Source organism: Oryza sativa, chromosome 1 (genome assembly GCF_034140825.1).
Source record: "Oryza sativa Japonica Group chromosome 1, ASM3414082v1".
NCBI classification, from domain to species: domain Eukaryota; kingdom Viridiplantae; phylum Streptophyta; class Magnoliopsida; order Poales; family Poaceae; genus Oryza; species Oryza sativa.
In genome coordinates this window covers 15,701,207-15,773,295 of record NC_089035.1, presented here as the reverse complement: position 1 = coordinate 15,773,295, position 72,089 = coordinate 15,701,207, and the positions used below count along the sequence as shown (strand labels likewise).

Below are 72,089 nucleotides of genomic sequence, written 5' to 3'. Positions count from 1 at the left end.
GTACACCGTGCTGACAGGCACGTTATCCCTCACATCCCAACTGCTGTGGCGTACAAAATTCTTGGCTGCTTCTGCCGGGGCACTAGGTCGGCCGTCTTCGTCCACCTCAGTTATGATGTGCCGACCCTCTATCTTCTTCGCGGAACCTCGTTGTCCGCGTGCCGTCTTCTGTCCAGCGGAGGGATGAGTTTCACTAGCCTCCTCCTCCTCGTTCCCCTCCGCATCCCTCTCCACGTTCCCCTTCTCGTTCAAGTACTGGTTTGGATCCTCGTTCCCCTCTTCTTCGTTCTAGTACTGGCTGCTTCCCTCTACGATTGTATCGTACATTATCTGTTCCTCATCGCGATCAGCCATTTGTTCATACAAGAAATATTTGCTAAGTCTATAGGTCATATTTGCTAAGCGTAATATTAAAACTCTACTAATCTTATATTAAATCTCTAATAATCTTATATTAAAATTGTAATAATCATATATGCTAAGTCTAACAATCTTATATTAAATCTCTACTAATCTTATATTAAAATTGTAATAATCATATATGCTAAGTCTAACAATCTTATATTAAATCTCTACTAATCTTATATTAAAATTGTAATAATCATATATGCCGTCAGCGCGGGGTTGCCCTAGGCAGTGGCGGCGAAGGAGAAGCCGAGATCGATCGGAGGAAAAACTTCTAAGTGTTGGTGGAGAAGACGAGGGCGCACCGGGAATATATATACCCCTAGATCTTTAGTCCCGGTTGGTTAGAACATCCGGGAGTTAAGATATCTTTACTCCCGGATGTTCTCACCAACCAGGACTAAAGATATTTTCCCGCTATTTTCAAATTCTTTTTAAACCCAGTTAGGGTTAAGAACCGGGACTAAAGATAATAGCATTGAATTTTGAATTTCATTACATATGCGTTTCTAAAATAGTAAATAATGCATTACAATTATTTAATAAGCACTTGAATCATTTAAAATGGTTAAAAATTCTAATAATCATATATAATTAGCATATGCATGATATTAAATTGTTAAAAATTCTAATTAACATATGTAAATACCACATGCATGATTTAAAATTAATAAAAATTCTAATAATCATATATAATTAGCATATGCATGATATTAAATTGTTAAAAATTCTAATTAACATATGTAAATACCACGTGCATGATTTAAAACTTTTAAAAATTCTAATAATCATATATAACTAGCATATGGATGATTTTTATTTGATAAAAATTCTAATAATCAAACATAATTAACATATGCCATACAACAATTGATTTGTATGGATATTCAATACATACAAAATAGTTTACATCGTGTACACAACAATTACGGCAATACATCGGTGGTGACTATTGACCGCACGTACTTTCTCCTCACTATTGTTCCTTCCTTGTGATCGCTACGTGAGTAAGGTGTGTCTTCATTTGATAGGAGGATGCTAGGGTCAATCGTCACCGTGAAAGGGGGTTGCCCATCAAACTGATCGTCATCCTCATCAGTCTTGTTCTCTACTCCGACGATTTTTCTTTTTCCTGGGAGAACCACGTGGCGCTTCGGCTCGTCAGGCCCTTTGCCCTTTTTTCTTTTGCTAGACATGTCCTTGACGTAAAAAACTTGCGTTACATCATTGGCAAGGACAAAAGATTCGTCCGAGTATCCAACCTTGTTAAGGTCAACCGTTGTCATCCCACTGTCATCAATCGTTACACCTCCACCAGTCAACCTAACCCATTAGCACCGGAATAGAGGGACCTTGAGAGGTCCATAGTCAAGTTCCCATATGTCCTTGATGGCACCGTAATACGTGCCAGTTGTACTATCGTGTCCCATGGCATCGATACAAACAGCACTGTTATGGTTTGTGCTCTTCATGTCTTGGACTCTCGTGTAGAATGTGTACCTATTGATTTCATATCCCTGGAATGTCGCGATCGAGCCAGATGGTCCCCTCGCCAGGAAGGCCAGTTGTTGGTTAATCGTCTCGTTACCCATGAGATGTTGTCGCAGCCACACGGAGAAAGTATCAATGTGATGCCGTGTAATCCATGCATCAGACTTACCGATGTTTCTGGCACGAACTAGAGCCAAGTGCTCCTCGATGTAAGGAGCAACCAATGAAGATTGTTGTAGAACCGTAAAATGGGCTTTACGGAATAAATTGTGGTCTACCGTCATTATTGCTTTCCTTCCGAGAGTCCCCTTTCCCCGTATTCTCCCTTCATGGTGTGATTCAGGTACCCTGATTGGGTGAAGGTCTTCAATAAATTCTACGCAGAATTCAATGACCTCCTCTGTTCCATACCCCTTGGCGATGCTTTCCTCTGGACGAGCACGGTTACGAACATATTTCTTCAGAACGCCCATGTACCTTTCGAAAGGAAACATGTTGTGTAGGTACACAGGGCCGAGAATACCGATCTCTTTGACAAGGTGACAAAGCAGATGCGTCATTATATTGAAAAATGAAGGTGGAAATATCAACTCAAAGCTGACAAGACATTGCACCATATCATTCTGAAGGGCTTCTAATCTATACGGATCGATGACCTTCTGCGAAATTGCGTTCATGAAAGCACATAGCTTTGTTATTGTTGCCCGGACATTGTCTGGGAGGATACCCCTTATTATAACTGGTAGCAGCTGTGTCATCAACACGTGACAGTCAAGAGACTTTAGGTTTGTGAACTTCTTCTTCTTCGTGCTTATTATTCGCTTTATATTCGTAGAGTATCCTGACGGTACCTTGATGCTCTCCAAGCATTCAAACATACTTTCCTTCTCTGCCTTGCTAAGAGTGTAGCTGGCTGGACTCAAGTAATGGCTTCCTTTCTCCTTTGGTTCCGGGTGAAGGTCGACGCGTTATTCCATATGCTTCAGATCATTACATGCTTCCAGTGTATCTTTCGACTTTCCATATACACTTAGGAAGCCAAGAAGGTTTACGCAAAGGTTCTTAGTGAGGTGCATCACGTCGACTGCGTGGCGGACGTCCAAGAATTCCCAATAGGGTAACTCCCAAAATATGGTGTTTTTTTTCCACATCGCCGCGTGACCATCTTCGCTCTCTATAGGCTGGCTGCCAGGCCCCTTTCCAAACACTACTTTAAGATCTTTCACCAAAGCAAACACTGTTTTACCGCTGCAATGTTTTGGCTTCGTACGGTGGTCCGCTGTATGTTCAAAGTGCTTGCCTTTCTTCCGTACTGGGTGGTTTGCTGCAAGGAATCGACGATGACCCATGTACACAGCCTTCATACTGTGCTTAAGATACGTACTTTCTGTTTCATCCATACAATGAGTGCAAGCCTTGTACCCCTTGTTGGACTGCCCGGATAGGTTGCTAAGTGCAGGCCAATTGTTGATGGTTACGAACAGCAACGCTCGTAGGTTAAACTCCTCCTGTTTGTCCTCGTCCCACATGGGGACACCTTCCTTCTTCCACAACAGTTTAAGATATTCGACCAGTGGTCTTAGGTACATATCGATGTCGTTACCAGGTTGCTTGGGGCCTTGAATAATAATCGGCATCATTATGTAATTCCTCTTCATGCATAGCCAAAGGGGGAGGTTGTAGATACACATCGTAACGGGACAAGTGCTATGGCCGCTGCTCATCTCTCCAAAAGGATTCATGCCATCCGTACTTAAACCAAACCATTCTGTCGAAGTTTCGCCACTGCGAACCATCGGCGGGGTGTCTCAGCATCCCATCCTGTTGACGCTCTTCAGCATGCCAACGCATCATTCTAGCATTCCCCTTGTTCCTGAACAAACGCCTGAGCCGTGGTATTATAGGGAAATACCACATCACCTTAGCAGGAATTCTTTTCTTCGTTAGCTGCCCATCAACTTCTCCTAGATCCTCTCGTCTAATCTTATATCGTAGTGCTTTACAAACAGGGCATGCTTCTAGGTTCTCGTACTCCTCACCGCGATATAGGATACAATCATTCGAACATGCGTGAATCTTCTGAACTTCCAGTCCAAGAGGCCAGACTATCTTCTTAGCCTCATACGTTGTCTCGGGCAATTTGTTTCCCTCCAGAAGAATGTTCTTGACGAGTTTCAATAAATCGCCAAATGCCTTTTCACTAACACCATTTTTTGCCTTCCATTGCAAGAACTCCAAAGTGGTATCCAACTTTTTGTGCCCCTGCTCACAACCTGGGTACAACGACGTTCTGTGGTCCTCTAACATGTTGTCCAATTTATGGGCCCCCTTTTCACTTTCACAGTCCTCCTTGGCGTCCTGCAACATCTAACCAAGATCATCCACAACGCCGTTACCATCAGCATTGTCACGTCCCAAAACGACTCTAAAATATATCCTCTAAATTATGCCTAGAATAATTAAAATCAGTGTGAAAGCCTCCAACAGTTAAAATGTGCAAAGTTAAAAGTCAAATAAGGCTTGGAGGATTTTTGTATATTTCCTAAAAGCCTAAAATGCGTAAATAAATTTTAGTGGAATTTTCAGAGCACAAATAATAATTATTAAGAAATAAACAAAGTTAAAATGATTTTATAAAAAGAAAAACTCTAAAAAGTCTCCTTTCCCTCCCTCTCCCTCTTGGGCCGGCTCGGCCCATCTCCCTCCCCCTCCCTCTCCTCTCCCCGCGCGCGCGCCGCTGACGGGCGCCCCCCCCCGCCACCCTCGCTGACGGGTGGGGCCCACCCGTCATCCCCTTCCTCCCGCCGCTCCCGCCGCCTCGCCCGCGCCCTAGCGCCGCCGCCGCCGCGAATCCCGCCGCCTCCCGCCGTCTCCGCGTGCAATAAAGAGGGGGAAATCACTCCCCATGATCCCCTCTCCCTTTCCCCCCATTTTTCCCTCTCTCTCTCGCGATCAAACGGGGGGATTTGCCCCTGCAAATCTCGCCGGCGCCATTGATGGCGGCCGGACCTCCCGCGCCGGTTTCCTCCCTTCCCCGGCCACCCTCTCTCGCCCTGGCTCTATTTAAACCCTCCCCACACCTCCTCCGTTGTCACGACCGGAAATAACCCAACGGGCGTTCCTTACGTGCGTGCATTATTCCTTGTCCCAGGAGGCAAGGTACACCAAAAGTTGATACAGTTCAGAGTTCAACAAGCGGAAGCGTAAATAGCTAATTTATTACATGGGCAGCGAAGGCCCAGCACACACAAAGACAAACGAGAAACAGCGGAAGACTAGGGCGACGACCACAGGCGCTTGACGGCAGGCACGAGCTAGACACCAAAACCTTCATCTTCCAGAGACTCCTCTTCTGGGTTTGGGAAAAAATTGAGCAAGACTGAGTACAACCACCGCACTCAACAAGACACACCCACAAGTGCATAATAAATGCAAGGGAGTACAAGGGAGTTATAATATAAAGGGTTAGGGTTGCAGTAAACAGCATTTAAAGATACTTAGTTGCTCAAAGCTATTTTGTAAACACGATTCTAGAACTATACAATATTATTTATCAAGGCCGTGAACCCACACGAACCTGCCTTAACCCAAGGCCTACGATGATTCAGACCGAACCGGCAACCCGACCCTGGGTCCCAGCTCGTCCCAAGCCAACGCAGGCCAACCATTCCACATTTTAGTTGTTAAGCAGATTTTAAGAATTAAAACACTAACTTGGGTACATTGCTCGGCTTGCCCATAACCGAGGGCGCGGCTATTCGAATAGATTATACTCTGATCAGAGGTGTACATCTTTACCCACAAGACACATCTTCCTCACATGCAACCACGTGCCACATACCACCACGGTATACAGACGGAAGACGTGACATAGTTTCCAACCCATCCTAGCCATAGACAAGAGTATCGACCCAATCCCACCTATGGCCGGAACCCCCGGGACAGGTAGGCAGGACTGAGCCCCTAGCAGCAGGACACCGGCCCTGTGCCATGACATCTCGACTACCGGGCCGCAGCTCGTGTAGCCTTCATTTGCCCTGGAGATGTCCATCGACCCCCGACTTCGTCCATCTCCATCCGTGTACTTTTGTTTATAACCAGACTGAGCCACAAACTAAGCCTTACCCACTAGACATGTGGAAGTACGGTAGTGCTTTGCAACAGAGGCCCGAAGACCGGTCCTTATATGGCCGAGGTGCTACTATCAAAACCATGCACCCCGAGCCCAGCCTAAAACCATTTTTGGGGATTTTTAATAGAGGGGGCGGTGTGAATCCAATTCCACAATACTCCAACAATTCCAAAGTGTCCAGGTGATATGAATATCCCAAAGTCTAGAGTTGTAAAACCGCCTAATGTTACCTAATTAAATAGCGAAGCATCTACCTAAAATCATACTAGTAGTACCCTGAGTAGAGTGTCCACTAGTTGGGGTTTTGTTTATCCTAGGGTGAACAAGGTAATAATAACAATAGCAATAATAAGGTCATAACAAAGGTAAATAGGCATGGCTAGATAAAACAGTGATAACGCGGGAATTTAAATAAAGCGATAATGCAATAATTTTAAAGCAACATAATTTTATAAACTGGGATTCAATATGTTCAAGGATGATGTGACTTGCCTTGCTCGCTTTCCCAAACGCCGGCTTCAACTTCCACGAAGAGCGGATCTTCCGAAGCTGCAGCGTCTACACGGCCAACAGAAAAGAAAAGGCTTTTACTCTAATAAACTCCATATAACAAGCAGAAACAAAGCACAAAAATGGGTTCTTGACTTCTTAAGGGAAAATTAGAGACTTGAACGGTCCAATTCCGAGTTCAAATGGCCAAGTTATGGCCATTTGAAGTTTATATGCTCTTTAAATGAATATTTGCGAATTTCTTCATTTAAATTTTAATTTTAAATGGATTTATTGCGTCAGCCGAGGGGAGGGGCGCGCGGACCGGGTCCACGGGGGTGGGGCCCACGCGGCAACCCCACGGCCCTCGGTGGACCAGGTGCACCCGGGCTCGCACCGGCCGGCGCCGTGGGTCCCACGCGTCAGCCGCACCCGAGGGCGCGGGCGGCTGACAGCCGGGCCCCACGCGGCAGCCGCACGGTGCGCCCGAAGGCGGCCACGCCCGCGCCCCTATGGTCGCCGGCTACGGCCATAGGCACGGCGGAGCGGCGGCCGAGAGAGGGGAAGGGAAGGGGGAAAAGAAGCGGCGGTCCACGGCTCACCCCGGGTCGACGGCGACGACGGAAACGGCGACCGGAGCGGAGGAAGGCGGCGGCGCGGCTCGGGTGGACGGGGTCGACGGTGCTCCGGCGGTCGGCGAGCGAAACGGAGGGGTGAACGAGGTCGCCGGGGATGCGGTGAAGCCGAAGGTGGCGACGCCGAGGCGGGAGGTGGTCCGGGGCGACGACGGCGGTGGACCGGAGCTCGGCGGTGACAGCGGAGAGAGAGAGCGACGGCGCGAGCTCGATTCCGACGGGGAGAGAGGGCGGCGAGTGGCGGAAACGGTGGAGGGAGGCACGGGGAAGGTTTATATAGGATTGGGAGGGGGAGAGAGCGGCCGGACGAGGGGGAAACGGGCGCGGAAGATCCGGTCGCCATTGATGGCGCCGGCGAGGTTAGGGGAGGGGTTTCCAAACGAATCCGAGGGAGAGAGGGAGGGAAAAATGGGGGGAAAGAGGGAGGGAATCACGGGGAATATTTCCCCCCTCTTGATTGCACGTGGGGCAGACGGGGGTGCGGGATTCGCGGCAGCGGCGGCGGCGCTAGGGCGCGGGCGGGGCGGCGGGAGCGGCGGGAGGAAGGGGATGACGGGTGGGCCCCACCCGTCAGCGAGGGTGGCGGGCGGGCCCGCCCGTCAGCGGCACGCGCGCGGGGAGGAGGCCGAATGGGCCGCGGGGGAGAGGAGAGAGAGGGATAGAGATGGGCCGAGCCGGCCCAAGAGGGGGAGGGGGGAAAAGGACTTTTTAGGGTTTTTCTTTTTATAAAACCTTTTTAACTTTGTTTATTTCTTCTTAATTATTATTTGTGCTCTGAAAATTCCACTAAAATTTATTTACACATTTTAGGCTTTTAGGAAATATACAAAAATCCTCCAAGCCTTATTTGACTTTTAACTTTGCACATTTTAATTGTTGGAGGCTTTCACACGGATTTTAATTATTCTAGGCATAAATTCGAGGATGTATTTTAGAGTCGTTTTGGGACGCGACATCCGTCCGTTTCCGCCTCTCGCCGCCCTTCCTCCTCGCCGGAATTGAGCTCGCGCCGTCGCTCTCTCTCTCCGCCGTCGCCGTCGAGCTCCGGTCCGCCGCCGTCGTCGCCCCGGACCACCTCCCACCTCGGCGCCGCCTCCTTCGGCTTCGCCGCATCCTCGCTGACCTCGTCCACCCCTCCGTTTCGCTCGCCGACCGCCGGAACGCCGTCGACCCCGTCGACCCGAGCCGCGCCGCCGCCTTCCTCCGCTCCGGCCGCCTTTTTCGTCGTCGCCGTCGACCTAGGGTGAGCCGTGGACCGCCGCTTCTTTTCCCCCTTCCCTTCCCCTCTCTCGGCCGCCGCTCCGCCGTGCCTATGGCCGCCGCCGGCGACCATAGGGGCGCGGGCGCCGCCTCCCGCCGGCTGCGCCGGCTGGGCCGCCCTCGGGCGCGCCGAGTGGCTGCCGCGTGGGGCCCGGCCGTCAGCCGCCCGCGCCCTTAGGTGCAGCTGACGCGTGGGACCCACGGCGCCGGCCGGTGTGAGCCCGGGTGCACCCGGTCCACCGTGGACCGTGAGGCTGCCGCATGGGCCCCACTCCCGTGGACCCGGTCCGCGCGCCCCCTCCCCTCGGCTGACGCAATAAACCCTTTTAAAATTAAAATTTAAATGAAGAAATTCGCAAATATTCATTTAAAGAGCATATAAACTTCAAATGACCATAACTTGGCCATTTGAACTCGGAATTGGACCGTTCAAGTCTCTAATTTTTCCTTAAGAAGTCAAGAACCCATTTTTGTGCTTTGTTCCTGCTTGTTATATGGAGTTTATTAGAGTAAAAGCCTTTTCTTTTCCGTTGGTCGTGTAGACGCTACAGCTTCGGAAGATCCGCTCTTCGTGGAAGTTGAAGCCGACGTTTGGGAAAGCGAGCAAGGCAAGTCACATCATCCTTGAACATATTGAATCCTAGTTTATAAAATTATTTTGATTTAAATTATTGTATTATCACTTTATTTAAATTCCCGCGTTATCACTATTTTATCTAGCCATGCCTATGTACCTTTGTTATGACCTTATTATTGTTATTGTTATTATTTCCTTGTTCACCCTAGAATAAACAAAACCCCAACTAGTGGACACTCTACTCATGGTACCACTAGTATGATTTTAGTTAGATGCTTCGCTGGTTAATTAGGTAAATTAGGTGGTTTTACAACTCTAGACTTTGGGAATACTCTTATCACCTGGACACTATGGAATTGCTGGATTATTGTGGAATTGGATTCACACCTCCCCCTCTATTCAAAATCCTCAAAATGGTTTTAGGCTGGGCTCGGGGTGCATGGTTTTGATAGTAGCACCTCGGCCATATAAGGACTGGTCTTCGTGCCTCTGTTGCAAAGCACTACCGTACTTCCACATGTCTAGTGGGTAAGGCTTAGTTTGTGGCTCAGTCTGGTTATAAACAAAAGTACACGGATGGAGATGGACGAAGTCGGGGGTCGATGGACATCTCTAGGGCAAATGAAGGCTACACGAGCTGCGGCTCGGTAGTCGAGATGTCATGGCACAGGGCCGGTGTCCTGCTGCTAAGGGCTCAGTCCTGCCTACCTGTCCCGGAGGTTCCGGCCGTAGGTGGGGTTGGGTCGGTACTCTTGTTTATGGCTAGGATGGGTTGGAAACTATGTCACGTCTTCCGTCCGTATACCGTGGTGGTATGTGGCACGTGGTTACACGTGAGGAAGATGTGTCTTGTGGATAAAGATGTACACCTCTGATCAGAGTATAACCTATTCGAATAGCCGCGCCCTCGGTTATGGGCAAGCCGAGCAATGTACCCAAGTTAGTGTTTTAATTCTTAAAACCTACTTAACAACTAAAATGTGGAATGGTTGGCCTGGGTTGGCTTGGGACGAGCTGGGACCCAGGGTCGGGTTGCCAGTTCGGTCTGAATCATCGTAGGCCTTGGGTTAAGGCAGGTTCGTGTGGGTTCACGGCCTTGATTAATAATATTGTATAGCTCTAGAATCGTGTTTACAAAATAGCTTTGAGCAACTAAGTGTCTTTTAATGCTGTTTACTGCAAACCCTAACCCTTTATATTATAACCCCCCTTGTACTCCCTTGCATTTATCCTGCACTTGTGGGTGTGTCTTGTTGAGTACGGTAGTTGTACTCAGTCTTGCTCAATTTTTCCCAAACCCAGAAGAGGAGCCCCTGGAAGATGAAGGCTTTGGTGTCTAGCTCGCGCCTGCCGTCAAGCGCCTGTGGTTGTCGCCCTAGTCTTCCGCTGTTTCCCGTTTGTCTTTGTGTGTGTTGGGCCTTCGCCGCCCATGTAATAAATTAACTGTTTACGCTTCCGCTTGTTAAACTCTGAACTGTATCAACTTTTGGTGTACCTTGCTTCCTGGGACAAGGAATAATGCACGCACGTAAGGAACGCCCGTTGGGTTATTTCCGGTCGTGACAAGCATCCCTTTCCTCCTAGCCCGTTTGATTTCCTTCAAATCCAGCGTACTGAGCAAAGTCCAGAATATTGTCGTCTTCCACTTCATCTTCTTCCATTTCAACCCCTTGCTCTTCGTGGGATGTCCAACAATTATAGCATGGCATGAACCCCGACTCAAACAAGCGGAAATGAATAGTCTTGGATGCAGAATACTCCTTCTGATTCTTACACTTATTGCATGGACAACAAATAAAACCGTTATGCCTGTTAGCTTCGGCCACTCTCAAAAAATAATGCACGCCGTCAATAAACTCTTTGGACCACCGGTCAGCGTACATCCATTACCGATCCATCTACATGAAATGAAAAAAAATCGTACACAAATAATTATTCGTACAATAATGACAGTCATACAGTAATGATAAAATAATTACAAACTCTTTCAACAGTCATACAATATTGACATATCATTATTCATACAAAAATTATAAAATATTACACCAAATAATTCTTATTTACTATTTCTAAAGTTTTAAACTAAAATTAATGTGTTGTACTTCTTTTAATTTTCATTTTAGTGTGTTTTCTATTATTTCAGATTAACTTTCACTATATTTTCCTTCTCAACTATTTTATAAAACCTTCTTTAGCAAATAAACTAAATTTCTATATATTCTTTCTTCCCCACACAAATTTTCTCTCTCATCAACTTACAATAAAATTTTGGAGACAAAAAAGTGTGCAAAACATAGCTCCAAATGTAATATGACAAAAAAATACATTGGAGGATGAAGTTGCTAACCTTTTAGGCACCTCCGATTTGTATATAATCACCAAAATAAATTCGCTAGAAACTTTGGCATGACCTCCCCTCTTTTTTGAAGAAAATTTGAAGCTTGCTCGGGCTGGAGGAGGAAGAAGACATATATATATAGGGGTGGGACTTTAGTCCCGGTTGGTGGTATGAACCGGGGCTAAAGATCGCCGGAGTCATGTCACGTCCTGATAAATTCATCCCGAAATAAAAATCATTCCCTAAAAGGAATAATAGAATTAAATTAAAATTCAAAAAGAAATTGGCAAACACTAAAATACGTACCAGAAAAATTCGAATGTGGCCCGGAGAATTTTTGTTAAATTCTCCTTCGTCTAAAAGGAGCCCTCAAATTTTACTTGAATTTTCAGAGCACAAATAATAATTAAGAAGAAATAAACAAAGTTAAAAAGGTTTTATAAAAAGAAAAACCCTAAAAAAGTTCCCTTTCCCTCCCCCTCTCCCTCTTGGGCCGGTCCGGCCCAGCTCCCTCCCCCTCCCTCTCCTCTCCCCGCGGCCCATTCGGCCTCCTCCCCGCGCGCGTGCCGCTGACGGGCGGGCCCGCCCGCCTCCCACGCTGACGGGTGGGGCCCACCCGTCATCCCCTTCCTCCCGCCGCTCCCGCCGCCTCGCCCGTGCCCTAGCGCCGCCGCCGCCGCAAATCCCGCCGCTCCCGTCCGCCCCGCGTGCAATCAAGAGGGGGGAAATATTCCCCGTGATTCCCTCCCTCTTTCCCCCCCATTTTTCCCTCCCTCTCTCCCTCGGATTCGTTCGGAATCTTTCCCCCTAAACCTCGCCGGCGCATCAATGGCGGCCGGATCTTCCGCGCCCGTTTCCCCCTCATCCGGCCGCCCTCGCTCACTCCCAACCCTATATAAACACTCCCCGTGCCTCCCTCCACCGTTTCCGCCACTCGCCGCTCTCTCTCTCTCCGCCGGAATCGAGCTCGCGCCGTCGCTCTCTCTCTCCGCCGTCACAGCCGAGCTCCGGTCTGCCGCCGTCGTCGCCCCGGACCTTCTCCCGCTTCGGCGTCGCCACCTTCGGCTTCACCGCATCCCCGGCGACCTCGTCCACCCCTCCGTTTCGCACGCCGACCGCCGGAGCACCGTCGACCCCGTCCACCCGAGCCGCGCCGCCGCCTTCCTCCGCTCCGGTCGCCGTTCCCGTCGTCGCCGTCGACCCGGGGTGAGCCGTGGACCGCCGATTCGTTTCCCCCTTCCCTCCCCTATCTCGGCCGCCGCTCCGCCGTACCTATGGCCGCCGCCGGCGACCATAGGGACGCGGGCGCGCCGCCTCCCGGTGGCTGTGCCGGCGTGGCCGCCTTCGGGCGCGCCCCGCGGCTGCCGTGTGGGGCCCGGCTGTCAGCCGCCCGCGCCCTTAGGTGCGGCTGACGCGTGGACCCACGGCGCCGGCCGGTGCGAGCCCGGGTGCACCCGGTCCACCGTGGACCGTGAGGCTGCCGCGTGGGCCCCACTCCCGTGGACCCGGTCCGCGCGCCCCTCTTCTCGGCTGACGCAATAAATCCAAATTTTAAATTAAAATTTAAATGAAGAAATTCGCAAATATTCATTTAAAGAGCATATAAACTTCAAATGGCCATAACTTGGCCATTTGAACTCGGAATTGGACCGTTCAAGTCTCTAATTTTTCCTTAAGAAGTCAAGAACCCATTTTCGTGTAGATGCTGCAGCTTCGGAGGATCCGCTCTTCGTGGAAGTTGAAGCCGGCGTTTGGGAAAGCGAGCAAGGCAAGGCACATCATCCTTGAACATATTGAATCCCAGTTTATAAAATTATTCTGATTTGAATTATTGCATTATCGCTTTATTTAAATTCCCGCGTTATCACTGTTTTATTTAGCCATGCCTATTTATCATTGTTAAGACATTATTATTGCTATTGTTATTATTACCTTGTTCACCCTAGGAAAATAAAACCCCAACTAGTGGGTACTCTATTTATGGTTCCACTAGTATGAACTTAGGTAGATGCTTCGCTGGTTAATTAGGCAACATTAGGTGGTTTTATAACTTTAGACTTTGGGAAATCTCATATCATTTGGACATTATGGAATTGTTGGATTATGGTGGAATTGGACATACCCCTCTCTTCCTCTTTCAAAGCCCCTAAAACCTGTTTTTCGGTGGGGTTTTGGTGCATGCCAGTTGTGGGAAGTAGCACCCCGACCAATATAAGGATTAAGCTCGGGCCTCTGTTGCAAAGCACTACCGTACTTCCACATGTCTAGTGGGTAAGGCTTAGTTTGTGGCTCAGTCTGGTTATAAACAAAAGTACACGGATGGAGATGGACGAAGTCGGGGGTCGATGGACATCTCTAGGACAAATGAAGGCTACACGAGCTGCGGCCCGGTAGTCGAGATGTCATGGTACAGGGCTGGTGTCCTGCTGCTAGGGGCTCAATCCTGCCTACCTGTCCCGGAGGTTCCGGCCGTAGGTGGGGTTGGGTCGGTACTCTTGTTTATGGCTAGGATGGGTTGGGAACTATGTCACGTCTTCCGTCCGTATACCGTGGTGGTATGTGGCACGTGGTTACACGTGAGGAAGATGTGTCTTGTGGGTAAAGATGTACACCTCTGATCAGAGTATAATCTATTCGAATAGCCGCGCCCTCGGTTATGGGCAAGCCGAGCAATGTACCCAAGTTAGTGTTTTAATTCTTAAAACCTGCTTAACAACTAAAATGTGGAATGGTTGGCCTGGGTTGGCTTGGGACGAGCTGGGACCCAGGGTCGAGTTGCCAGTTCGGTCTGAATCATCGTAGGCCTTGGGTTAAGGCAGGTTCGTGTGGGTCCACGGCCTTGATTAATAATATTGTATAGCTCTAGGATCGTGTTTACAAAATAGCTTTGGGCAACTAAGTGACTTTTAAATGCTGTTTACTGCAAAACTTAACCCCTATATTATTATCCCCTTGTACCCCCTTGCATTAATTATGCATCTCCGGTGTGGCTTGCTGAGTACTGTGGTTGTACTCATTCTTGCTCAATCTTTTCCCCCCCCCCTTCAGTAAGAGAAGCTTTGGAGAAGAAGTCTTAGGTGGAGTCCTAGCTTATACCCCAGTTGAGCGCCTGTGAAGATGGAGCCGTAGGCCCGCTAGTCCGCTGCTGTTTATTTTTTATGGTCAGGCCTTAAGTGCCTTTGTAATAATGTAAATATTATCGATATAATAAAGATGTGCCTTTTGTATCATGTTTGTTCGGTGTACCCCGGCTTTTCCTGGGACGGGGATTAATACACTAGCGTTCGGGAAAAGGCAATTTTCCCGGTCGCGACAAGTCTTTAGTCCTGGTTTGTAACACCAACCGGGACTAAAGTTATGATCTTTAGTGATCCCGGGGGGCCTGACAAGCCCTGACTGCATTTGAACCGGGACTAAAGATGTTCTTTAGTAACCGGGACTATTATGGAATTCGGCCGACCGACGAAATATAGTTTCTTCACCAGTGGTAGGACTACTGCCTCCACCAAAGTTGCTGATCGGTACACAATGACTAAGGGTCATGATCCTCATGACAGCATCCCCAAGGGTACTGAAATTACTGATCCTGACCCAGAGAAAGCCATCCCCAAAGAAGACCGACGAGATTAGTGAGTCTGATATCTAAGCACACCGCCTCGCCTTTACTTCTCCAAGAATCACAAGTGGTTAATTTCTTCATTTTTATTTTTAACGTGTGCAGTGGTTAATTTGTTATTTTTTTCGATCAACATGTGCAATACACGTATAGTTGATTAATTACTTGATTTGCTGGAATGCAAAATGTGATGTAACACGTGCATTAATGGTTAATTTGTTCTTATTTTTTTATCAACATGAGCAATTCACCCACCATCGTATTTTGGTTTTTCTAAATACTAATTTTGTCATATTTGTATTTTCCATGTATCCAAAACATAAATGAAGAGTAAATTAAATGTTTGATCGAATTCAAGGATCATCTTAATACTTATTGGTTCAATGAATGCGTACGTAGGCAACACTTTACACTCGGCCTTCTCCGTATATACTTTCTTGCATAATTTGCATATATGTCTATCAGGTGTAGTGCCACCCTTATCCAAAAAAAAAAAACCAAATCGGCTAGGGTTTCAACTGCAAGACAATGAGAGGCGGCGAGGTAGTGGTTAACGGCGAGAGGCGGCACAGTGCGGCAAGGTTCGTGACAATTGGTGGCACAATGCGGCTTACACGCTCGGGATCCCCATGGCTTCTCCAAGTGGATGCAAGGGGGTATATCAAATATTTGTGAAATGTTGTGATGCGGATGAAGCCAAGTGCATAAAAATTGCCTACATAGCACTCCATGTTGACGGTCAGCCATAATCAAAAGACGATTGAATCGAGGGTGGTAGTTGGTACAATAAATAAAGTGTACCGAGCTAAGTGATATTATCACACAAGTTTAAGGTTCGGCCTTATATTTCACTAGTTTTTTTTTTTGAAAAATGTTGCTATATTCTTATATAAATTTGATCAAACTCAAAAAAAGAAAGTTGTCTTGAAAAATTTAAAAATATCTTATAGTATGACGGGGAGAGACAATATCTTAGTTTGATGGGTTATAACCCCAGAAATGAAGACTTTATTCAACAAATATTTTTGGAACGCTAGAGGACGGAGTATGTCACAATCTCGGTGCCCGCAGGGTCTTTGAGACTCTTGCCTCGGACTGGTAATGCTTCCCAAATCAATTCGCTGTCAGCCCACATAGGAGATACGACTTAGACTCCGTACCGGCTACAGCCCGTGCAGCCACGGCCTCATCGCAGCGATTCCGCTTCCTCTTCTTGCTTGCCGTCTTCCTGACGTGGCAAAGTACCCAGTAGTCGTCGTCGTCTTCCTCCTCGTCGGCGCGCCGGTACGTACCGGGTTCCGTGATCTCGTACTCCGCCAAGACCCACCCTCCCCCGAAGGTGCTCAGCCGGCCGCCCTCGTCGCGCCGGTAGAAGCAGTAGCACGTCTTGCTCCACGGCACGACGACGCCGAGGTCGGTCACCGACTTGCCGGACCCGGTCCAGCTCTTCTTCCACAGCCCGCCCGCACCGCCACCGCCTCCGCCTCCCTCGGCGACGGTCCGCCGCACGTTCGGCCGGCGGCAGCGCCTCCGCCGCACGAAGTAGAACGCCTCGCCGCGGCGCCTGTCGGCGGCGCCCCCGTGCCGCGCGACGAGGTCCAGCGGCGCCGCGGCGGCGGGGTCGTCCCTGACGCCGATGACGGGGACGTCGCCGTCGGCGCAGTGGAAGCCGCGGAGACGCGGGCGGAGGTGGCGCAGGACGAGCTCGCCCACCGTCGGCGTGTCCTGGAAACCTGTCGCGCGCAGATTATCGGACGCCTCGCTGGCGTCGTCCGGGGGATCGACAACCATTCCGTCTTCTTCTACTTCCTCCTTGACCTTGCTGGGTCTCCAGCAGATGGTTGTTGGTTGCGTTGCCGCGGAGCTTGGGGATGCGCGGGAGTGGTCAGCTGCAGCAGCGCAGATCGCCATGGCGCGAAGGCGAAAAGAGCGCGCGCGGCGTGTGCGTGGCGTCCGTGTCCGTGGCGGCGGCGATTTTTATGAAGCGAATCATCTGGTTTGTTGTGGCCCACGATGGATGCAGGACACCGAACTGAAATTGGTTTCAGTTGTAAACCTGATACGAAACGGAGTTTGAAGTGGAGTCCTGTTACAGTGTGAGTAATCCGGTTTAGAGTTTAGACCATATGTATCAGGTGCTGCGGCCTGCGAAACCAGAGGTGGGCTCGGGTCGGAGGCGACATGGGCCACGGCCCAGTACATAGAGATGGAGAATGGGAGACGAAAGGGACGAAATGGTCCATTTGCGACCCTCAACCATGGGCTGATTTTGATTCGCATTTCTCGAATTTTTTTATTTATACATTTTTTATTAAAATATTTACGAAAATAATTTTTTTTTAATCTAGTCACCTCTCGCCCTTTCCAGAGAGCGATAAGGGATCTAAATGCAAATTTTCCAGCACAGCTTGTTAGCTCTATAATTTTATAATTTAAAATTACATTATATAAAGTAAAATAAAATAAAACTTTATATCAAAATTGTAGAGCTTGAGGAGATCTACAACAACAACTTTTACATTTAAGATCTTTTAGATATCCAAATATTTGTTACAAAATATAAAACCTATTTAAAAAAATTTCAGATCTACATTTTAAACGATATCGGATGGAGATAAACTTTATATAAAAGTTGTAGATCTCGATGATATCTGCAACTTTATAGTTTATCACTTTTCCAGTTAAAATCAATTGAAGTGTCGAATAAGCATTATTAGTATTTAAGCATTAAAACTGGTGGAAAGGGTTTGAACACAAATAAAAAAAATTTGCATTTAGGTCCCTATCACCCTTTGGAAGGGCGATTTTTAAAAAACGCCTTTCCAGAGAGGCGACTAGATTTGTAAATTTTCAAAACAAAAAATTATTTTGTAAATATTTTAATAAAAAAATGTAAAAATAAAAAAAATCGGATTTCTCTATTGACTATCACAACTGTTATAACCGGATCATTAGTCCTCCCTCACTGGTTAGCAAGGTGCTTTTGACCGATATAGGACCTGCATAGTATTACAGTCAGCACAGCACATGACAATGCTTTAAGCTGATATGACATCTATGTGGCATTATCAGAGAAAAAAACATCAATAAGATCCACATCAGTCAACCTCATCTTCTTCCTCCAACTCTTCATGTCCTTCATGCTCTCTCTCCTACACCCTCTACGGCAACCCTACATAGCAATACTAGCAAGGAAGAAGACAAGACATGCAGCGGCCTCAAACGGTACGGTGATGACCTAGGCAGTAGCAGCAGCCAATAAGGATGATGCATGGTTACAGGGAAAGGAGCGATTGTGTTGATTTGGTGGGCGACTGCATCAATGACTTCACCAGATCGACAGTGAGCTCTAGCGCGTTCTCCGGTGGCCACCACCTCCGTGTGATTCTCTAGCAAGATGACGAGATGGTGTGCTCAAGCCTCTACCTCTCCATTGCTCGTGGCCACCACCTCATCGCCCTTCCCGTTGCCTCCTCATGACCAGTGGTCGAGCTCGACGAGAGCCCTATTCATGTGCCTCCTTCCTTCCTTCCTTCCCTCGCACTTGCCATCTTGTGTTGTGACCAAGGGGCGTCCTCACCTCACCGTTTGTGTCCCTCATCATGGACCTTCGCCGCTGCCATGTCACTGTTATTGACTTGTGCTACACCTAGGATGGCATCGCCACCTCACCGCTACTACCACCGTCCTCACCAACGAGTGGAGGACGGCAATACAGGGGAACTGAAGGAGTAGCATGGGCGTGCTGAGGAGTGAGCCGAAACGGAAGGGTGCCACGGCCTTCGGCTACACAACATGCTGCTCCACGCCTTCCCGGTCTGGCTCCTCCATGATGTCGATCTAGCCATTCATGGCACCTGAGCTCACCGGTTGGCGGTTGCTCGAAGAGGTCAAGCTGTTCGGATTTGGATGGGCCACACCAGGAGCCGCTTCTCATCCTCCTCTCTTCCTTCCCAAGCGTAAGAGCCACATAGCCGCTGGCCTTATCGAGAGCATGGGTGTCAATGTTGAATCGGCCTCCTTGGTCCCCAATTGTCGGCTCAATCTGCTGCCCCGGTGGCAGCAACTGCAGAAGTCTCTGTTGTCCGGTTAGGCTCCACCATACGCTATACTACTGCCACTACAGGTTAGAGAGGGAAGAGAGGACTGATGATTGTGGTAGAGAAAGTGGGTCACTTTACTTTTTATTTTAGAGAAGACTGATGATTGTGGTAGAGAAAGTGGGTCACTTTACTTTTTATTTTTCTTATTTGACTGATATATGGGTCCCACATAATTTTTTATTTGTATGATAAAAAATATCACTGATATGTATGTCTTATTTTGTTTTATAATTGTCATATAAAACAAAACCATCGTTAAATCGTTCGGGAAGATAAAATAAACCGTTTCACTAGTTGGAAGTGCCTTTATATTCTAAGGGTGTGTTTAGTTCACGAAAAGAAAATTTTGAGGTGTCACATCGGACGTTTGATCGGATCTCGGAAAAAACTAATTTCATAACTCGCATGGAAACCGCGAGACGAATTTATTAAGCCTAATTAATCCGTTATTAGCACATGTGGGTTACTGTAACACTTATAGCTAATCATGGACTAATTAGGCTCAAAAGATTCGTCTCGCGATTTCCATGCAAAATGTACAATTAGTTTTTTTCTTTATCTATATTTAATACTCCATGCATGTGTCAAAAATTCGATGTGATGTTTTTTGGGCTAATTTGTTTAGAAATTAAACAAGTCCTAAGTTCTATGGTTGAAGTTAAGGGTTGCAAATCAGATACGCGTGGATGGGCGACGAGTGTGGCGATGCGGTGACAGCCCACGCCCCACAGCCTCAGCAGCCGGTGGCCTGACCTCACCACCAACCGGCGGCCTATGCGCGGGGAGCGAGCGTGACGATCGATCGAGAGGTGATCCACAACAAGTGTCCACAACACATCGTACGCTTGCCGACACTACTACTACTAAATAATCAATCATGTGTACATCAGTGCTCCGTCCTACGTACGCGATCGATCGAGTTAGTAGCTAGTGCGAGTGCGACACGTACGTGCATGGACGACGCGCCCGAAACTAAGGCGAAAGCTCGAAAAGCATATCAATCACACTCCAGCATGCATTCATCTAATTAAACCGTACCATGCATTAAGCGTACAGCTAGCTTCAACCACAAGTCATGCCTAGCTTAGCCTCGTGGCTGCTGGGCCAACACACAAGTACACACAACCACCGTCCGAGATCGACCATACTGATTCACTGCTTTGGCTTAATTTGGTCCACACGACACGAACAACATCATCATTATATATTGGAGTTTATTCTTTTGGATTCGTGTACCGGTGCGTGCACTGCACTGGTCTAGCTCGCAGGCTATCTACCAATTAAACTTTGGCCCGATGACGTACAGCTGGATGGCTAGCTGTTAGGTGTTCGACTCCGGTACTGTACTAGTGTGTTAGGAACAAACGGTTCGATCGATCGCTTTGTCGACCAGACCACCATCTGGCGCCTGCAGCACAGTCAACAGCAACAAGCCGATTAATGGCACCGCCCTTGGCTATGTTGCTGGTTTGATGGATTTTTTACACATGCGTAGCCACAGGCCCACATGGGCGAGACAAGTACGTTACACGTGGACGCGAAAGCGACGCAGGTGCAAACATGAGCAAATTAAAGCATGCTAATGTATATTTTTGTTCGATGGTATCAGTAAGGTCAATTCTTGTCATTGTTCACGGCTTTGAGTTTAGGCCGTATCGAAAGTAAAAGAAATTAGTGGTAGGCTGCAAAGATAAATAAAAAAACATGGTAATTAAGCCAGAGGCCGCGGCAACAACAACGAAAGAGGCCAGACAATCAGCCACCTTACAGGTTATAAGTTCAAATAGAGACAATAAATTGATCAAAGATTTACCCAAAAATGTCTTAATAATCTGCTTGAACAGAGCTCCGTCGAGGATGCGATCCATAGCTTGTGATGTAATTGCTCGTTTCAGGTATCAATCTATATTTTCCCAAAATACTTGTAGCTTTGAGTTTTTATTTGTAACGTTTGATCATTTGTCTTATTTAAAACATTATGAAAATATTATTTATTTTGTTTGTAACTTGCTTTATTATTAAAAGTACTCTAAGTATAACTCCTATTTTCTATATATGTATTAATTTTTCCAATAAGGCGAATGGTCAAACGTTGCAAGCAAAAAGTCAAAGCGGCTACTAATATAGAGCGGAGGTAGTAGTTGATACCTACTTACTTCTAAATCTCAATATGCAAATATGTCACATCATCACCCATTAGTAATTATTATCTAAAGTATTTTAAATCACAATGCAAGTGTACCACATCATCACCTACTAGCAATTATTATCTAGATTATTTAAATCTCATGCAAACGTGACATAAGATTATCATTTTATTGTATATTTAGAAATCAATATGTAAGTAATGTTTACTCATCATTTCATATTATTTAAACATATACCTATTTTCTATAATGTAATATATATTCATTCACATATTCTGTAGCAAAGCGCGGGGTATGAACTAGTTCTTGCCATACCGAGTTGCGCCACTCTCTCCAAGCTTTTCAGTTTGCTTTTAATATATATTAAATGCCGGGCCTTTCTTGCAATTTAAGCATAAAGAAAAGTTAACTTTCTTTTTTGACAAATGGTCCAACCATGCATATTCGTGATTCGTCCCACCTAATTGATGAAATTACTATATGCTTACTATATGCTTTTTAATATACGACTAGTGTTGACTTTTACCATTCGTCTTATTTAGAATTCTTATGTAAACATAAAAAATATAAATCATGCTTAAAAAACCTTTAATGCTATAAACCAATAAAGAATAATCCTCAAGGTTCAAAATCTGCGGAAATCATAAGCTCCGACCGAAGCCATTATTGGAGATTAAGGAAATTTGTGATCGTTCGCTCCTAAGGTAAAGCCATAAGGACATGTACAGACGCAAATCAGATTGGGTGTTGGAGATTTTTATGGGTAAGGAGTTAAAGGACAAATGGACATCAAAATATATAGTTGCTACATGTCTTATATTTGTTGTTGTATCGTTTGTGTCTAGGGTTAGACGCATGGACAAGCCTGCTTAGTCGCTGTCCTATACAAGGGCTGGATCTTGTTTGTTTGATTGCTGCCCCGAGAGATCTTTCCACTCGCCTGGCCTAAGAGAACTTGCCTGTGGTTTGGTTGCAGTAAATTAATTGTCAGCTAATGGAACCACTAAAATATTTTTCCCTTAACCCGAATTGTTTTATGACTACTGATTTTTTTCTCAGGCACGTTTAGCCTTAGTTCTTCGAGAAAACAGAAACCAAATGGGCAAGCCTCATCAGATTTTAGCACCACTTTTTCTCAGTCACACACTTCAAACTCATCATACTTAAGTGTGCCACATCTCATATATGATAAGTTTGGTCCCCATCGGTTGGCTTTTTCCCTAATAAGCCAAAACGGCTTATTAGGGAATAAAAATAAATTTGTAGGTAAAATTTTTATATATGTGTTCTTATGACTTAAAAGCCAATGGTGAAAAAGAAACTATGTTGAAAATATCTCAAAATTAAGTTAGAAAATTTAAATTTTGGCTTTTTCTTTGGCTGATTATTTTTTATAAGACGGGGAGAATATATAACTAGCGTACTATAGCTATAGATGGCCATATGGCCCGCAGCCCGACAGCCCGGCCCAAGGCACGGGCGTTTGGCCCGACCCAAGCACAGCCCGGCCCGTCAGTGTTCGTACCCATGCCGGCCTGGCCCGACAGCCGGGCCATGCCTGGGCTCCCGCAGCAGCACGCTGGGCCGGCACGGCACGACCGGGCTAGCACGGCCCAGGCCTATATAACGGTAGGCACGGCCCGACGAGGCCCATCGGGAGCCGCTGCCGCGCACTCGCACCTCATATATAAAGGCCGCTGCGTCCTCTTGCCTCCGCCAGTCGTCTCCCTCACAACCCTAACCCTAACCCTAGCCGCCTCCGCCGATCCACGCACGCCTCCCCCTCCGCCTCCGCCACCATCTTGACCGCTCCGCCTCCGCTTCTGCCTCCGTCGATCCACGCCTCCACCTCCACGCGACCACGCCTCCATCTCGTCGCCGTCTCTGATGAACGCCTCGCCGGATCTACCATCGAGGGTCGCCGCCTCGCCGGATCCGTGACCTTGTCTCATCTCCTCCTCTCCAGTCTTCGGATCGTCGGCCGTGCTCTCGATTTCCTCTTTCTTTCTCATTTTTTTGCCACTCTCGCCCGCTCGCTGTTTCTCCATGAGCTCTTTGTCAGATCACTCCCCAAACCCAGTCTCTGCTCTCTTCTTCTCGTAGATCCGTCGATCTCTATCATCAACGGCAACTCCGGTGCTCCGGATGCGCAGGTACACCGTACACACCTATCTCTGCTCCTCTCCCCTCTCTTGGTTTTCTACTTCTCTCTGGTCCCTAACTGCTCTCTTCTCCCATTTTGTGTGTCTTGCAGGTCGCTGAGCGGTAGCCGCCGTTGAGGAACCGGAGTGCCGACGATGGACGATCCATCCTCTTGCAACCACGAGTTGAGGTTGATGGGGATACGGGGTGATGACGAAGATGACTTGGAGGAGGAACGCGTGCAGGTGTTCGGAATCACTTCATCACCTCCTCACTTCGATGGGTCACAGCCGGAGACGGAGCCGGACGTGGACGGTACTGGTGGCAGGGACGGTGATGGTGGCACAGGCGCGCCGTCCGGCACCGACTCCAGTGCTACCAACAAGCGGCCAAGATCATCCAAGGTGTCACACCCCGAAGTTCTCCTCCCAAGCCTAAATTTAATTTATAAATGACCCCAAGAAAATACAGGTGCAAAGCAAGAGTAAACCCTTTTAAATCAATGCAAATAATAATCGGAATTGGCATGTGGAATTTTTCTTGAGTTCTACATGTCGAAATTCACTAACAGGATTTTTAGTGGAATTTTCAGAGCCCTAGAAATAATTTTAACCAATTAAAATTGAGCAAGCAATATTTTTTAATTCCAGGGAAAATCCTTTTTCCTTTTTCTTTTTCTTTTTCCTTTCTTTTTCCTCCTTTTTTCGAATGGGCCGCCGGCCCATTCTCTCTTTCCTCCCCTCCTCCTTGCTGGGCCGGCCGCAGGCCGAGGCCCAGCCAGGCCGGCCGCCTCCCTCCTCTGTCCGGGGTCGCCGACAGGTGGGGCCCACCTGTCGGGTCCTTCCCCCACCTCCAGCCGACGCCGCGCCCGCGATCGCCGCGCCCGCAACCGCCGCCGCGTCCACGCCCCGCCTCCTCCGGTCCACGTCGGCCACGTCCGCGCGTGCGCCGCGTCTCCCGCGCCCACTCCTCTCTCTCCCCCGCTCGCGCCTGCGCCCGAGATGGCCGGGATTCGATTTTCGAATCCCGCCTCTCTCTCCTCCCCCTCTCCCCCACGTCGGCCGGCGATTCCCGCCTCTCCCGGCCACGTCCGGCCCTCTCTCTCCCTATTTAAGCTTCCCCGTCGCTCCCTCTCGCTTTTTCCCCATTTCACCTCCCTCTCCCGAGCTCCCCATCGCTCCCGCGCCGTGCGCCCATCCGCCGCTGCCTCTCCCGCTACTCCGGTCGCCTCTAGCCGCCGCTACACTCGCCGCCGCACCGCGCCGTCGCCGCCGTTGGGTTCGCGCGGCCGAGGTCCACCTCGTCCACCCCTCCTCCGTAGAGATTCGCCGCCGGAGCCCCATCCCCGTCGTGCGCTGGTGAGTGACGCCATGGCCGCCGCCTTCGGCCGGCGCCCTCGCTCTCTCGCACCCTCCTCTCTCCCTCTAACCCTCTCCTTTTGTTCGTTAGGAGGCTCCGGAGCTCGTCCCGCTGTCGCCATCGTCCTCCGTCGCTCGCCGTCGTCGATCGTTGTCGGTGAGGCCTCTCCTCCTCTTTCTCTCTCTCTCCCGCACCGTTTAGCCGCCGCTTAGCCACGTAGCTGCCGCTTCGCCGCGACGCCGCCACTCTCCGCCGCCGGCCAGTCGCCGCCGGCCGCCGTCTTGCGCCGCTGCCGCATGTGTGCCGCGCCGTCGCGCGCCATGGTCGCCGGGCCGGTTTGCGCCGTGCCCGCGCGCACCAGCCATCGGTTCGGCCGCCGCGTGGCGCGCCGCTCCTTCCCGGTCCGTGGACCCGATCCGCCGTGGACCGCCCTCCCCGAGCCGCTGACCGGTGGGGCCCGCTTGTCGGCGCCCTTCCTCCCTCTCCGAGTCACTGCCATGCGGGTCCCGCTTGCCAGCGCCGCGCCCCGCCTTGATGACGTCAGCCCTGGAATATATTGCGCAATAAATGATTTAAGATTTTTCTTTTATAGTAATAAACACAGTGAATCTTCTAAAATTCATAACTAATTCATCCGAGCTCCGTTTAAGCCCATTCAAGTCTCAGTAAATCAAGAAAAATGTGTAGAATCCATTAAAAATGGTTTCGTTCTCTGTTTCAGTAGTCTTATAGTCTGTTTGCAATGTTTGCTTTGTATGTCGCTAGATTCCGGTTCCTCCGACGCTCCGGTGTACTTCGAGATAGTCACCGAGGTTCCTCCAGCAGCAGAGCAAGGCAAGTCATGCTTGTCACTTGAACATGTTGATCCTATATTGCAAATGCTCTATTATTTTCTTTCAAATATTGCATTGTTTTATAATGTTACTAGGGGTTGTTTACCTATTGCCGTAGCCATGCTATTGTTGTACCTTGTTTCTTTGTCAACTTGGGGTTCTAACATGGTTAGAGTTAGGACTAGGGATTGCTTAGCCATGCCTAGTTCAACTAGTTCACATTGGGGAAAATCCTATTAATGATTAGACTGTCGGTTCTAATGGTTTTGTTGGGTTAGTGACACCGCTTTGGTGTTGGTTAATTAAAATGAATCACATGGTGGGCTGTGGGTGCATGGTTTTGCTGGTCGCACCCATGGCAGTTAAGGACCGGTTCGCGGGATGCCCTGGAAGAACTTATCGTACTTACCACAAGCCAGCGTGGGCAACGGCTGGGCTTGTAGTGTAGCTTTCCTCTAGTCGACGCATCCAGGCAAGGGTGGGCGTGATGGAGCGGGGCGGGCCCTGCGACGGCCTCTGTCGCTTCCGGATTCACCTAGGCACGAGAGGGGACTGCCCGCTGCCTTGCGAGGAGTGGGGGTGAAACCTGAGGTGTGGTGTGCTTGGCTAGAGGGGGTTATGTGAAGGGTCCTGTCACGGCCTCTTTCCGGTATGTCGTGGTGGCATGTCGGCACACGGAAACGTGTCGTGGGGCTGTGTCTTGTGGGTACAGTTGTACACCTCTGATCAGAGTAAAACTATTCGAATAGCCGTGCCCGCGGTTATGGGCGGTCAACCAGATTCACCGTGATTAGTCTCACCCTAGTGTAATCTTTTGAAACTGGATAGTTTTGGTGGAGGGTTGGGCCTGTTGCAAAGTGGGATAGCGTTGGACAGTGGATAGTTAATATTAATTAATTATTACAACTGTTTAATCTTTCAACTTCTGTTTATAAATGCTCGCTTTATGCAAATGAACCACTTTAGCTCTTCTTTGATGATTCCCTGCATCATGCCTCTATTCCGGTATGACTTGCTGAGTACAGTGGGTAGTACTCAGTCTTGCTCTACTTTTCCCAACCCCAGAGTTCGAGTATGTGTCAGATGAAGGTTTCTCCGAGGAGTAGGCTTCGTCCGTGCCGTCGAGGATGCCTGTGGAGTGGTGATCCCGCTGCGGTTCTAGTCAAGGCTTAGCTCCTGTTGTCTCTCTTTCTTTCCGCTGCATTTATGTAAGACTTTTATGATGTTTGTAAGACGTGGATCTGAATGTCAACATTGTCGTTTTTGTACCCCGGCTGGTCCTGGACGGGGATTTTAATGCACATTCTGCTTGAAATTCTATTCGGGAATTTCTGGGCGTGACACAAGGTATGGGATGACTTTGAAGAATTCTTTGAATCACGCAATAGCGCGCAGGTTCGCATTTCTGCTAAATGCAATCACTGCAAAAAAAACTTTGTCTGCTCATTCATCTGGTGGCACTAGTCATTTGCTTAGACATCTCAAGTCATGCAAACCTAGAACTGCTAGTAATTTGTCTCAGTCTATGCTTAAGTACAATGCTGATGGTACTGTTCGTCCATGGGAATATGATCCTGATTATGCTAGATCTGAGTTGGTTAAATTGATTGCTGTAGAGGATCTGCCACTTAATTTTGGTCAATCTCCTGCTTTTGAGGAGTACATTCAGAATGCTCATAACCCTAGATTCCATGCTGTCTCTAGGCAAACTATTAGTAGAGATGTTTTTAAGTACTTTAACAAGAGTCGTGCTATGCTTATTGAGAGGTTCAAGTCTGTTAACTCTGTTGCTTTGACATCTAATATATGGTCTGGTAATGCTAAGGAGGATTATTTAAGTGTTGTTGCTCATTTTGTTAATTCTGATTGGCAATTAGAGAAAAGGATTTTGGGTCTGGTGCTGATTGATGTGAAGCACACTGCTGAGAATATTTCTAAACGTGTGCTTTCTGTTGTTGAAGAATATGGTTTGACTGATAAGGTTTTTTCTATTACTCTAGACAATGCCTCTTCTAATACTAAGGCAATGGATTTTCTAAAACCTAAGTTGTCTGCTTATGTTGGTGATTTATATTTGCATCAGTGCTGTGCATGTCATATAATCAACTTGATTGTTAAGACTGGTCTAGAAGTTTTCAAACACATGCTTCAAGATTTTAGAACAGCCATCTCATTTGTGAATGCATCTAATCAGCACATTGCTTTATACAAAAACTGGTGTATTGCTAAGGGTGTTCGACCTCGTAAGTTTGGTTTGGACATGGATGTTAGATGGAATGCAACTTATCTAATGCTTAAGCATCTCTTCCCACATAAGGAGCTTTTTTCATTATTTATTGAAACTCATTATCCTAGGGAAAATGGTAGACTATTGCTTATTGATTTGCACTAGACAATTGCTGAAACTGTGCTTTTATTCCTTGAACAATTTTATGATTCAACTGTTATTTTGTCTGGTGTTTATTATCCAACATCTCCATTAATTATGCATCACATTCTTGAGATTGCTGGACATCTTAACACTTATGAGAATGATATTAACTTTAGAAATGTTGTTGTTCCCATGAAAAGTAAGTTCTTGGCATACTGGTCTGAGATTCCATTTCTGTATTCATTTGCTTTTATCTTGGATCCTAGGGCTAAGATCAGAGGTTTTAGCAATGTTCTATAAAATATGTCACAAATTTTGACCTCTGATTACTCTACTTATTTAACTGAGGTTAGGGCTGCATTGTCTGACATTTTTCTAAGTATGAAAGTAAGTTTGGTGCTGTGAGATTGCAAAGAACAACCCCAGGCAGTACTGCTAGTAAGAAAAAGACAGCCTGGGGAAAGATTTTTGGTGCCAGTGATGCACTTGGACATGGTGCTGGTGCCAGTCCAGAACCTGGACTTGGTGCTGGTGCCAGTCCAGGTTCTGGACTTGGTGCTGGTCCATTTTCCAGGAGAACTTCTGCTACTGCTTTGATTCAAGCTGTTTCTTCTAATGCTAACTTGAATGCCTCTGAGTTGTCTGCCTATCTTGACTGTGACATTGTCAACCAATTCGACGATGACTTCAATATCCTAAACTGGTGGCATGAGCACAAACACACATATCCTATTATGTCCATATTAGCTAGAGATGTCTTGACTGTTCCTGTTTCTACTATATCGTCGGAGTCTGCTTTTAGCTTAACTGGCAGGATCATCGAGGAGCGACGACGGCGTCTAGGTCCTAACATGGTGCAAGCTTTGGCATTGATCAAGGACTAGGTGCAGGTAGACAAGAAGTTGCAGCACACTGCTGAGAATGTAGAGCTTATAAAATCATTTGAGAATTTGTGTCTTGATGATGTAACCAGTGGCAGTGCCACTGGAACTGGATGATTGTATTGGACTTGGACTTTAATATGATAGTTAGATGAAAGCTGTGGGCTGCACTCTTTTTTCCTTTCTAGGGTTTTCTGACGAGGTGTGAGTTTTTACCTAGAAAGGTTTTTAATGAGGCAGCCATTGCACTACACAGCTACTATTATTTTTGAAAGTGTTTGTGACTTGATCACTTGAGTTTGAACTGTGATTTGTGAACTATTAGACTTAGTATTTGAAAGTGTTTTGTAGATTTGTGACTTGAGTTGTGAATTGTGAGACTTAGTAGTTGAGTTAGAGAATTGAATTGTGATATTGCACATACTATAACTTGTGAATTGTGATATTGTAATCTGAGACTTGTGATATTGTGATATGTTAACTTGTGAATTGGATGGTTTTGTGCTGATTTTTGTGATGGACATTGCATTTTCGATATGTATGTGCAACACTGAAGTGAACAAGTGGCAGTTAGTGTTTGGCGTGCCTGGGCTAGCCCGGGCACGGTGGGCTCATCGTGCCGTCGGGCCGGCACGGCCCGGCACGACTGCTGTCGGGCCATGCCTGGGCCTAAGGTTCAGCCCGTGGGCAGGCACGGCACGGCACGAAGTGCTAGGCGTGCCGTGTCGGCCCGATGCGTGCCGGGCCGTGCCTGGGCTTGAGGTTCAGCCCGTGGGCAGGCATGGCACGGCACGAAGTGCCAGGCGTGCCGTGCCGGCCCGATCGCCTCGGGCCGTGCCTAGGCCGGGCCAGGCCGGGCGGGCCATATGGCCATCTATAACTATAGCAACTAAATTGCCCTGATATATTAGGCAATTCTCAATACAACTCACCTGCTAGTGTCACAATTCAAGAGGTACTTATGTCGCCTATTATAAAATAGAGTACACATGGCCCATGCTAGAAGTTATTTGTGTCTAGACCAGTAGAAGTCTACGTTGGCTCGGTCCCTAAATACATATACATCGCAAAGTGATTATTTCTTTATTGTTAACTTTCAAAATCAACAATTTGTTTATGTAGCATTTTAAGTGCCTTGCAAATTTCAACGGGACTGTAACTAGTACCACTTCCATACAAAAATAAGTTCACTTTATATATGAACCTGGTATAGGCTATATCTATATTTATGTACAAAATTGAAGTTATTGTAGAACGGGGCAGTAAATATTTTTGAGCTAGGGTTCAACTATCTCTCTTTGTTTTTAGTTACCATGTGTATTACATCTGAAAAAAAAAATAAATACTCCCTCCATCACTAAAAACAATAAATTTGGACTTAGTTGAGTTTTTTTTTTATGGAACATATAAAGTACCTGGTTATCCCCAACCGTACGAATGCAAATGTCCCAAGTACCAATTAAAAGTAGGTAAAATTAACTCCAAAGAAGTGGCCAAGAACTCAAAAACCCCGCACTCCCCTAATTAAGACACAAAATGGGGATATGAGACTTTCTAATTAAGCAACGGACCTAATGTAGAAAAAGGTACTACTCGAACTAGAAGATGTAAATTCCTTCCTCTAAACCGTACGTCATCCATATATAGTGGGAATTAGAAACGGAGCGCTAGCTGTACAAGTTTTCACAATTTGAGCCTTTTAAAAAACTAATTTTACAAATGAACCGCCGCCAAAACTTATTTTAAAAATGATCCTTTTTTTCAGCGCCAAATCATGTGGTGTTGAACTTAGACACCTCAGCGCCACATCAACTAGCGCTGAATACCGTACCACCGCAGATGGGAGGCTAAGTCAGCGTGCCAACGTACATTCAGCGCCACACGATTTAGCGTTGAACAGAAGGGTCAGTTTTGAAATAAGTTTTGACGGCGGTTTATTTGTAAAAATAGTTTTGCAAAGGGTTAAATTGTCAAAATTTGTGCGCTAGCTGTGAGTTAACTAGCCACTCTATATATTTCTGAGGGTGTTTTTTTTATACAGCTTTAAAAGTTCTGGGTGAAAAATAATTGCTTTTTGTAGTTAGGGAGAAAATTAGTCTTTGAGCAAGTTAGACGTCAAAAATGTACTTTACCCAATTAATAGCATCACCAACAACATTGGCTAAATTTCATCTCCAAAAATATGAATTTGAGAATCTTAAATGAAATTTGATGTGTAAAAATAGTTATCTTCTGTTAAAAAAATTGGGTAAAATTAACCCCTAAAACCAAAAGGTGGGCCCTATATGAAACTAACCAAAAGGTGGGCCCTATATGAAACTAACATAATATCGTACAGACGGGCACCTGTTAATCAGTACTACAGTTGTACAAACTACAACGTAAAATATGACAATGAAAGTAGATATTGAATTAAATTATTGTGATCCTATGTATTTTTCTTCCAACACCTAAATTAATTAAAGTGGACTATCATCGAAGGGCAAGCATGTTGCCCGTGTACGTTCAGATTAACGGAATAAGCACCACTACGTACTAAAACAGATTCTTGCGTAGGATCGGAGACGAGAGACGTTGAAATGTTGACATCCTATCATGATGATCCCCCTTAATAGCTCGGGCTGGTGGTTGCCACTTGCCTGCAGCCCTGCTGATAAAGTCAGGATCTATCTGTAATCTGACATCCGCTCACATTAATCCCGTGACAGAGATCTGCAGACGCTCAACACTCGCATAAAAGAAAGGCAAGAATTTTGCCGGCGACTTGCATTGGTGTACGTTGATCGAGTTAGTTAGCTGGGCTACACTAATTGGAAATATAATTAAGCACATGTGGGTACACTAAACATGCATGTATATCAATAGATCCATATCATATGTATATGATTTATACATGTATACGACAGCACTGCATGTGAATAGATCAACACGAAACATAGTCGAAACGTACTGATGGTTTAGTTCTAAAGGACGCACAACACCACTGCTACAAAATACTTCATATCTTATAGGAAATTGCTCGTAGGTAAAACCGACACATATAAACTTTTTCTACATCCGTGTGATGAAAAAAATATAGAACTAGCATTTTTAAACACTATAGATCCACATCCGTGATGAAAAAAATATAGAACTAGCATCTTTAAACACTATGGATGCCAGTTCTTAAAAAAAAAAGGGCACTTATACTTATAAGTACCGACACATATAATCCTATGTATATATTCTTATATAATTCATCTCCTCCACTAAATATAATTAATGCTATTCTCTCTTTTTTCATTAAGCCACATCACCTCAATTATTTTTAGTCTTTGGATGATAGGTCTATGGTTCAAATTGTCTCTTTTTTCTTCTCTCATAACACTATGCGATCTCACTTGTTTTTAGGATCAAAATTCATAAATATCAATTTATTTTAGTTTTAATAATCATATTGCATCTTATTTGTATATATTATGAAACTTAATTTTCCACGGTAACGCGGCGGAGTATTCATCTATACCAAACCGAGCCGAGCCGGTGAACCGAGCGCCATCCTTATCTACTCCCATCCAGCGCTCGCGTCCTATCCATTTCTCTCGTCTCTCTCCCTCGCGTCTCTATGCCTCCCCTCTCTCTCGCACATCTCTCGCCTGGCGCTCGCTCTCTCCCTCGCCCGGCGCTCGCTCTCTCTCGTGTGTCTCTCTGCCTCCCCTCTCTCTTGCAGCGGCTGCCCAGCGAAGGCGGTGGTGGCGGCGGCGGCAGTGGGCTCCCTAACGCCAGATCCAGCGAGAGGGGAGGCAGCGCTCTCCCCTTCGCCAGATCCGGTGAGAGGGGAGGTGGTGGGTTTCCCACGTGTGTTCCTTTAGTTCTCTTCACACGCATTACTTAGGCCATGCTTCTTTCAGCTTAATATTATTGTAATCTAGATTATTGACCCAGATTACTATAAGTTGGATTATAATAAGCTGACATAGTTGTTAGCTGTTTGTTTATCTGGATTATTAGCTTTTTGTTAGTTGTTAGCCACCCAATAATTTAAAAAAGCACCTTTAGAGTGGATTACTAGATTATAGTAATCTGGCTTATAGATTGTAATAATTTATTATAATAAGCTATATGTTCGTTGCAGCTTACTCATAATAATCCAGATTATAATAATCATAAGCTGAATCAAACAGGACCTTAATTGATTAGAAGAGCATTAATTATTTTAAGGTGGTTTCACATGCATGCATGTCTCCCGTGGGCTAAAGACCCACGTATAATTTCATCATATCTAGACATATGTACTATAAGCATTAATTTATGTGTAGATTAATCCGGCTAATAAAAACACAAAGCAAACAAAAAGATACAACACATTCATACTAAAGTTACACTGTTCTATATTTTGCAAACTTAGGCCATATATATTTGTGTGCAAGTTCAAGTGATTGACAGATAAAAAAAATAGACGACTAACAAATAGCAAAACTGTAATTTATTTTAATATCATCAAGACACATCAGCAACAACTTGTATATATGGTCAATTAATATGTAATAATGTATTAGTACCCGGCGTACAAGTATATAGATACACTTGCACATACATCGGTTGGCTATATATATAACCGATGAGTCGATATAAAATTATAAATTAACTCGGCTAGCTAGCTAGATAGAGCTCACGGCCGGTCACTACTCACCATCGAGAGGAGAGCAAAAATAATTGAGTGATAGCTGTTAGCTAAGCTACCTAGCATCATGCAGGGAGGCGCCAATAATAAGGGCTTGGTATGCTTGATCGCCGCCGCCGCCGTGGTGTTGGTATTCGCCGGCAGCAGCGGCATTGCGGCGGCGCAGGCGGCCCGGGCTGAAGAAGGGGTTCTACAAGAAGAGCTGCCCCAAGGCGGAGGAGATCGCGCAGCGGGTGGTGTGGAACCGCGTCGCCGGCAACCCGGAGCTCGCCGCCAAGTTCCTCCGCATGTTCTTCCACGACTGCTTCGTCAGGGTACGCACACAAATTGAATATATCCATATACTGGCCAATCATATATATATTCCCCTCTGTAGATTATAGGTTTGACTGATTAAAGTTAAACTGCTTCAAATTTAATTAATTTTGTAGACATATATATAGGATGTGTTTTTCCCCTTTTTCCCAACTCACATCTCTCGTTTTCCACGCGCACGCTTTTCAAACTGTTAAACTGTATGTTTTTTTTTACAAAAAAAAATATATACAAAAGTTGTTTAAAAAAATCATATTAATCTATTTTTTAAAAAATAGTTAATACTTAATTAATCATGTAATAATACGTGCTTCGCTTGGGAGGAGAGGTTCCCAACCCCTTCTCCCGAACACAACCATAGTAATATTTACAACACCAAATTAGTTTCATTAAATCGATAATTAAATATATTTCTTAATATATTTGTCTAAATTAGTTTTAGATCGATAATTGAATATATTTTTATGATATATTTGTTTTGTGTTAAAAATGTTTTTATTTTTTTTTAAACTTGGCCGAATTTGAAAGTCAGAACAAGTTATAATCTGAAGCAGAGAGAGTATATCCAAACGATACACCATGCACAATTGTATTCTTGATGTGTGCAAATGGATATATAATGTACATGAAGGGGTGTGACGCGTCGGTGCTTCTGGACTCGGCTAGCAACACGGCGGAGAAGAACGCGGCGCCGAACCTGTCGCTGGCGGGGTTCGAGGTGATCGAGGAGGTGAAGGCGGCGGTGGAGCGGGAGTGCGCCGGGGTGGTGTCGTGCGCGGACATCGTGGCGCTGGCGGCGCGGGACTCGGTGTCGTACCAGTACAGGAGGAGCCTGTGGGAGGTGGAGACCGGGAGGCGTGACGGCACGGTCTCCAGCGACCAGGAGGCGCTCGCCGACATCCCGGCGCCCACCTCCACCTTCCCCATCCTCCTCGCCAACTTCTCCGCCAAGGGCCTCGGTCTCCAGGACCTCGTCGTCCTCTCAGGTACGTACACAATTTCTTGCATTGCTTGCATCGATCACTGAAGAAGTATACGTACGGAGACTAATTATTTTCTTAGATAATGGGCAGTTCATTAAGACTGTGTTCGGCAGTGCAGGATGGGAACCCATTTTTTTTACACGCAAAACGGAGTGGTCTTTTAACATGATTAATTAAGTATTAGCTATTTTTTTTAAAAAAAGATCAATTTGATTGCTTAAAGCAACTTTCGCAATAAATTTTTTTTAAAAAAAACACACTGTTTAGTAGTTTGAAAAGTGTGCACGTGAAAAACGAGAGATTTGGGTTGGGAAGATGGGGTGCCGAACTCAGCCTAAGTACATTCATGAAAGCATCCGTTTTCTGAACAAAACTGATGAACTCGACCAAAACACAACGACGCACACGGAAGAAGAATAAAAGAACAGTACCGGCCGGTACTCCCCCTATTACATCTTAACTTGAACAAACTCATTAGCTAAGTCCAAGATGGTTACGCCATCCAAAATTAGACCACAAAGCACAGGGACAACTAATCATTGGGGTTGATTTCTTGATTTATCACTTCAGCAGTATCAAAATTGTTTAACTAGCTAGGGCCTATTTTGTTTATTTGTATATGCCTAGTATTAGCCTGTAATATGTTTTCCAAGTTGTCCTAGTGACCTAGTTCACGACATTTCTCAAGAAAAATTCTACTTTGACATTTCTTAATGCAAAAAGGGAAATAATTTTACCATCTTTGTAAAGGTAAAAAAGATAACATATTTTCGAATTGTAAAATTTGGTATCTACTAATATCTCAAGGTATTAAAGTTTTTAGTTTAAAATCTTGATACATTTAGTTACTTTCTCAAGTAAAGTAAAATTTGTAAAAAGAAAAAGAAAACCGTCCATATGAAAGGTTGCATGGATTTGAATTGAAGCATGTTGATTAAAGACAACTGTTCCCGTAGTGTGAAAACAACCGCTTGATTGCAATAGCCCAGCTGAAAATGACATAATTGTCGGTGATGGGGCAAAGAATTAATTAAACTTCACCACAGGCCACATGCACGTCCGGTTAATGCGCATGTGAGCCAAAACAGTATACGAAGATGCAACCACCAGATTGGATAGATTTAGCTTCAATTCGGTAGGTAAAAAAAAAACAATCCTTGGGAAAGTAATCCCAGTCAAGATAGCAGCTTTAGGAATTAAAAAAATTCAAATCAAACGTCGGATAAAAAAAATTATACCAAACATGAATGTTTTTTTATTCATATTCAACATTATTACCACAGTCCATTTTTGGATTGTTGTAAGACGGACTACTCACCGTACTAAAGTAGGATGGATGACTGCAGTACTTAATTAGAATAGACGGTACCGCTTAGATAGCAGACAATCCTCCTAATAGCATGCGACCCATACTTAGAGCGCGTGAAACTCATCACATGTTATCTTGAGCGGTATGTTACTAGAAAGCGTCGGTTTCTCATCAGTGTTACTATCATACAGCTGTTCAACTTAAAAGCTACTCGCTCTGTGGTTCGCATGGGTCGTGCCACTATCTATTGGACAAGACCCATAAACATAAATCCTTCGAATAGAATTACACAATTTTATACATATTCTCTATGTTAATATAAGTCCTTGTTTTTCGCAAAGTAAATATTTGAAAACTAATCTTAATGAAACAAGTCAAATTTAATTTTGGAACTGATGGTACAAGAGCATGTAAGGTGGAGCAACTTAGTACATGAATATGTAAAATGATTCGTTCGATCTATATGAACTTTTTTGGATCGTGTGGATCAAGACCAAAACAACGTACTATGACTAATTTTGTTTAGTTGAACTCTGATCGATTAATATAGGCGGGCACACCATCGGAATCGGGCACTGCAACCTTTTCAGCTCTAGGCTCTTCAACTTCACCGGAAAGAACAACCCCAGCGACGTCGACCCGTCCCTCAACCCATCCTACGCCAGATTCCTCCAGGTAATTAATTAACCTGTTAATTAGTGGAGTAATGGCTAATCTCTGCAGTAATTTAATCTCATCATGTCTTGCAAAATTCAGAATTAAGATCAGTAGCTGCAAAAAGGAAAAAAAAAAGCATAGAAAAATATGTACTACAGCAATTGTGTGTGTGTGTGTGCAAGTGCAGGGGCAGTGCAGGCGTAACCAGCAGGACCCAAACGACAACTCGACGGTGGTGCCGATGGACCCGGGCAGCAGCGTGTCGTTCGACAGCCACTACTTCGTGAACCTCAAGGCGCGGCAGGGGATGTTCACCTCCGACGCCACGCTGCTCACCGACGGCCGCGCCGCCGCGCTCGTCGACAAGCTGCGGGACCCCGGCGTCTTCCTCGACCACTTCAAGAACTCCATCAAGCGCATGGGCCAGATCGGCGTGCTCACCGGCGCCGCCGGCCAGATCAGGAAGAGGTGCAACGCCGTCAACTCCTAGCTAGCCGGCCGCTCGCTAGCTTGGCTTATTATCATTCTCTAAGCTTTTTAGCTCTTACGATGAAAACATGCGTCATATCCGCTGCGCGCACAACCATTATTAGTTGTTGTATCCTAATTATTGTTATGCGTCGAATACAGTAAAATTAATGCCCACGAGTTAAGTACAAGAAACATAAAAAGATTACAGATATATATATTTTATTGGTAAACAGAAGTACTGCCAGTATATACTGGTAGTACATTGTACCGTAAAAGTTCAACCCAGCCATCCCTTCAAATTTCAAACCTACACCTCTCACTAATTTCCCCTCCCTCTAGCCGTCCTACGCCCTCCTTGATAATCCCTCTCGAGTCCAGACCTCTCCCTCCACTTACCCTTTCTTCGGCCACCCACAGCCTCAACCCCACACTAGAACCCTTATCGATGGGGCTTGTTAGCAGTTGTCGATAGCGCTCATACGGGTTTTGATAGGGTTGATTAGAATCCGCTCGATTGGAACGGACGTTTGCAAAAAGCAATTTCAAACAAATTTCTTCTTGTACAACGAATGAGATACCGAGATACTTGCTCCCCCATCATCTAGAAGCTAGTATTACGTTACGAAAATGCTTATCATCATACGTCCGATAAAGGAGGAAAAATTGGACACCTCAACTCAATGGAGTAGTAGTATAGCACAGGTGCATGACAACTGACAAGTGCAAGCAGCCAATGGAGCGTGCATGAAAATCACATCGATTCAAAATTTAAATGATCTTTCTCTTAAACTATTTATCAGAATTATGAACTAATTATACCATTGGATTTGTTATAATTAACTATTTATAACAAGATCTCACATGACAATATTCTGATGATTTTTATCACATAATGTTATTATAATGTTTCAATATGTTTTTACTCATATTTCACTAATTCAGATGTAATGTTGCATGTGGTCTTTTTATATGCTTTATGCTTTAGTAAATGTATTTTATGTTTCAAAAAAAGTACAACTTGACGCTTCAAGAGTGATATAAAATTTTAACAAAATAAAATATTTGCAAATATGTTGCACCATATATATTTTTATGTTTCCCTAGGTATGACCTAATGTTTTATGTAATGGTAGTTATTGTTGTAGCCAGTAATTTTTATATAGTTATTGTTACACGTGATCTATTTATATGTTTCAGCAAATAAAATTTTTATGTTTCAAAAATTGCAGGTTAACGTTTCAAGAATGATATAAAATTTAAACAAATTAATATTTACAAATATGTTGCATCATTTTTTTTTAGTTTCAGTAGTTTGGGACATAATATTTCATGTGACGGTGCTTATTGTTGCATTTAGTAATTTTTATAAGTTACATCTCTCTGGGTTGAGTTATCCGTACAAGTGATAAAACAATATTATGGTGCAACAAAAGGTTGATTTTTCCAAAACACATATAAAATGTTGCATGGCAATATTTCGATATTTCAATAAATATTTTTCTGACGTTTCACTAGTTTATTTGTGAATGTTGCACGTGGTATTATTGGATGTTTCAGTAAGTATTTTCTAATATTTCACTAATTCATTTATAAATGTTGCACGTGTTGCTTGGGATGTTGCAGTTAATATTTTCTAATGTTTCAATAATTATAACTCGTTGTTTCACATATAATATACAAATGTTTCAATTAGTATAGGTGGAATCTAAACCATACTCCCTCAACAATAGGTGGAATCTAAACCATACCCCTCAACCATAAAACCGGGTAAAAACGACTCATCCAACTATTTAAACCAGTGCAAAATGACTCCCTAGGTGGTTTTGAAGGTGGTTTTCGCTGACGTGGTGCCTACATAGCACGGTTGACTTGGTCTTAAGCTGACGTGGTGCTTACGTGGCATTACAATGAAAAAAATGTGAGACCCACATATCATTCACATAAAAATTTATTGTGGGACCCACTGACCATGTGGGACCCATATATCCTCCTGTCCCTCCTGCCCTCCTTTCTCCTTCCACTCCAGTGTTAATGAAAAACACGAGGCCTGGGAGATCGGCTTAACTCCAGTGCAGGTCCAAAACTCGCCTTCGGGTATGCTAGCATGCCAGTTGATTTGATCCTGCAATCAACTAGAAATAAAGACAAAGAAACCGTGGTTAAATCCATAAACGATAGCCAATCGACTAAGTGCCGATAACATATCGTTTATCTTTGAGCCGATGTCATATATGCATCGATCGGCAGTTATAAATAGATAATAAAGAACTAAATCTACTCGATCGGCTGTAGACATTAACAATATATAATCCTTATGTCGATATATACTTAAATCAAGTGATTGGGATAGATCGGTCGCCATGCCGAGACAGTATAAATCACTTAGATTGAAATATATACTAACAACAAGACTATATATGTTCATAGCATAGCTGATCAGATAGATCTAGCATGTATGGCTAATACTCCGATACCACCCTATGTTAAGATATTAAAGCAAGCAGAATATACCAAACAAAAGCCTAATATACTTAAATGCAATAAGATTTTGACATAAAGGGTAGATTTAACATGTCAATAAAGCATATAAAGCAAATATAGTTAAATCAGGTAAGATCGGCTGAAACCCCGATACTACCCTAATCGGCAACCAAGAAGCAGGCTAGAGATTGAGATTCTAATCACGACTCATAAGATCAAACTCAACTGATGCAGCTATAAGTATGAAAAGAAGGACAATATCTAGACAATCAAGCCATTGGAAGTTTCATAGAGTGGTGGATATCATATATAATCTAAGCCAACATCGATACTTAACCTAATCGGTTGCCCTCTATTGATAGATGTTAGCTGAGTGTAGGTTAGATAGTGATATTGCCACAGATTATATAAGATATATGATAACTCGACGAATTACATAAACAAGATTAGAGTATCATAAAGATGGAAGCACTAATCCCAAGAACGCAAGCCGTCATAACAAGTTTTACCTCTTGTTGAAGATCGAAATCGATGCAGCTCAACCCGAAAGCAAGAACTCGTCGAAATAAAACTAAAGTAAAAAAGGGTGGCGATGCGCCGAGATTGTATTGAACGTGTGTGTTCCTTTGATTACATAGGGCTCGGTGTCTATTTATACCCGAGAATTATCCAACATGTCCATATCGGACAAGACTCTTATCCTTGACAAACTCTAAGATACCATAAGTCTTTGCGGCAGACTTTTGCCAAACATATCTCTAAGGAATTTATATAAAATATCCTAACTAATAGATACAGTCGCCTTCTCAGGACTCTATCCATGCGTGGCAATCATCTTCAAGCATATCAACTCGACCCGATGTCGTACACCAAGTCGTATTGTCGGAATTGGCTGTATCACCTAACCCAGTCTGACTCGGACTTAGCCGATCCCAATCGTAGCCGATTCGAACTCCAGCCGATTCTTACTCTGTTTCCACGACGATCCTCATCTTTGATTCTGCTTCGATCTAATCTTCTTCCCCGATACTGATATTACCAAATTTGGTCGTTAACACATGCCCCCCAAGTCCGGAATATTTGGTAATGTTTCAGATTTGCCATATATCGGCTCCGAGCAAGATTCGCACTCTGCCGTTTTCTGACCGTTATTCCAGCGCTTTAAATACTAACCGTTGCTCCTGAAAAATCTTCATCGCCGAAGACAACTTTGTCCTTTCTCTCTCCGGCGATTTCTCCGACGCTCAAGGCGATCCCCAAGCGACTCCATCTCCGGCCAGATCTCCGCCCACGGCAATGTCGTCCTCCGCCAGCCCGTCTACCGCGCCGTCGGCCGAATACGCTGAGGTAAGTTTTCATCGGCTAGATCTTCTCCTTTCGCATCAGATTGATTTCCCCTTTCCTCATCTTGTTTTCTTCTTCTCTATTCTTGTTCGCATCTGTAGCATCTGTCCAATCTGTTTGCGATTCCAAGTCTATCGCATGAGGGACATTATTTCCTTGGTTCGATCCGCAATCTAGATCGCACTGACTTCATCATTGGCGAAACCAATAGAATCCCCTTCAAATTAGCCAACCCTAATCTAGGTCACTGAAAGAACACCTTCAAGTCTTGGCCGTCTCTCGAGAAAACCACCCCTGAGAAGAGTTGGACCTCATGGTACAAGCGTGTATCGACCAGCAAGCAAACACATTGGGATGAAATTGGAATCGGCCAAGCACTTGCCCTCACCATATCAAATTCAGCCAAAGATGAACCCTTAATGGCCATCGCCACCTACTTCTGGTCCAATACTATCAACGCCTTTCTGTTCAACCAAGGGCCGATGACACCAACTCTGATAGATATTACTATGATCACTGGTCTAGATGTATCCTCATCTGCTAATCCCATGAACCTGAACACCAAGAACCAATACGATTTCAGGACCAAAAGCATAGGTGGTTGGTCTGGTTATGTGGCAGCATATATGGGCCATAGATTTGTTACTCCTCGAGAGCATGTGGCATTTTTACTCATGTGGCTAGAAAAGTTTCTTTTCTGTGGATCCAGTTGTGGCCCTACAACCAACTGGCAGTTTGCAGCCAAAGCTCTTGAGTCAAAAAGAGAATTTCCTCTAGGCAAAATCCTCCTCGGCTACTTATACAAAATGTTGAACAATGCATCGGCCAAAATAGCCGTCGGCTCGGTGGTTGAAGCAGGTGGACCATGGTGGCTACTACAATCTTGGCTCAACTTAATGGTCATGAAAGTTGTCAATTGGCCATCAGTGACAGAAGCCGAATTCCCAAGGCTGGAGCCGATCACAGAAGATGATGGAGAAGAACGCACCCATCGCAGATGCATGTTATATGGAGAGTATGCATCCACACCAGCCAATGCTGGAGCAAAACTATCGGCTGAACTGCTCAAGGATTGGTTCTGCAGCTTTTATGAGGACTCAGCAGACCTTGAGCTCCCGTCAGACTTTAGATTTTAAGATATCAATCATAAAAGATACCAAAAGTCTAGGGAAGTTTTCTCAGTTGCAATCAGCCCATGCATCCTTTCTATCGGCATTCATCAGGGAAGAAACATTCAAGTCTCTTATGAATTCTATCACCCAATGAGCTCAGCCAGACAACTTGGAATGGGCCAACTCCCAATCGGCTTATTTTTCGCCGATAAGATCCAGTGCCGAGGGGAAATTTCATCAACCTTGATGATGGATCGACTGCTCAATCTCCAAGGACCTCCTCTGGGCAGCATTGAGAATATCGAGCTGGCGGGATTCAAGAGCAAAAACTTTGACATATGGTGGGGTGAATGGAAGCTGCATCTATTCCACCAACCGGCCTCGATGTACATGACAGATCTCTTCCCTGATGTTGTACCTCAGGTAAACCTTGTCATCATTAATCTAAACAATTGTCAGCTGATTCATAACTTGACTAATCTTTTGTTTCTGTTTTGCAAACAACCGAATCTTCCCCTCCACATGAAAGCAACAGTGACAGAGACATTGAATATGCCCCAGGTCTGATTCCCAATGGAGGTGGGCCATCTCCTCCTATCATCGGCTATCATGCCCCCAAGACTTCAACTCTTCTCCAAGGCCTAATCAGAGAACCAGCCGATGCAGGCAAGAAGAGAAGAACTAGGTCATCGGCTGTGGACACATTGGCTCCAGCCCCAAAGAAGAAGGCCAAACTCAAGAAGCCTAAACCAACCGATGACCTGCCTGCCCTAGATCCATCCATTGAACAAGCTCTGGGTGAAGAAGAAATCGGCGAGGATGTTGATCAAGCCACAGATAAGTAAGCGATACTGAAAGAACCCCATCGGCTTCACCTAAGCAAACTCCTCCAACTCCTTCTGCCCCATTCCATTTTTCAAAGGTAAGCAGCTTTCTTTTTGCAATCCCTTCACTTATAGTCGATTACTCACAGATTTTATGGTTGCAGAAGAAGAAAATTGCTATAAAGAAGAAGTCGGCAGCACCAATTCCCAAACCGGCTCCACCAATAAGATATTCTTAATTCTTTTAATAGTCGATCTCAACCGATTTTCCGTAATACTTATCTTTTTGCAGCCTCCTCCTCCTCCTTCTCCTGTTCAGCAACCATCAAGTGATCAAACTCCATCGGCTGCAAGGGGTCATCATGTTGAAGAAGAAGTACAACCAGCTGCTCTTGCCATTCCAGTAAGTCTTGTTTATAAAACTCTTGAATCAGCCAAATAACTCATGTTGAGACTCAATTTTTTAAATTCCTTCTTGCAGGCCTTAGCCGATCTGTTCTCTTTCGATATTAAAGACTATCTTGATGAAGAAACAGAAGAAGACACTACTAGCAAGTCTTTAGCTCCCTTGTCTGATAATGTGAAGAAAACCCTTGAAGACATCTCTCTTCGGCTAGAGGCATCATCATTAGACAGCTTGGTGGTAAACTGTGGGCCAATTAGGACTCGGTCACACGAGGTTCAAGCTCTAATCCCAAATGAGCTAGTCGATGTCCTTACACCAGCTGTCTACCTTGAGCAGCATCAATTCAAGCTGGAGAAAGCCAAACTAAGATTAGCCAAACGTCGGGAGCGCAAGGACATTGTCACACCCTAAAAATCCTAAATATGTAAATTGTTGTTTAAATGGAATTATTAGAATTTATTTTTTTAAAAGCCTAGAAGGGAAGATCTAATTTTAATTAATAAATTCCAATATAAAATGGGGCCAGATAAAATTTCATTAAATACTTTGCTTAATTCTATAATTCCTAGATTTTTCTGGGATTTATTTGAGCTAAGGAAGTAATTTTAATAAATGAAATTGCATTTCATGGATAATTTAAATTGAAAAAGGTTTTTAAAAAGTCTCTTTTGGCTTTGGGCCGAAAGTCGGCCCAAAAACCTCTCTCTCTCTCCCTCGGCCCAAGCCGGCCCAGTCCGCAGCCGCAGCCGCCCGCGCGCGCGCTCGTTGTCGCTGACAGGTGGGTCCCACCTGTCAGTCTTCGTCTTCCTCGCGCCGCCGCCGCCGCCCGAACCCTAGCGCCGCGCCGCCGTCGTCTCCTTCCAAATCCGGCCGCTCCTTTCCTTCTCCGGTGAAATCAAAAGAGGGGAAATGTTTCCCGAGATCTCCTCTACCTTTTCCCTTTTGGAAACATCATCTATTTCGGTTTGGAAATCGGTGGATTCGAGATCGAATCGGATTCCTCTCTCTCTCCCGAACCCGAAGTTTCCTTCGCGTCGCCGGTCGCCGTGGGCCTTCGCCGCCGCCTCCTTGCCCCTTTAAAAGGATCCCCAAGCCCGCCGCTACCCGTCGCCACCCTCGCCTTCGTCTCTCGCCGTCGGAAGAGCTCTAGCGCCGTGTGACCTAGCGCCGCCGTCGTTCGCCGGCGAGCATGCGCGCCCGAGTCGCCCGAGCCGCCGCCGGTGGTGACGTCATCGCCGACGTCATCGTCGTCGTTTCTCCGTGAGCCGCCGTAGACCCGATCGATCTCGGCCGTCCGTTTTGGATGGATCAATCTCGGCCGTTCGTTCCCGTGAACCGCCGCCGTGCGCCCGGTCCACCGCAAACCCTAGTTGCTGACGCAGTAAACCCCTTTTCCTTTTCAAAAATAACTCATTATTGCGTCATAATTCAACTAAAATCCATATAAGTGTTTTAATCCGATTTAATCTTTAAAAATTCATAACTAATTCATCTTAGCTCGGATTTAGTTGGTTCAAGTCTCTAAATTTTTCTAAAATTGAGATCTACATGTTAAAAATATCCACATGTACTGTTCATGCTTGTTTATGTGCTGTTTTTGGTGTTTTTGCTCTTTTCTGTTTAGATTCCGACGTTTCCGGAGAGTCCGTTTCCGGAGGAGAAGAATTTGAAGAGTTCCAAGGCCAGCAAGGCAAGTCACACAGATCCCAAACAACCCTTTGAGCATGTTGATCCCGTTTAAAGCTATTGTTTCTATTCAACTATTGCATTTATTTTCGAATGTCATTGGGTGGAATTAACCTATTGTTTGTTATAGCCCTTTTTGTTCTTGATTACTTTATTCCTTGATACCTTGGGTTGTTATAACTTGACTAGTTGGGCAATATATATATTGGTTCAACTAGATGTGTTAGATATAATTGCTTAGCCATGCTTAGAAATATTAGCTCACTAATGGGATGAATCATATATACTACATTATTTAATGATGGCTTAATGATAGTTCACGATGGTCAATCGTGATTGGTTAATTAATCACTTGCCAACTAAAACCTGATGATGGTGGGTTGTGAGCACATGGTTTTGAGAGTCGTGCTCATGACAATTAAGGACCGGTTCACGAGTTTCGGTTGTGAAACATTAACCGTGCCAACCACAAGCCAGCGTGGGCAACGGCTTTACCTTTTGTATAGCATGGTTCATTGTGGGGCACCAGACTGAGAAATGGCGGAGATAAGCCCACGGGGGTCGCTGGGGAGTCCATGCCTTGTTTACAAGGGGGTGATTATGATCTAGGAATGGTGCGCTGCGGTGGATTGTGTTATGCAAGGGGTATTGTCACAGCTCCTTTCCGAGGTACCGTGGTGGTATTGAGGCACATGGTGACATGATGTGGGGTTGTGTCTTGTGGGTACAGTGGTACACCTCTTATCAGAGTAGAACTATTCGAATAGCCGTGCCCGCGGTTATGGGTGGGTCTAACAATGTCTTTCGTGATTAGTTTCACACTTCTCACCATAATAAAAGATGCTATAACTGGTAATAATTTGATTAGCTCCTGGTTTGGAGATAGAATTGTGCAGCCGGGATGGTTGTTCAGAATGGTTGGGCCTATGCAACAGGGTATATTGTATAGCGTTGGATTAATATTGTTTAATTATTACTTAACTGTTTTATTAAATTCTGAAATGTTTACTAAATGCTGTTTATGCAAATGAAACCCTATTATGCCATCCTTTGTTATCCTGTGCACTTGCATATTTGCTGCGTGACTTGCTGAGTATGTCATATACTCACCTTGCAATCATTCATCAGAGGAAGAGTTCTACAATGATGCTGATGGTGTGGAGGATTAGGTGTAGCCCTGGTCAAGCTGCCTGTGGAGTGGAGCCGTCTACGCCGTTTATCTTTTTTTTTCCGCTGCTTAGATCTTTATTGATTGAGAGGAACTATCTACCTCTGTAATGACATTTTATTCGCTTATTAATTAGAGTAATAATGGTACTCTATTATCAATTTGTTATTGTGTGCCTCGGCTGATTCCTGGACGAGGGTTTACACACATGTAAGCGTTTGGAATTTTGGATAGAAATTCCGGGCGTGACAGACATTGAAGCCACAATCCAAGCCAATCGGCAGCTTGTGCACGAAGAGAAGTCCAAGCTTGATCTGCTATCCGAGGGCCCGATCAAATCCAACGTTAATCGGCTCGAAGCTCGCAAGATTGAGCTCTTGGCCCAACTTCAAGAATGCAATGCCGAACTGGATCTGGAACACAAAAAGCTAGCCGATCTCCCGCGAGTCGTTGAAGAACAAAAGGCGAAGCTGAAATCGGCCATCAAAAATGTCGCTGATATGACCAAGTCCTTGAAAATCATCCCTGGAACCGACGCTCAAGATGCCCAAGCTATTGAAGAAGTAGAACAAATTAGGCAAAGAGCTATATCGGCTATCCAGCAATATTTGTCTCGGTGACTTTCTGTGTAATAGATCTTATAAATTTTTGTAATCGGCTAAGATACTCTGGTACTTTATTGTCTTGACAAACCTTTGTGCCGATTAATATAACTTCTAAATTTGCTCAAAAATTTTCATTTTTCGTATATATGTGCCCCCCTAATTTTACAACGTCAAAAGCATTGACAAAATTATAAAAACAACTAAAGGCGATATAACCATATCGGCCATCGGTACATCGGCAAACCACAACCGATTACAATATGAAAAACAACTAAGGGCGATATAACAATATCGGCCATTGTACATCGGCAAACCACAACCGATTTACAATATGAAAAACAACTAAGGGCGATATAACAATATCAGCCATCTCAAAGCGATGTAGACACATCGGCTGTCATGTATCGGCAACATCAGCCGATCATGCATTAACCCAAACACTTGGGTAATATTTCTTCAAATACTTGCCATTTAGTGCTCGTCCATAAACTTCTCCATCGAGTCCATGCAACATGTAAGCTCCCTTAGACACAACTTTGTGGATTTGGAATGGTCCTTCCCAATTCGGCGACCACTTGCCGAATTTGCTATCTCGAGTCCCAATCGGCAAAATCACTTCCATACAAGCTCACCTTCAGAAAAAGTCTTGGGTACCACTTTCTTGTTATAATGTCAAGCAACTCGTTCCTTATCCTTGGTAACCCTTGCAAGGGCTCTTAATCTAGACTGAACCAAGTCTTCCCTTTCATCGGCCATGAGATTATAATACTCATCAACTGTTAAATCATTTTGCAATTCCGTTCTCCTTGAGCCGATTCTAACTTCCCATGGTAAAACAGCCTCATGTCCATAAACAAGCTTATAAGGAGGGACTTGGATCGATCCATGACAAGCCATCCGATAATACCACAATGCTTCGGCCAACCGAGTATGCCACTGCCGAGGGTAATCATAAATCTTTCTCTTAATCAATTTGATCAAACTCTTGTTAGATGCCTCGGCCTACCCATTAGCTTGTGCATAATATGGTGAAGAATTCAACAATTTGATACCCATGCTATCGGCAAACTGAACAAACTCATCGGACACGAAAATTGAACCTTGATCGGTCGTAATGGTTTGAGGAATACCAAATCGATAGATTATATGCTCTTGAACAAACTGTATAGCATCCCAGAATCAACTTTCTTTAAAGGAATCGCCTCAACCCACTTGGTAAAATAATTGGTTGCCACCAATATAAACTTATGCCCTTTACTCGATGGTGGATTAATCATACCAATCATATCAATTCCCCAACCCCTGAATGGCCATGGCTTAATGATAGGATTAATAGCCGACGCTGGTGCTCTCTAGATCGCCCCAAATTTCTGACAATCTTGACATCCCTTGTAATATTTGAAACAATCCTCTAACATTGTCGGCCAAAAATACCCTGCGCGTCGAAGCAACCACTTCATCTTATGAGCCGACTGATGAGTGCCACAAATCCCTTCATTAACTTCGCCAATTGCAACCTTAGCCTGATTGGCGCTCAAACACTTAAGCAACACCCCATAAATTTTTCAATAATAGAGTTCATCATCCAATAAAGTATACTTCAACACCTTATATCTCAATTTCCGAGAGGCCGATTGAGATGGATTCTGTAAATATCGATGTACATCATATCTCCAATCATCGGCTGTTATTGCAGCAACTTCAACCTTAACATCTTTGATCATCGGCTTATACCCTGACGCCCCTTGGGCTAAATCATTAGCTTCAATATTTTGCTCTCGAGATACATGCTTCAAAGTAACCAGCCGAAATTCCTTCATTAGTTCTTGGCACTTCTCATTATAAACTATCAATGTATCATTCTTGCACTCATATTCTCCTGCCAATTGACTGATTACTAGCAAAGAATCCCCCCATAATTTCAATAGCATCGGCTTCAACTTCCTTGAGTAACTGCAACCCTTTAAGAACTGCCTCATACTCAGCTTGATTGTTGGTTGCATAAGGTTTGATAGTATAGGCAAACTGAAAACTTGCCCCCCGAGGGGAAATTATAACCAAGCCGATGCCACAACCATGAGTGCATACTGACCTATCAAAGAATAAAGTCCATGGCATGATCTCAACCGAGCCGATTGAATCATCACGATGTTCTACAATAAAATTGGCTATAGCTTGCCCTTTGACCACCTTCGGTTACTCATACCGAAGATCAAACTCAGTTAAGGAAAATATCCACTTCCCAACCCTTCCTTTCAAAATTGGAGCTGATAACATGTATTTAACGACATCGGCTTTGCATATAACAGTGCATTCGTTGGACAATAGATAATGCCTTAACCTTGTACATGAAAAATACAGGCACAAGCACAACTTCTCCACAGGAGAATATCTAGTCTCTGCATCCAAGAGTCGATGACTCAAGTAGAATACAACACTTTCTTTCCCTTCAAGTTCCTGAATCAAGACTGAACCGATTGACTTCTCACCGGCCAACAGATATAATCTAAAAGGTATTCCTTTCTGTGGAGGAATCAAAACTGGAGGAGAGCTAAGATATTCCTTAATACTATCCAAAGCCTTCTGTTGCTCTACCCCCAAGTAAACTGTTGATCGGCTTTCAATCTTAACAACGGTGTAAAAGGTTCTAACCTTCTAGACAAATTAGAAATAAACCTTCTAACAAAAATTATCTTGCCGATTATCTCTTGCAACTCTGTCTTGTTCTCTGGAGGATGAATCTTCTTGATTGCATTAACACTTCTATGAGTAATCTCAATTCTCCTCTCATGAACAAGAAATTCCAAAAATTGGCCAGCCAATACACCGAAAGCACACTTTGTTGGGTTCATTTTCAAGCCATATTTCCTGGTTCTCTCAAAAACCTTCCTCAGATCGGCTATGTGGTCCTTTATCTCTTTAGACTTAACAACCACATCATCAATGTAGACCTCAACCAACCAACCGATCGGATCATGATATATATAATTCATGGCTCTTTGATATGTAGCCCCAGCACTTTTCAAGCCAAAAGTCATTACAACCTACTCGAATAAGCCGATTGCACCAGGACACCTAAAAGCTGTCTTATGAATATCTTCTTCGGCCATAAAGATCTAATTGTACCCTGCATTACTATCCATAAAACTTAAAATCTTGTGTCCTGAAGCAGCATCAACTAGCTGATTGGCCACTGGCATTGGATATTCATCTTTTAGGGTAGCTTTATTCAAGTTTCGGAAATCAATGCACACCCTGACCTTGCCGTTCTTCTTGATAACAGTAACTATACTAGAAACCCACTCGGCATATCGGCAAGGACGAATAAAACCAGCATCATATAAACGTTTAATCTCAGCCTTGACAGGTTCAAGCATATCGGCTTTGCATCTTCTCGGAGGTTGTTGATGCGGTCTAACCCCTGGTTTGATAGGTAGCCGATGTTCAACAATCGATCGGCTGAGTCCTGGCATCTCATAATACTCCCAAGCAAAGCAATCTCTGAATTCCTTCAATAGCTCTATCAACTTGGTTCTAAACTCCGGAGATAAATTTTTACTAATAAATGTCGGCCTTGGTCGATCACCCAGACCTATGTCAATTTCTTCCAATTCATCAGCCGACATGAAACCATATCCTTGCTTGTCATCGAGATCATCTATTGTATCCTTGGTGTAGACGTTTGAACCCTCCACGACGCCCTCAAAATAATAGCTTTGGTTCTCCATCTTCAATTGGCCGTATATCAGAATCGGACACTTTTAGAAAATCTCCATCCCAAACTTTTCCAGATAAACAATCAAGACCATCCATCTCCCAAAGAGCTAAATCGGCACTGGCAACATTGACTGACCTGTTGGCTGGCACAATTTCAATCTTGTCGCCTTGCCACTGAATCAAGCATTAATGCATGGTTGAGGGAATACAACAATTGGCATGAATCCAATCCCTTCCAAGCAACAAGCTATAGAAACCCTTCCCATCGATGACAAAGAACGTTGTAGGTATAGATTTGCTGCCGACGGTCAGTTCCATATTCAAAACTCCCTTGGTTTCTGATGGATTGCCACCAAAATCTTTAAGCACCATGTTTGTCTTGATGAGACCTTCAACATTTCTGCTCAACTTCTTGAATGTAGCGTAAGGCATCAAATTCACTGCAGCCCCACCATCGACCATCATCTTGGACACCGGCTTCCCATTGACATAGCCATTTATATACAATGGCTTAAGATGCCGATTCTCTATCCCCTCTGGCTTCTCGAAGACTTCTTGTTCTGGTGATAAAATCAACTTAGCCGATTCCTCTTCAACTTCATCGACATCGGCTTGCTTGACCCCAAACTCAGCAGGCAGCGTGAAAACCATATTAACCGATGCAGTCACAACACTTTTTCCTTTGGCCAATCTCTTTGCTTCATCGGCTGCGGCCTCGTCGGCTACAGGAGCTTGTTTCTTAACGCGCCACTCCTGCTTTGGCTTCGTTTTCTTTAGCTGATGACTGATTTCCTATTAGACCTCCTGAAAACGCTCACTGTTCCTCAATCTTTGAACCCTTCTCTTATGATTCTTTGTAAATATACCAGAAGGACATCATTGAGTCTTCCTGTTTTCATTGTCCTCCTGGTTACAATCTTGGTTCACTGGACCCAATCTTTGATGAACGGGAACTCTAGTCTGCATTAGCCGATTGCCTCTATTATATGATCGGCTTGAGCTTTCTACAATATTACCGCACCTAGGACAGTCCTCGATAGATGGCAGCCTCACATCCTCATTCCAGCAAAATCTAAAGAACTCGCAGCCCCAATGAGGATCAAAAACGTCATCACCTTCCTCATAATGCCTCTCCTGCTGTTTGTCATACTTCTTCTGATATTTGTTGATAATTTTTGCCGAATTCACCTGAAAACCTCTTGCACGTCCTCCATCAGCTGTTCGGCCAGCTGTTTGCACCATATTAACAGGAAAAGGATTGCCATCAACCTTCATCAGCCTCTTGGAGTCTTCAAATTTTATTTTGCCTCCCTCAATAGCCGCTTGGATCTGCTGCCTGAAAACCTTGCAATCATTGGTAGAATGAGACCCAGAATTATGCCACTTGCAATACCTTTTCTTGCCCAATTCTTCAGCCGATGGAATCGTATGACCAGCAGGAAGTTGAATCTGCTTCTCTCGGAGTAGCAAATCAAAGATTTTATCAGCCTTGGTAATATCAAAGTCATACCTCTCCTCCTTTCCAGAACTCTTTACCCATTGACACGGTATAACTTTCTTGCTTCTAACCCATTCGGCTGCTGCTATTCCGGAGTCATCATCATCATCATCATCCGATCCATACATGTAAGGACAGACATGATTAACTTTTTTAAAGTTCTTCCTTGCTTTTGCAAACCTCTGTTCATGCAAGGTCACCTTCTGTGCAAGATGTGACAAGCTATCAAAGTCTTGAGATGAGAACTTCTCCCTGATTGGAGCAATCATACCCTGAAAAGCCAAATCGGCTAACTGGGCATCAGTTAAACTCAAGCTATAGCACTTATTTCTCATCTCTCTGAATCTCTAAATATATTCATGCACAGGCTCATCATGTCTCTGGTTGATCACTGTTATATCGGACAGTTTTATCTCATATACCCCACTGTAGAAATAGCTGTGAAAATGCTTCTCCAAATCGGCCCAACTGTTAATTGATCCATATGGCAAAGAAGAAAACCAAGTGAAAGCCGATCCAGACAAAGACAACCGGAACAACCTAACCCTTAAGGCATCCACAGCCGATGCTTCACCACACTGGGCCAAAAACCGGATAATGTGTTCATAATTTGACGTACTATCTTGCCCTTAGAATTTTGAAAAGTCTGGAACTTTGAACCGGTTAGGTAGAGGGACTCCCTCAAACCATTCAGGGTAAGGTTGCCGGTACAAATTTCCAGCGTCTTTCGGCCTGAGCCCAAACTGCTCCTTCATCACATCCGCAATCATATCGGCCCATGGTCGTTGCTGAGGTGCTCCTTGAGGTTGTTGTGGCATGAGCTCGAATTGATTGTACTGAGGAACAAATTGAGGTTGAGCCGATCCTCCCTGCTGATATTAGACTTGCGGTGAAGGAGGTTGATACTGATAATTCAAATTGCCCCCTGGTAATCTTGAAAATTTGGTTGAATATTGCGCACCAAATGCTCAGGAACAACTTGAGGTACCACCGTTTGATTCGGTTGCACATTATGGACCAAATGCTCCGGAACAACTTGATTCGCGGCATGCTGCCTTGGCTGATTATTAGGTGTTGCAAACCCAGCCGATGCATTCATCGAGGCTTGTTGTTGAATCAGCTGAATAACTTGTTGCCTTAACAGTGTTTGCTGAATTGGTTGCAAAATCTGCCGCCTAGGTGGCGTCTGCTGAATTGGCTGCACAACCTGTTGGATTGGTGGCGTTTCTTGAATCGGCTGCACAATCTGCTGCCTTGGTGGTGTTTGCTGAATCGGCTGCTACTGGGTTGGGTCAACAGTAGGTTGAGGAGGTAAGAACATAGCTACAACCTGACCTTGCGTTAGCTGATTCACATTCTGTCCACTATGCTGCGGTTGCTCTCTAACCAACAACCGGGGATTCACTAATTGACCCGGCACCGATGATGCTGCAGCAGGTGCAAGAGCTGATACTGGTGCCGTCGGCTGAGCCGATGGTGCATTGGGAGGAATTGGTTGAACAGCTGGCTGATTATCAGTGACTAATGGCCGATAATTCGGGAACACCCCTCCTGGTAGATAAACCGGTCCTGTAGCCTGATATTCAGCCATTGAACCATCAACCCTTGTCTTCACCATGTTTGACAAAGTGTTGACTAATATTCCAGATTGATTGATCAAAGCATGGTGCACGGCATAGTCAACCTGATCCTGGATGTTGTTAAACTGTAACTGTGCCGCATTGCCGTCTTGATTAAGGCCTCCACCTTGAATTCCTTGAGAGCCAACACCCTGAACTCCTTGAGAGCCATCACCTTGATTTCCTTGAAAGCCATCTGCAGCACCTTTATACTCGGTTGAGCTGCATCATGTCACGTCCCAAAACGACCCTAAAATATATCCTTTAAATTATGCCTAGAATAATTAAAATCCGTGTGAAAGCCTCCAACAATTAAAATGTGCAAAGTAAAAGTCAAATAAGGCTTAGAGGATTTTTTTATATTTCCTAAAAGCCTAAAATGTGTAAATAAATTTTAGTGGAATTTTCAGAGCACAAATAATAATTATTAAGGAATAAACAAAGTTGAAAAGGTTTTATAAAAAGAAAAACCCTAAAAACCATCCCTCCCTCTCTTAGGCCGGCTCGGCCCACTTCCCTCCCCCTCTCTCCTCTTCCCCCGCGGCCCACTCGGCCCCTCCCCGCGCCCGCGCCGTTGACGGGCGGGCCCGCCCGCCACCCTCGCTGACGGGTGGGGCCCACCCGTCATGTCCTTCCTCCCACCGCTCCCGCCGCCTCGCCCGCGCCTAGCGCCGCCGCCGCCGCGAATCCCGCCGCCTCCCGTCGTCCCCACGTGAAATCAATAGGGGGGAATTACTCCCCGTGATCCCCTCTCCCTTTCCCCCCATTTTTCCCTCTCTCTCTCGCATTCAAACGGCCGGATTTGCTCCCGCAAATCTCGCCGGCGCCATTGATGGCGGCCGGACCTCCCGGCCGGTTTCCTTCCTTCCCCGGCCACCCTCTCCCCCTTCCAACCCTATTTAAACCCTCCCCGCGCCTCCCTCGCCCGTTTCCGCCCCTTGCCGCACTGTCTCCTCGCCAGAATCGAGCTCGCGCCGTCGCCCTCTCTCTCCTCCGTCGCCGACGACCTTCGGCCGGCTCTCTCCACTCGCCGGGACCGTTTCCCGCCGCGGCGTCGCCTCCTCCGGCTTCGCCGCACCGTCGCCGTCCCCGTCCACCCCCTCATCGAGCTCGCCGACCGCCGGAGCGCCACCGTCCCCGTCGACCGGAGCCGCGCCGCCGCCTTCCTCCGCTCCGGCCGCCTTTTTCGTCATCGCCGTCGACCTAGGGTGAGTCGTGGACCGCCACCTCGTTTCCCCCTTTCCCTCCCCTCTCTCGGCCGCCGCTCCGCCGTGCCTATGGCCGCCGCCGGCGACCATAGGGGCGCGGGCGCGCCGCCTCCCGCCGGCTGCGCCGACGTGGCCGCCTTCGGGCACGCCGAGCGGCTGCCGCGTGGGGCCCAGCCGTCAGCCGCCTGCGCCCTCGGGTGCGGCTGACGCGTAGGGCCCACGGCGCCGGCCGGTGTGAGCCCGGGTGCACCCGGTCCACCGTGGACCGTGAGGCTGCCGCGTGGGCCCCACTCCCGTGGACCCGGTCCGCGCGCCCTCTCCCCTCGGCTGACGCAATAAACCATTTTTAAATTAAAATTTAAATGAAGAAATTCGTAAATATTCATTTAAAGAGCATATAAACTTCAAATGGCCATAACTTGGCCATTCGAACTCGGAATTGGACCGTTCAAGTCTCTAATTTTCTCTTAAGAAGTCAAAAACCCATTTTTGTGCTTTGTTCCTGCTTGTTATATGGAGTTTATTAGAGTAAAAGCCTTTTTCCTTTCCGTTGGTCGTGTAGACGCTGCAGCTTCGGAAGATCCGCTCTACGTGGAGGTTGAAGCCGACGTTTGGGAAAGCGAGCAAGGTAAGTCACATCATTCTTGAACATATTGAATCCCAGTTTATAAAATTATTTTGATTTAAATTATTACATTATCGCTTTATTTAAATTCCCGCGTTATCACTGTTTTATTTAGCCATGCCTTTTTACCTTTGTTATGACCTTATTATTATTGTTATTGTTATTATTACCTTGTTCACCCTAGAATAAACAAAACCCCAACTAGTGGATACTGTATTCATGGTACCACTAGTATGAATTTAGGTAGATGCTTCGCTGCTTAATTAGGCAACATTAGGTGGTTTTACAACTCTAGACTTTAGGAATATTCTTATCACCTGGACACTATGGAATGGTTGGATTATTGTGGAATTGGATTCACACCTCTCCCTCTATTCAAAATCCTCAAAATGGTTTTAGCCTGGGCTCGGGGTGCATGGTTTTGATAGTAGCACCTCGGCCACATAAGGACCGGTCTTCGGGCCTCTGTTGCAAAGCACTACCGTACTTCCACATGTCTAGTGGGTAAGGCTTAGTTTGTGGCTCAGTCTGGTTATAAACAAAAGTACACGGATGGAGATGGACGAAGTCGAGGGTCGATGGACATCTCTAGGGCAAATGAAGGCTACACGAGCTGCGGCCCGGTAGTCGAGATGTCATGGCACAGGGCTGGTGTCCTGCTGCTAGGGGCTCAGTCCTGCCTACCTGTCCCGGAGGTTCCGGCCGTAGGTGGGGTTCGGTCGGTACTCTTGTCTATGGCTAGGATGGGTTGGAAACTATGTCACGTCTTCCGTCCGTATACCATGGTGGTATGTGGCACGTGGTTACACGTGACGAAGATGTGTCTTGTGGGTAAAGATGTACACCTCTGATCAGAGTATAACCTATTCGAATAGCCGCGCCCTCGGTTATGGGCAAGCCTAGCAATGTACCCAAGTTAGTGTTTTAATTCTTAAAACCTGCTTAACAACTAAAATGTGGAATGGTTGGCCTGGGTTGGTTGGGACGAGCTGGGACCTAGGGTCGGGTTGCCAGTTCAGTCTGAATCATCGTAGGCCTTGGGTTAAGGCAGGTTCGTATGGGTTCACGGCCTTGATTAATAATATTGCATAGCTCTAGGATCGTGTTTACAAAGTAGCTTTGAGCAACTAAGTGACTTTTAATGATGTTTACTGCAAACCCTAACCCCCTATATTATGGCTCCCTTGTACTCCCTTGCATTTATTTTGCACTTATGGGTGTGTCTTGTTGAGTACGGTGGTTGTACTCAGTCTTGCTCAATTTTTCCCAAACCCAGAAGATGAGTTCCTGGAAGATGAAGGCTTTGGTGTCTAGCTCGTGCCTGCCGTCAAGCGCCTGTGGTCGTCGCCCTAGTCTTCCGCTGTTTTTTGTTTGTCTTCTTGTGTGCTGGGCCTTCGCTACCCATGTAATAAATTATCTATTTACGCTTCCGCTTGTTAAACTCTGAATTGTATCAACTTTTGGTGTACCTTGCCTCCTGGGACAAGGAATAATACACGCACGTAAGGAACGCCCGTTGGGTTATTTCCGGTCGTGACACATCATCTGAAGCTTGTTTCACTTCTTCATCCTTAGAAGAACCGGTCCTAGGAACATCAGCAATTACCTTTACTTTGTACTTCTGAACCAGTGTTCCCTTGCGGGACTCCGTGAATGAGCTCAAGAACTGATTCCGTGCTTGCTGCATCATTGTATCAAGGTCTTTTTGCTGCTCAGGTGTCAATTTATCCAGAGTGATAGGCACAATGTTGTCTTCATCAATCTCAGATAGACCCAGCTTCAGGATCTTTTCTTTAACAGAGCTAGGACCAGCCTGGACGGCGATGCTGGCAATTTCTCGGCCATGGGGAAAACTGCTGTTGTGATTCTGACTTCTGATGGGTCCCACCAGGCGTGCCAAAAGCGTGTTGATGAAAAACACGAGGCCTGGAAGATCTGCTTCACTTCAGTGCAGGTCCAAAACACGCTTTCGGGTATGCTAGCGTGCCAGTTGATTTGATCCTGCAATCAACAAGAAATAAAGACAAAGAAACCGTGGTTAAATCCATAAACGATAGCCGATCGGCTAAGTGCCGATGACATATCGTTTATCTTTGAGCCGATGTCATATATGCATCGATCGGCAGTTATAAATAGATAATAAAGAACTAAATCTACTCGATCGGCTGTAGACATTAACAATATATAATCGTTATGTCGATATATACTTAAATCAAGTAATTGGGATAGATCGGTCGCCATGCCGAGACAGTATAAATCACTTAGATTGAAATATATACTAACAACAAGACTATATATGTTCATAGCATACCCGATCAGATAGATCTAGCCTGTATGGCTAATACTCCGATACCACCCTATGTTAAGATATTAAAGCAAGCAGAATATACCAAACAAAAGCCTAATATACTTAAATGCAATAAGATTTTGACATAAAGGGTAGATTTAACATGTCAATAAAGCATATAAAGCAAATATAGTTAAATCAGGTAAGATCGGCTGAAACCCCGATACTACCCTAATCGGCAACCAAGAAGCAGGCTAGAGATTGAGATTCTAATCATCACTCATAAGATCAAACTCAACTGATGCAGCTATAAGTATGAAAAGAAGGACAATATCTAGATAATCAAGCCATTGGAAGTTTCATAGAGTGGTGGATATCATATATAATCTAAGCCAACATCGATATTTAACCTAATCGGCTGCCCTCTATTGATAGATGTTAGCCGAGTGTAGGTTAGATAGTGATATTGCCAGAGATTATATAAGATATATGATAACTCGACGAATTACATAAACAAGATTAGAGTATCATAAATATGGAAGCACTAATCCCGAGAACGCAAGCCGTCATAACAAGTTTTACCTCTTGTTGAAGATCGAAACCGATGCAGCTCAACCCGAATGCAAGAACTCGTCGAAATAAAACTAAAGTAAAAAAGGGTGGCGATGCGCCGAGATTGTATTGAACGTGTGTGTTCCTTTGATTACATAGGGCTCGGGGTCTATTTATACCCGAGAATTATCCAACATGTCCATATCGGACATGACTCTTATCCCTAACAAACTCTAAGATATCATAAGTCTTTACGGCAGACTTTTGCCCAAACATATCTCTAAAAAATTTACATAAAATATCCTAACTAATAGATACAGTCGCCTTCTCAGGACTCTATCCATGCGTGGCAATCATCTTGAAACATATCAACTCGACCTGATGTCGTACACCAAGTTGTATTGTCGGAATCGGCTGTATCACCTAACCTAGTCTGACTCGAACTTAGCCGATCCCGATCGTAGCCGATTCGAACTCCAGTCGATTCTTACTCTGTTTCCGCGACCATACTCATCTCTTATTCCGCTTCGATCTAATCTTCTTCTCCGATACTGATATTACCAAATTTGGTCGTTAACATCCAGCCACCCCACCGGATCCACCAACGCGTCGAGCTCGTTCTGCACAAAGATGGTCCCCGAATACTCCTTCCACGGCCGCGCCATGTACGTCTTCGCCTTCTCCAGATCCGGGTGCGGCGCCACAATGCGGTTGTGCAGCCCCGTCCCTCCCGCGACCTGCGCCGTTAATTATGATGTTCACTTGGTTCCCCATCGGCTTTTGCAGCTGGATCAAGCAGTTCTGGAGCACCACCTGCATGCATTTCATTTGCTTTTCTCAATATTTGCTTATTCTTCTTCGTCGTGGTGGTGGTGTTAATTGTTGGATCAAAAGAAAGAGAAGAAGAAGAGTTTAATTATATACTTGCCTGCGAGTTGCAGTATATGAAGTCGATGGTGCCAGACACGGAGCAGTCGCGTTAGAACTGCCGCTGCGCATGCGGGTAGAGCGTGTCCTGGTACGTCTTCACCTTGTCCGTGAACTTCTCCAGGTCCGGGTGCAGCACCACCATCACGTTTGGCTCGAATTCCTCCGGCTCGGCCTCAGGCCGCGGCGCCTCCAGCAGCGGCTGCTTCCCGCCCTCCGACATCCACGTCGGCATGCCGTCCTCGGCGAGCAGCCACTGCCCGATGCTGAGGCTGCCGAGCGTCGATGAGAACTGGTCGACCACGGCGACGATGTCCTCCATGAGCTCCTGCGAGCTGTTGAGCGCGTTGGGCATCTTGGCAGCGGCATCGGTGGTGGTGTTGAGGAAGTCGTCGAGGCAGGTGCCCTGGTAGGTGAGTGCGGCGCTGAGCCACGTGCGGAGGTCGTCGACGGCCTTGTTGAAATTGGTCATATCGAAGCCACCGAGCTTGTCGAAGGACGTGTTGAGGTCGTCTATGGCGTACCCGAGCAGCTCCTTGCAATTCTGCAGCGCTCCCACTATTAAAACCGCTGGTGCCCTTCCCGGCTCCTACTCTACCTCGCCGTCGTCGCCGCCGCCCTCTCTACTGCTGCTAGAAGGGGAAAGGGGAGGAAGAGGAAGAGGAAGAGGAAGGAGAAGGCAAGGAGAGGGAGAGAGAAGAGGGAGGAGGAAGAAGAAAAGGGGAGAGAGGATGACATGTGGGCCCACATGTCAGTGGGTCCCACAATATTTTTTTTACATATGGGTCCCTCTTTTTTTTTTTTAATGCCACATAAGCGACACATCAATGTCAAGTGAGACGAAGACTAGGTCAACTATGCCACATAGGCGCCACGTCAGCGAAAATAACCTTCAAAACCAGCTAGGGAGTCATTTTGCACTGGTTTTAGTAGTTGGGGGAGTCGTTTTATCCGGTTTTGTGATTAAGGGATATGATTTAGACTCAATCTATAGTTGAGGAAGTCGAATTATACTTTTTCCTCCCCACTGGCCCACATCATTTTAGCCCAGATACAAGCTAGGGTTGGGCCTCCCAGCGAAGGCCATAAGATGCTGAGTAATCCAGCAACACCACCACACAATTACCGTATTCCTTGGATTATAACTTCATAAGCAAACTAAAGTTTTGCATGGCGATTATTAAAAAAAAAAGCTTTGCATGACGAGAAAGGTACACATGGCACTTTCACATATTAACAGGATTTTACCCTAGCCATGCAATATTATCAATGTTGTCCCTCTTCCAAACTCAGCGTGAATGCGTGATGCAACCTTCCAACTGCAAGAAATTCTCTGAAAGAGTCAGCTTCAGTAAGTGAAGGAGACACAGCTTCAGCATCATATAAAAAACGATGTTGCGCTTGTGTAAAGTTAAGCGCCTATGAATTGATCAAGACTTTTTTACACACCAGAGACAACCATAAGTTACACATGATATATGGCAGTAAATTTAAAGGGACCAGGTGCTTTGCTTCCAGAGATCAACATTATGCCTAACTGGCTAAATGATTCGATCAGCAGCTGGTAGACTTCAGGCACCAGCCAATGACTCGATCAGCAGTTGGTAGCCTTCAGGCACCACGCTCTGGTTCTTTACGCAAGCGGTGAGGGCAGGAACATCTGCTTTTATGTCTAGGAAAGCAGCAACCAGGAGGAGAAGGTGGAAGTCCGAGATCCGCTTAACAAATGGTAGATGCTTAGCACGATCCAGGTGGCTCTTGAGCGCGCTCATTGCTACAGGGTTTCCACGGTTCTCGATAGGAAAGCCGGTTGAAAGTGGACCCTACATACACAAAATAAATATAGGATGTTAACTGATATATCTTTATGGATAGAAGGTATATGCATATAATCGACTAAAATGGTATAAGAGCAAATGACACAAGCTCAGTTGGTGGGGGGTGTGGGTATCTCTTCTCTATTGATTCGATTCCAAGCTCCTCTGCATCTTTCATTTTTAGTTTTAAAAAACAAAAATTAAATGATAGCAGAGTGTTGAATCATTGCCCTGTTCCCTGGGTGGAATTATGCAAGACATGCGAGATGTACAGCCCTTTTAGAAAACAAATCATTTGCTTTTCTTGGAGAGACAATGTTAAAAAGAAGAGTCACCATCATTTTGAAACCTCAACTATCCTGAAATCAGGTGTATTTCGAAACAAAAGGATGGTGGCCATGTTTATAGTCTAAATAGAAAAGGTTCTTGATTAAACAAATTGACAACCCACAATGTAATCACCAAAGCAGTAAATGAAGAGATTGTGCATATGAAGATTGATCTACGCCCCAGAACACAAATCTACCAGAAGTAAAATGCAACGCTACCACATTCACAGTTATCTGATTACGCTAGTTTCTATTATGGACATCAAAAGATGGAAAAATAGTAGATTTCTAGCTGATCCCTTCCACTCTAATCACTGGCCCAGTACATCATGATGAACAAATATAGGTGGCTTGTTTAGGAAAAATACAGATGCAGCACTGTAATTTAACTTCCATAATCAAGTGCATGCGAAATTGCCCAACTAATTAATGATGAAACACAACAGTTTCACTGAAGTATGTAGCCAGGTGCATATTGGCTTGATGCATGGACTGTACAGTCCAAATTAAACGTATTTTCGTTTGTCAGCAAACAAGACAGAAGCTTACCCCCAATTTTAAGTGTTTAAAGTTTAATGTATATGATCATCAAATGCCTGATGATAAGTAAAGGTAAGTTAATATAGATGATCTTACATGAAGCTCAAGTTATTCCAATAGTCTAATTATAAATTTCTGTAAGTGAATACAGAAGATAGATTCGGATACAGGTTGTATTGTGACATTCAGTTTGCCACGTTTTCTTTCCACATAGGGAATCAAATACTGGATATAAAGGTAATGAATTATTAGAACTTTTTAAAGATAAAAGGTAAATGTTCAGATGGAGATTCTTATATTCTTTTCAAAGTAGATCCATGGAATATCTGAGAAAAAGAACTGTTAGTGTATTCTAGGTCAGAATATCAGGTTCCCCTTTATTCTCAGGTAAGCTTCAGACTTGTTCTACACACAACTATCTGTGTCAGTGCTAAAGCAGTACATGCCGCATCTTGTTCTATACAAAAAGATCAGAATAGTTATCTTTGATGCACTCTAGCACCATCCAAGGCCTCAGAACACTGCCATAGAATTCTTCCCTAGAAGCACACCAATATAAAAGAAACCTTCTATTCTTAGGACCTATAATTTTTAAAAAAAGAAAAAAAAAACTTTTCACACCTAGCACATCAGATGCATGACATACATGACATCACCCTGGCCTATTCCATATACACAAGAAATGGTTTACACTAAATATACTAGAAGGGCACATACACTTGGTACCTCACTAACTCTCTCTCTTTTTTTTTGGCCAGGCGAACAATGGTATGCCGGCCAAATTTTATTAAGAACAAAAGAGAAACCAGTACAAGGAAAGCAACAATAGGATCATTGAAGGCACCCAAGCTTGAATGCTTAGAATGCTTAAAATTAGCAACAGGACCCCCAAGCCTAAACATGAACTAGAACAGCTAGAACAAAAGCAAAAGGAAGAAACAAAGTTAGGCAGGGCCTCAGCAACCCTGTTGTTGTTTCCTTGTACTATTATGCCTTCTATTCTTAACTAAAAAGAGGCTGCATCATATAAGAACTAAAAATCACCCATTGATTCTGCTCTTGAAATAAATTAAATGGAATCACATCAAATTCATGATATCAGTTGCATAGATATCAAGAATCGTCATTCACAGATTCATTCTCATCTAGATCAGCTCTATGAACTAGGATGCATCACTGAAATAAGATGCTCTTTTCTAGAGTAAATTTCACAAACACTATAGATATTTTGGCATATCTATCAAAAAACCACAGATCTCATTGCTAAGTTTGCAACAGCTACAACATTTTGGCAACACTTCCTGACAAACACAAGGCTTTGTCCTGTTCCATGCCAAATAACAAAAATGTGTGCTGCATGTCATAGAACAGGGCCTTTGTGTGTCTGCAAGTGGTTTGAACAAGTAGTTAAAAACTTGTAGTTCTATGGAACATAAGAGTAACTATATCTTTACGTTCTTGAAACAGTTACTTAAATCAGTAGGTCTTCAATAAATGTGCCAAAATGCCTGAATTTTTCTACACATACTCCTTTTCTTATATAGTGGTTAATTACTTCTCAAAAGTGGATCTATTATTACTAGAATTATGAATATTTGTGGATGGCTGTTTACTAACAGTCTAACACTGAACAGAACTCATATATCATGCCCTTACACCCAGAGATTCAGTTTTTCAAGACAGTGCAGGAGGCCCTCTACGAAGTTTGAATCAAAAAATTAACAGAAACATAATGACTTTGCAGAAAATAAATATGTCATGAATTAATTGCTTGCATGCAAATAGGCACTCTACTATTTAGTGGATAACACAAAGGCTCTAATTCTTCTCTTGTATTGGGAAATTTTTATTTCTAATTCATGCGGCATATCTACCTTGTTCGCTGACCATTATGTTGTTTCATTGTCAGTTTTACATCAAATTACTAAAACGAGCACCCACTCAGATCACCTGATGATTCAAGGTTTCAAACATGCTGCTACCCAGTCAAGTGTTAATATTGCTATGTTGTAGGAAGCAAACTTATTTAGTAAACTGTAAGTTCATTATACTATGCAACAGAGTAGGAAAGAATAAGAATACCTGATGATCAGAGATCTTGACAGGCACCAGGAAGAAGTCATTGTCCACCTCCATAGTATCCTTTCCCCCAGCCACCACCTCTTTCCGCATCTTGGACAGGCGGGGATCGTCTTTGTCCCCAATCTCCGTCTCCAGCACACCATCCTTGAACAGCTTCACACAAATCTCACTCATCTGGAACGCCTCGAAGTGCACATCACCGGAGCCATCATCCCCCACCTCGAGCTTGACTATGGCGGTGACCCACTCCGGGATCCCGCCCTCCGCCTGCAGCTCGGTGGCCTGAAGCACCTCGCGGTTGGACATGGTGTACTCGCCAGTGTCGCTGGTCTTCCTCCCGACTGCCTGCGTGAACACCAGGCCGACGCGGCGCATCCCGAGGCCGTGGGCGATGGCGTCGACGCGGGCCTCCTCCTGCGCGTCCCGCATGAGCTGGACAACGTCCTCGGTGCCGACCTGCGGCGGCTCGTAGATGAAATCGACGAAGACCTCCTTGGTGTCGGCGTCGACGCGGCCGTAGAGGAAGCCGGCGCGCTTGGTAGCGAAGGCGAGCGACTCGGCGACGTGGAGCTGGAAGGCGTTGGCGGAGTCGCGGTCGAAGGAGGCGGCGGCGCAGAGCGGGGCCTCCTGGCGGGTGACGCGGATCTGGCGCGCGATGAGGTCGTCCATGGTCATCTTCTTGCCGAAGGAGCCGGCGGCGGAGAGGGCTTTGGGGGGAGGCGGCTGGGAGGAGCGGGCGTCGGGCGGGTAGGAGAGGTAGACGAAGGAGCCATTGGAGAGGCGGAGGGAGGAGAGCGGGGCGGCCGGGTCGGCGAGCAGGGCGGCGGAGGCGGAGGAGGGGAGGAGGAGCGCCGGGTCGAGGGAGAGGCGCTGGAGCGGGACGGGGACGGTGACGCGCGCCGCGATGAGACGCTGCAGGTCGCCGACGGTGGCGGCGGCCGGGTCCGGCACGGTGATGCGGTCCGTGCCGTCGCGGCTGCGGATGCGGAGGATCATCGCGGCTTGGGTTGGGTTGGGGATCTCGGTACTTGGCTTGCGCGGTGGGGTTTTTGGTTGCGGATTTATAGAGCGGGGGAAGGCGAGTTGGGGGAGATGGAGTGCGACTCGACTGCGGAATCTGTGCGGGAGGAGGAAACGGGACGGCGGCGGAGAGGAGAGGAGAGGAGAGGGGAGGCGACGAGAGATGGATTCTCGAAGGGTTGGAGGCTTTGGGGCGGTGGTTGCGTCTTCGTTGGCTACGGTAGTTTGGGTACACCTGGCCCGGTGCGGCGGAAAGACGAGCTGGTTTCTATTCTCTGGTTTTGCTCTGTAAAAATTGGATTCTATCCTATGACCATCTGTGATTCTAATGGTGTTTGAACTTTATTTATAAAGATAAAGATAAGGATTAAGTGTCTCACGTAAGACGAGGTGGTAATAACATGTGATTAATTAAGTTTTAATTATTATAAACTTAAAAAATGGACTAATCTGATATTTTAGAACAACTTTCATATAGAAAGTTTTCACACGAAACATATCGTTTAGCAGTTTGAAAAACGTGCCATGATAATTTTATTGTTTGAGCTGCTACTCCATCAATCCTTTTCAAAGTATGAGAGATTTTGGTTGGACTTCTATGAAGATTCATAATACTATAATGTATCATGTCGAATCAAAATATCTTATATCTTAAGATGAAATGAGTAATACTTCTACTTAGATATGTCCTTTATTGCTAAAGAGAGTAAAAATTGAGCTATCCGAATGCTATCGACCTAACTATAACCTACAGAAAACTTTGAAAAAAAATAATAATAATTTAGAATTAGCAATGACATAAATATAGGCATGCATATGCTGGCCTGCTAGATTCCAACCGACCGCCAAAAGGTGATTAGGTGAGTATGGAATTTCACCTCCATCCATGCATATCCTCTTTGTATGCTCTTCCGACCGAGCACAAGGCCGTTGACACCTTATTGACACACATGAACAATACTTTTCCATTATTCTTTCCTTCTTTTCTTTTCAATTTAGTAACAAGCATTCACTTGTGATCTCACTGGACATGTATGCTATGGGCTAACACAAACATGGAGAATTTTCTAGCATAGAGAAATAAAAGAAGCATTAAAATATTAAGCATTAAACGGTTTAAAAGCTAATATCTGAAAACAAACTACAATGAAAAACTAAAATTAACTCTAAATTTATTAATTTTCAAAATGAGTAAAGTGCACGGTCAGTCTCTAAACTTGTTCATACGTGTTATACAGATTCCGAAATTCTCAAAATGTATTTTGTTCTCAAACTTGTTAAGGTATGTCATTCTAGTCCAAATTACAATAACTCTTCGGATCCTATGTTGCACACAAATGTTAGATTTATTTTCTTTATATTTTGTACTCCCTTTTTCTTCTCTTCTTCCTTCATGTTCGTGTGAAAAAAAAAAGACAAAATAAGATAAGGACAACACAGAGGGGAAGGAAAAAAAGAAAAATTGGGACTGGAATATCAGTGTGGCATATCGCTTTAGTGACTATGTGGCATGCCATGTAGGATACTCGAAGGGTCATGGCAATTTAAGACTGAAATGACTCACTTTAATAAGTTTGGAGACCCAAAAATGCATTTTGAGAGTTAGAGAACCCAGATGACACAACTGAACAAGTTTAAGAACCAACAATAAACTTCACTCTTTTTTTTAGAACACGCTTCACTTTTCCAAAAATTATTTATTTTTAGCACTCGCGTTTATGAGCTAACAATAAGTTCATTCGAGCTTTTAAATAGTTAGCAGGTTTAAATGATGCTTTATATATATTTCATATAATGATACTACCTCAAAATAATCTACTATTCATATTTTTTATTCTCACCCTTTCTCCCTTCATCTATTTTACTTACAGTAATATATTTTTAACGCATCTATGATTGTATCATATCTTATGTCAAAATTTTAGCATTAATATTCGTCCTTAATTTATAAGTAACGCTCCGAGGACTTCTACCACTTGCTTGTAGAGTCAGCCTTTTCCTCCATCACCTTCATCATCCTCGCTAACGGTGAGACCACAAGGAAAAAGGGACATGTTTCTTGTTCGTTTGTAAGTAAGTTTGGAGAGAGTTCTATCATATGTTTATGGTCTTTTAGGATGTTTATGAAGTTAGGCTTGTTTAGAGCCTCTTAATGGCTACTCCTTTTCATGAGGTCTCTTATGAAGCCTCATTTTTCACTAGGCTCTTTTTAGGATGTTTATTGACTTATTTGTTGAGATTATTGGTGACGAAGTCAGTAGCCATTTTAGGTCATGGCGCCGAATTATTCAATATCATCAGTTTGTTGTTATGTCTATGAATAAAGTCTTGCTGATATTTGTCAATATGATCATGCATATATTAGAGTAGTCAACGTGATGTGCTCGTCTATTTGCAATTCTTACGATGTTATAATATATAGAGTATCTTTGATCTTACGATGTTAGAATTATGATGTTATAATGTATAGAGTATCTTTGCATCTCCTATAATGTTCTAATACATGGAGTCTCTTTTGGTCTGTGTTACACATTTTTTATTTGTCTCCAATATTACTCTTAAAACAACATTATATTGCCTTTTTTATATATTTATTACTATACTAGCCAAATGCATGTGCGTTGCAACAGTATTGAAAATAGCAAAATTAAGTCATGGTTGAAAAAAATATATTTTTAATTGGTTGAAACACAACCTTTCAACTAAAAGAAACAAACAAAAATATCATGCTTAGAAAATTAAAGATCTGCAGTCTACATAGTACAAACAACTCCCCAAAATCCTAATATCATGGGCCACACGTAAGTGATGGTGCTGGTGGTAGAGTCACCACAACCACTACTATCTTTTAATAGTAGTATAGATCATCCATGGAATCCGTGGATAATCAATTGGTTATCCTACTTAAAAAAGGGATAATTAATTTGCATTTCACACAAAAACACTCCGAGAAAATCTTATAAATTCTGCACCATTCGATTGCTTTGAGATTTGTAGAGTACTCTAACTCTAACCCCACCTCTCCCCCCTCCTCACTCCTAAAGTCCTAGTTCCATCAGCATGCCCGTCCATTACTCGACCTCGCGCTTGGCTAGAAGTCGCCAATGGTGCCGGCGACCCCCTGCCTCGGTGGGCCTTATCCGCCACCCCCTCCTCCTCAAGCTGGCAGCAATTAGATGCCCTCGCCTGTTGTCTTCCTATCTCCAGCAGCGGGAGCCATCGGATCCACCACTACCGGCCTCCTAACTACTCTCCTTGCCTTGCCCCTGCTACCAGTGGCCCACCACCCTCCTTCATCTCTACAGCTTCGGTACCATCGTCTCGCTGACCTGCCTATGTTTACCGCCTTTCACAGTCATCCCTCTAAGCATGACGATTTCCCCCTCTTCTGCCCTCCCCTCCATCCTCCTTCTAAAGACTAGCTTGTTGAGCCACCGCGGTCACTAAAGCTAGAGGAGTAGTTGCGCACGAGTCTGCAAGCAAATCGACTGGTTCAAAATATATAAAAAAAATCCCCCTCGATTTTTTTGTCAAATATTATTTAGCAAATTACGAGAATGCTTCGTCTCGAACGTTCAATGTGGGATGAAATATTAGATGCATCATCGAGTGAGTCCCACCACCGAACCAATCTCCTACCTTTTCCTCTCCACTATCAAACCTATCCCCGTTCCCCTCTCTCGCATCTCACTCTCTTCCTCTCCACCTTTCGCTCCCTGGCTCTCAGTTGCTTCGCTGAGATGCAATAGCAGGAGGCCGGCTTTCCAACCTCCACGACCACCATTGGTGCCTTATCACTACCGTATCCCGTCGAATCCAACCACGCTAAGCTCCGGGCGTTAGATCTGGGCTGGATCTAGGGAAAGGGGCGCACTAGTCATGAAGGGAGGAGCTCGGCCTCATCTTCGTCGCCAACGGCAACAGGGATGATGGCATATGCAACATGGATCAAGCTTCAGCGCAAGAAGGCAATGGGCAATCTTTATGGCATTGGTAAGTAGAGTTGTCAAGGGATGGCATCCCGGGCGTCAACACGTTGGCCTACTACTAGAGAGGAGGAAGAAATAGATCTAGCCTACTGTTTGTTTTCAATTTTTGATGTTTCAGCTCAACGTATTAGATGTTTCACTAGTTAGGTAAAAAATGTTGCAGTGATTTTTTGTGGTATTCTTTTTGCCGAAATCATTCGGATCTACTGATGTTTCAGTGGTCCATAACCGATGTGTCATATGTTGTACCAAAATGTTTCAAGTGTAAGTTGATTGTGTTTAATCGTTTAGATTGTTGATGTTCAAAAGTTGAGACATTTTTGTTCGAGGAATGAAACCTTTTTTTCTAAAATGATGAAACATGCGGAACACTTTGCAACAATATGACGCAACACCGTCCGACATTTTACGTCTGACGGAGATGGAGTGCGACTCGATTGCGGAATCTGTGCGGGAGGAGGAAAACGGGGACGGCGGCAGAGAGGAGAGGGGAGGCGACGAGAGGTGGATTCTCGAAGGATTGGGGGGCTTTGGCCTTTGGGGCGGTGGTTGCGTCTTTGTTGGCTATGGTAGTTTGGGTACACCTGTAGTTTGGGTACACCTGGCCCGGTGGGGTGGAAACGTGAGCTCTTCCTCTGGTTTTGCTTTGGAAAATTGGATTCTATTCTATGACCATCTGTGATTCTAAATCGTCGATCTCGGGAGCTTTTATCGTTTGAGCCGCTACTCCATCAATCCTTTCAAAAGTACGAGAGATTTTGGTTGGATTTCTACAAAGACTTATAGTACTACAATGTATCATATCCAATCAAAATATCTAATATTTTAAGATGAAATGAGTAAAAATTGAGCTATCCGAATGCTATTGACCTAACTATAACCTACGAAAACTTTGAAAAAAATTAATAATAATTCGGAATTAGCAATGACATAAATATAGGCATGCAAATGCCTGCCTGCAGGATTCGAACTGACCACCAAAAGGTGATTAGGTGAGGATGGAATTTCACCTCCATCCATGCATATCCCATTTGTATGCTCTTCCGACCGAGCACAAAGCCGTTGACACCTTATTGATACACATGAACAATACTTTTCCATTATTCTTTTCTCCTTTTCTTTTCAATTTAGTAACAAGCATTCACTTGTGATCTCACTGGACATGTATGCTATGGGCTAACACAAACATGGAGAATTTTCTAGTATAGAGAAATAAAAGAAGCAAATAAAAATAATTTCTATGTAAAATATTAAGCATTAAACGGTTTAAAAGCTAATATCTGAAAACAAACTACAATGAAAAACTAAAATTAACTCTAAATTTATTAATTTTCAAAATGAGTAAAGTGCACGGTCAATCTCTAAACTTGTCCATATGTGTTATACATATTTCGAAATTCTCAAAATGTATTTTGTTCTCAAACTTGTTAAGGTATGTCATTCTAGTCCAAATTACTATAACCCTTCAGATCCTATGTTGCACACAAATGTTAGATTTATTTTCTTTATATTTTGTACTCCCTTTTTCTTCTCTTATTCCTTCATGTTCTTGTGAAAAAAAAAGACAAAATAAGAGAAGGACAACACAGAGGGAAAGAAAAAGAAAGAAAAATTGGGATCAGAATGTCAGTGTAGCATATCGCTTTAGTGACTATGTGGCATGCCATGTAGGATCCTCGAGGGGTCATGGCAATTTAAGACTGAAATGACTCACTTCGATAAGTTTGGATACCAAAAATGCATTTTGAGAGTTTGAGAACCCAGATGACACAAGCGAACAAGTTTAAGAACCAACAACACACTTCACTCTTTTTTTAGAACGGGCTTCACTCTTCCAAAAATTATTTATTTTTAGCACTCGCGTTTATGAGCTAACAATAAGACGGTAGTGTTAATACGTTTGTTCGAGCTTTTAAATAGTTAGCATGTTTAAATGATTGCTTTATATATATTTCATATAATGATACTACCTCAAAATAATCTACTATTCATTTTTTTTATTCTCACCCTTTCTCCCTGTTAGAATAAATGGGCTAGGCCCAATTTATTTTTATTAAAATCTCAAGGGGCCATAATAAATCCTATCTTCCTATATAGTTTATACCTACTAAGAAGCATTTACTCCTATAAAGCAAGACATGCAAGAAGCCACATCATCAACAATTTTATGCTATTAGATCATATTAGTACAAAGATAATAACCATTGGATCAAGAAACTACTTATTCATCCAATTCAATCATTTACTAGTTATTGCGCATGGAAATAATATTCATATATTATATATTATACTAACAATGACGCTTGGAAAAATAAGGCATGAATTGTATTGCAGTAATAACACAAGGCATATATAAATCCACATTATCATATATTTTGTATATACATAGAGTTACACCTAACCATTTAAAACTACAATTTTGTTTGACAATAAAACTACAAAACCCGCGGCAAAGACGCGGGGTGCCAACTAGTGTTAAAGATAATAATACCACCTTGGAGATTAAAAGTGGAGTATCTCAACTTAAAGAGGGAGTTATTGAAGGCTCCCTATTGACCGGTTGAGGTGGGGGTCGGATAGCCACGCGCGCGCGCGACAAGCCAGGCGTGGGCGTGGCGTGGCGGGCGAGCGCTGCCGCTCGGCTCTCTCTCTCTCTCCCTCCCTCTCTCTCTCTCTCTCCTTTTGCAACGGCTGAGAATTCAATTCGCGAGATTACCTTTGTGATGGGCGGGCGAATCAATTCTGATTGATCGCATCATTACTGCGGCAATGGATGCGAATCCTCTCTCTCCCTGCGCTATTAGGACGAGACAACGACCCAATTCACGAGATTACCTCTGTGATGGGTGGGCGAATCAATTCTGATTGATCGCATCATTACTGCGGCAACGGATGCGAATCCTCTCTCTCCCTGCGCTATTAGGACGAGACAGCGACACACGAACAGGCTCTCCACGAATTCTCTCCATTGCTGGTTCATCCTCTGTGCTGAGAATTCAATTCACGAGATTACCTCTGTGATGGGTGGGGGAATCAATTCTGATTGATCGCATCGTTACTGCGGCAACGGATGCGA

At 44.7% G+C, this 72,089-nt stretch overlaps 2 protein-coding genes and 3 pseudogenes across 3 annotated transcripts; 2 read left to right on the top strand and 3 right to left on the bottom strand.

Annotated features, from left to right (window-relative positions):
* Positions 1-1,857: 1,857 nt before the first annotated feature.
* Positions 1,858-3,813, bottom strand: LOC136355311 (uncharacterized; annotated as a pseudogene).
* Positions 3,814-15,901: 12,088 nt separating this feature from the next.
* On the bottom strand, positions 15,902-16,888 carry LOC107275546 (uncharacterized). The gene has a single exon (XM_015782339.3). The coding sequence runs from the start codon at positions 16,852-16,854 to the stop codon at positions 16,057-16,059; it is 798 nt and encodes a 265-aa protein (XP_015637825.1). The 5' UTR covers positions 16,855-16,888; the 3' UTR covers positions 15,902-16,056.
* A 16,510-nt stretch (positions 16,889-33,398) lies between these two features.
* Positions 33,399-37,351, top strand: LOC4325417 (peroxidase 27-like; annotated as a pseudogene). Its single transcript, XR_001545160.3, has 4 exons — positions 33,399-33,756; positions 34,389-34,743; positions 36,600-36,724; positions 36,894-37,351. The product of XR_001545160.3 is annotated as a peroxidase 27-like (transcript).
* A 3,603-nt stretch (positions 37,352-40,954) lies between these two features.
* On the top strand, positions 40,955-42,660 carry LOC136354931 (uncharacterized; annotated as a pseudogene).
* A 17,905-nt stretch (positions 42,661-60,565) lies between these two features.
* On the bottom strand, positions 60,566-65,176 carry LOC4325451 (NPL4-like protein). Its single transcript, NM_001401836.1, has 2 exons — positions 64,005-65,176; positions 60,566-61,059 (listed from the first exon to the last, which is right to left on the bottom strand). The coding sequence occupies exons 1-2, from the start codon at positions 64,998-65,000 to the stop codon at positions 60,808-60,810; spliced, it is 1,248 nt and encodes a 415-aa protein (NP_001388765.1). The 5' UTR covers positions 65,001-65,176; the 3' UTR covers positions 60,566-60,807.
* Positions 65,177-72,089: the final 6,913 nt, after the last annotated feature.

Excerpts from the sequence above, each read along its gene's own strand:
- LOC107275546 (XM_015782339.3), bottom strand. The coding sequence starts at position 16,854 with ATGGCGATCTGCGCTGCTGCAGCTGACCACTCCCGCGCATCCCCAAGC.
- LOC4325451 (NM_001401836.1), bottom strand. The coding sequence starts at position 65,000 with ATGATCCTCCGCATCCGCAGCCGCGACGGCACGGACCGCATCACCGTG. Across the intron at positions 61,060-64,004 it reads TCAAGATCTCTGATCATCAG|GGTCCACTTTCAACCGGCTT; the intron begins GTATTCTTATTC and ends TTGTGTATGTAG.